Source organism: Sturnira hondurensis, unplaced genomic scaffold, assembly GCF_014824575.4.
Source record: "Sturnira hondurensis isolate 20B ecotype Veracruz unplaced genomic scaffold, ASM1482457v3 Scaffold0007401, whole genome shotgun sequence".
In the NCBI taxonomy this organism is placed as follows: domain Eukaryota; kingdom Metazoa; phylum Chordata; class Mammalia; order Chiroptera; family Phyllostomidae; genus Sturnira; species Sturnira hondurensis.
The window spans coordinates 6,187,613-6,248,560 of NW_028080032.1; the positions used below are offsets into that span (position 1 = coordinate 6,187,613).

A 60,948-nucleotide genomic window follows, 5' to 3' on the forward strand; every position below is an offset into this window, starting at 1 on the left:
TTGAGCAGCAGCTCAAACTCAGAGAAGTAAGCACAAGGAGTCGGGGGAGACCCACTGCTTTGTTTGGTGAGGCGTGGTTGCAGTGGGCGTGGCTTAGGTGACAGAGATGAGGATAAAGACCAATTAAATTACTCTGCATAATAATTTGAAAATTGCCTACTGGAGCCTGGGGAAAAAGCCATGGAGACTGTGGAAGAGGAAGAGAGACAAGCGGGGTCCTAGCAATGTGGGGGAAGGAAGGGGTCTACACAGCAGACATAAACTACTTTTTTCTCAACTCACATTTCCTACTTAGTGCTTCTGTGAACTCGTACGGCAGCTTTGTGCAGATTGGGAAAGGATGCCTCCTCTGGACTGGATGTAGACCCCTCGTGTCCCAATGCATCCGGACTGGGTANAAGCGGGGTCCTAGCAATGTGGGGGAAGGAAGGGGTCTACACAGCAGACATAAACTACTTTTTTCTCAACTCACATTTCCTACTTAGTGCTTCTGTGAACTCGTACGGCAGCTTTGTGCAGATTGGGAAAGGATGCCTCCTCTGGACTGGATGTAGACCCCTCGTGTCTGAATGCATCCGGACTGGGTACAACTCCTCGCTGGGTGTAGGCCCAGGAGAGCAGAGCTGTTCTGCACGGTGGCCCCCCTCCCACAGCATTCTTGTGTAACATGCAGTTTGTGCCGTAGGATCCAGTGGGCTGAGCCCTGTGGCCAGGTATCAACAAACAAAAGCCGGCCAATTATCTCCTTGCCGTAGGCACGAAATCCTGGAGGAAATCTGCCCCTGCCAGCACATATTTTCTGCAGGAGTTGCATGGGCAGGGACGCGCTGGCTGTTTCAAAGAACAGATTATGCCTTAACTGGTATCAGTCAGCAGGTCGGTCGTTGTTCCACACACCAAAACATCACCAGTTTTTGTTTTTTTTAAAGATTTTATTTATTTATCTTTAGAGGGGAAGGGAAGGAGAGAGGGAGAGAAACATCAAGGTGTGATTGCCTCTTGTGCGTCCCCTGCTGGGAACTGGCCTGCAACCCAGGCATGTGCCCTGACTGGGAATCAAACCACGATCCTTTGGTTTGCAGGCCCGTGCTCAATCCATTGAGCTACACCAGCCAGGAAAACATCACCAGTTTGATTCCCAGTTAGGTCATAGGCCCAGGTTTCGGGTTTGGTCCTCAGTCTGGGTGCATATGAGAGAGTCAACCGATCCATGTTTCTCTCCCTCCCTTTCTCTCTCCCTTCTTTTCTCTCTAAAATATATACAAATCTTTTAAAAGAACAGAATGCTTGAATGGAATATCAAGAATTAGTGAAACGTTTTTGAGATGGGACTATCATGAAAATTCTTTTGCTGTTGTTCAGAAGTTGTTGTGAGACTGACACCAGGAAACTGCCACCAGCGACAATGGTATCCTTTGGGCCAAGCTTGGAAAGACCATCTGCACATCTTCCCAGTCACGGCCGCAGATCCAGCAGCCACCATCTTCCCTAAAGACTGTTGCAGTCAATCATGTCAGGGCCCCACCCCCACATCCCCTTGGCCCTCACCATTCCAGGCATGCAATGCCCCCCTATAGCTTTCGAGTTATTGCCTGAGAGCTGCCTCTGGCTGCAGAAATGTTCTCAGCCCCCTTGGTGCAGTGGGTAGGGTGTGCTGGAGGGTTTGATGCCCCCAGAAGCTCTCCTTGACCAGTGTCAAAGCAGGATGGAGGGGCTTTCTCACATCTCGGAGATGACAACTCTGAGGAATGTGCTCTTCATAGTCTCCCAAGTTTCTGCAGGGGGACTGAGCCCAAGTGGCCCCCAGAAGCAACCTGGTCATTATACACACCCCTCTGCACAGAACTGCAGGTTTGTCCTGACTCGTTCCAGGTAAGCATCTGTTTCTCCTGGTCTGCTCCTGGAGAACCCCAATCTAAGCCAGTTGCTCGAAGGATTAGTTCAGTTGACTCTTTCTTTAAGTCTTCAAGTCTTGTTCTTCAGACCCCAGTGTAGACAGGAAGTAATTTTCACAGAGGCATTTAACACATGCAAATGACATTCAAATCAATCTCACTCAGTGGGCAGACTAAGAACTGTTATTTCTGCAAACCTAATTATGCTGACACCCACCAATGCCACCAAAGGAGAGGCTGTCAAAACAGAGATAACAGAAACAAATGCAACAAAGCAAGCAACCCCAGCCAGCGTTATCAGCGCCCAGACAAATAAGACTGTACTATGAGAGGTTCTGATTTCCAAAATGGGGAGAGGGAACAGGAGAGACTTTTCAGATGTTTCCTCTCTCAAGCACCCGGTTGTGCTCCCATGGCCTGAAATCTCTCCACATCTCCATAGCACCTCCGTCCTATACTAAGTGGTGAGATTCTTAAAGGAAATACGGCATCCTATCCACCTGATGGGCAAGGCTCACAAGACTTGTCCTTGGTGCCTCTTTCCCACCCCCGCCCCCTACCCAGTTCATCAGTAAGCTCCATTGCTCCCACCTCTAGAACATACCTCTAGGGTCCCATGCCTCTGCCTTTCCAGCCCACCCACCCTGGCCCAAGCTGCCATCAGCACCCCCGTCTGGATTACTGCAGTGGCCTCTCACCTGGCCACATCTGCTTCTGGGAGCCAGTGGGTAGTTTGCATCTTTCTAGAAATATACCCAGTTCATTCATCCACCTGGAATTGAATTTTTTAGTACGATGTGAGGTAGGTTTTTCACATTGATATCCAATCGATGCAGCACACTTATGGAAAAGAACACCCTTCCCCACAACAACATCAACTTCTTCACGAATCAAGTGACCAGATATGGCAGGTCTGTTCTCCCACTCGTAATTCTTTCACTTAATTTACCAGTTTTATAGTCACTTCCTACAGTGCTATTTGGTTCATCTTTATGCAGCTGGTGTTTAATGTCAATGGTACAATTTATTTAGAAAAGGCAGGATAAATGCTTGATTCATTCTCTTTACTTAGTAGTTTTAGAAAGAGAGTTGGGCCCTGGCTGGTGTGGCTCAGTGGATTGAGTGCTGGCCTGAGAATCAAAGTGTCATGGGTTCAATTCCCAGTCAGGGCACATGTCTGGGTTATAGGCCAGGTCAGGTTCCCAGTGGGAGGTGTGCAAGAGGCAACCACACACTGATGTTTCTCTCCCCTTCTTTCTTCCTTCCTCTCTCTCTGTCTAAAATAAGTAAACAAAATCTTTAAAAAGAAATAATAAAAACAGTTAAAAAAGAAATAGATTTGGTTTACTAGCACCAATCGTGATCGAGTTTTTTAACTATAATGATGAATTCATGCACTTAAATGTAATTAATACATTGCAATCAACTGCAGTTATTATCTTTATTTTGTTCAAAATGTTCCATCTTGGGGAGCCTCGTTTTGGCTCTGAGGTATTTTGATATGACCCTACTGTTTTTTAAGTTTCTTGCTCTTTGGTATGTTTGCAACATTAGATAACAAACAGGTAGAAGTCCCTTGGTCAGATGAAAATTCCAAAAGGCCAGCTGGTAACTACGAGAATTCCCTGTGGGCGACCACTTGTGTACAACCCTTTAGGTCCAGGGCAGAGGCGACCACAGCTGAGAGTAACTCCCCACCCCCAATGGGACCATCTGGGGGTGATGAAAAGGCAAAGCACGCAGATCAAGAAGAAAAGGGGGCAGGGGACGCCTGAAATACTAACAGAAAGTGTTTATGAAATTGTGCTTTGTGCCAGAAGCCAGTCTGAGCTTTGATCTTTAATAACACTGTTCTCGCCCTTGCTTCATGAAAAGGAAACTGAACCGCGGACAGGTTGAGCTCCGCCCAGAGCCACAAGATCACACAGCCGCTGAATGATGGAGTCCGCGTGGAGCTCAGGTGCTCTGCCAATCAAAACGGGAGAGAAGACAAACCATTCTTCCTCCTTGGATTGGTTAAGGACAACTTTGGCGGGGAGAGGGTTCCAGAACCGGGCGGGAGACTGGACAACGCCATCAAGTGCTCAGAAGCACTTCACTGTGAATTTTAGTCCCTGCTGGCCTTGGGGTGCCCCAGGTAAGCTGTGACTTCATTCCTCTCCCTCCCCGGGAGCCCTTCCTTCTCTGTCCCCAGCTTCAGTGTCCAGCCCTGGCCCTGCCCGCACTGGAGTATTGGTACCAGCTCCTTCTGTGTATGCCCCAGGAATTCACCTCCCTGACCAAGGTGATAATATTACAAATAAAAGTATCTCGTGAGTGATCAGTAGGTGCTAGGTGCTGGACACGTGCTTTGCGTATGTTCTCAATTATCTCCATTTTATGTAAGAGGAGGCTGAGCAGCTATTTAGTTCAAGGTCAGAAAGCTAGTGTTGGGTCAGAATTCCACCCAGATGCATCACATTCCCAAGCCCCGCACTGGTGAGCCACTGCTGCCCTCTGCTGGGCACGTGGCAGCACTGCCATGTTGTGCTGGGCACCACGTCTTTCTACCTAGGCCTCCAGCTCATGCCTGCTAAGAGATAGCATCTATGGGGTGAGGGGTAGGTGGAGGGAGTTCTGGTCCCAAAGACACTGCAGAGACCCTCAGATTGCACCAGTAAAAACAAGATATCTTATTTTTCTGTAAAGAACACTGTTTGGAAAACTGGTGAAATTTGAAATAAGTTTACTTAACAGTGAAGGGGCTTCAGGCCTACAACTTTAAAACAATTGAAAAGAAAGGTGTGTGTGTGTGTGTGTGTAAAGAGAGATAACAGTTAAACAAATGTAGCAAGTGTTACCATTTAGGGAATTTGAGTGTAGTATGTAGGGAATTCTTTATACTATCTCACATCTGTTAAGTCTGAAACTATTTCAAATAAAAAGTTAAATAATTACACCTTCTGGCAACCCCCTACCCATGGTCTGGGATTTTCCCTGGTAACTGGTGGCGTCCATTGGAGGCTGCAGATTTATTATTTGCTCCTCTTCATGACAAAAGTCATGGCAGCCATGGTGGGCAGGGAGAACAGGGGCCCTTGAGACAGCGGGAGGAAGAAGCTACATGTTGAAACAGTAGCAACTAGGGGTCTTCAATTCCCTGACGGGCCCCGTGGGCACCCCCACCCCAGGGCACACATCTATTCCCAACTACAGGCAATGATAGGGGACCCTGAAAGGATAGGCTTCCTTGTGTACAGATACTGGTCAGCATTACGAAGGGGCTGGCAGGCCTTTCTTGTGAGGAAGCGCGAAGAGAGTGAGAATCTCCCAGGGAGTTTGGGAGAAGGCAGGGGGTGCAGGGAGCAGCTGGTTGGGGGCACGTGAGAAACAGCATGTCTGTCAGGTGGAGAGGAGCGGGCTCAGTCTGTGAGGTGCGAGAAGCCAGGTGAGCCCTGGGTGGACGTGCTAGGAGGCAAAGGCTCCGCACTGCGGCTCCTGCTGTGGAGCATCATTCCACGGGTCATGCCAGAGGGCTCACTCAGGACCACCTGAGGCTCTCCCTGGGCACCCTTCAGCAGAGGGTGCCGCCCGCTTGTGCGGGTGGGAGTGTCTGAGAGGAGACAGACTCTCCCCGCAGGGAGTCCCACCCCCACCTGATGGGGGGTGCTGATCTGGTTGGTCCGGGCTGCTGCCAGGTTGTGGCAACTTTTTTAAGTTCCTCAGGTGATCCTAATGGCCAGGCAAGGTTGAGAATCAGGACATGGAATGCACTTCCTCAATGGATCTTCAATCGAGAGGAGTTGGGACCACGTGGACAACGCCAGAGGGCCCATCTCTGCTGCAAGAAGAACTTCAGGAGCCTCGGTCAGGTGGATTTACCCAGAACACAGTCTCCACCTGATGAATGAGTTTTGGCCCTAGAAACATACTGAGGTTTCTTAACTAAAATTGAGAGAAGACACTGAAAGAGGCTCCAGAGTTTTACGCACTCCATTTGAGAGCTCTCTGCATTTTTGTCGATGTGGGGACCGTCCGTAACCTTTGGTAAATATGGGGAGGTGATGGGTTTTATTTAGTATGTCGTGGTCAGGCCACTGGTCCATTCTCTAGAGCTGTCCACGTCTTGTTTCGTTTCCCGCTCCCACCTTCAACCCAAGAGACCAAAAAGGTAATGATGCCCTTCCTCCTCCAGAAAATGACACGCAGGCCCCTCCCAGGAGGCAGTGAGACGCTGTCGGGTGGGAGAGGGACCACCTGAAGACAAACTCTATCCAAGCCGGTGTCTGAGCCCAAGAGCTGGATTGTCTGAGGCTCCCTGAGGAAGAAAAGATGGTCTCATGGAAGGGAAGAAGGGAGTGGCCCCAGCTGAAAAAAAGTGGACCCCACAGTCCAGAATGATGTGGACCTAACTCTTCTTCATCTGTGATCTTCTCCCGTCTCCTGGCTCAGACTAGTATCCACACCCTGACCAGGCCCCTAGACGGGACATCCCCCCGTGGGTATTACACAGGCGTGTCAGACCTACTGGGTCCAAAATCTAACTCCTGACCTTCCCCTCTCTTCCCCCTCCCACCCGCCACCTGTCCTCCACAGCCTGCCTCGGCTCAGAAAAAACTGCACTGCCATTCGTCCCGCGTCGCCCAGGGCAGCAACCCCACAGCCATCCCCGACTCCTCGTTTTCTCTCCCACGCTGCACAGAATCCTCCAGCAAGTTCTGACCATCTGACCGTTGCTCACTGCACCACCTGCATGGAGCCCCCATCCTCCCTTGCCTGGGTTTTTGCAGCCCCCCTGCCCCCCCGGCCCCCGTCTCCCAGCTCCCACCCTTGCCCCTCTGAAATCTATTCTCAGCACAGCCACCAAGTGACTGTAAACAAACATTAGATCAAGCCACTCCTTGGCTCTAAACTCTCCAACAGCTTCTCATCTCGCTCAGAGTACAAGTCTCGGCCCTGCGTGACTACCCGAGCTCTCCCGCACCTCACTCCCCACCACTGCCCCTGCCCATTCACCTGCTTCACCCACCATCGCAGTTCCCTGAAAATACAGGTGTCTTCAGCCTTGCTGTGCACCCCCCTGGAACTCCCACCCCCATCCTTCAGGGTGCGTCCATCTGCCCAACCTCTGCCCACAGGGTTGGCAGCGAGGCCATTCCCCATCACCCTCTTTAAAATCCAACCTCTCTCCAGCAGCACTCGGTTCCCCCTCCTGGTTACGTGGTCTCCACCTGATGTGCTTTTCACAGGTTTGCTACCCTCTCCTAAAACGAGCCCCATGAGGGCAAGGGCTGTGTTGGCTTTATTTGCTGCTGCATTTCCAGCGTCCAGACGGGGACATGCAGAGAGTAAGAACTCCACAGCACTTGCTGAACGCATGAAGATGGTCAAGGGTCCGAGTGGAAGATGGCCACTGCAGAGGGCTGTGCAGGTGCCTAGGGAAGGTGGGTCCTCATACCACCATCAGGGCCTCCTTACAGGGGGCGCATGACCTCACAGGCCTGGGTGAGAACCTTCAGCAGACGGAGCCCCTGGCTCCTGGTGCAACAGAAGAGAACAAGGCAGCCAGGGAACATGTCTGATGGGTCCCTCATTGTCCATGAAACCTGTGGCTTGGAGTCAGATTTTGTTGGATTTAGGAAGGAAAGGAAACGCTGTGTTTTTTGCACTTTGAGTGTTAGGAAGCAATTCATCCCACAAGTCCTGCCATTTCAGGGTTCCTGGGGACCAGAGAGGCAGAAGCCTCTGTGCAAAAGGCCAACGACCTGGAGGTCCTGCTGGAGCGAGCACTGGTCTGGCCGGGGTGAAGCGGAGTGGGCCGGGCAGTCGCTCCCAGGACCTCAGACTCAGGGCACCTCCAGCCACCCTCCGGAGCCCAGTCTCTCCAGAGCCCTGAGGTGGGGAGCACGGGGGGTCTCCCAGAGCAGGTGCTACTGATGGTGGGACAGTATGGGGATGGGAGTTAGGCAGTGGAGGGGAGCTGGAAGGGGGAGGGTAGGGAGCCGGGCAGAGGAAGCAGCATGTGTGAAGGCCAGGAGACCACAGCACCTGGAACAGAGAAGGGCCAGCCACACGCCCAGTGTGGCTGTGAGAGGGCAGAGCCCGAGTGTAGGGGTCAGAGGGGACGGCGTGAGAACCGCACAAACAAGGCTGAACTTCGACCTAAGGCCACGGGAAGTATCTAGCTGAGAAGGCTCACCCCAGCTATAGTGCAGGGAGTGGTTTAGCAGAGTGGCCAGAACGAAGACGGAAGGGGCTGGCCTTGGTTACGGATGAGCTCGCTCCCAGGATGGGCTTGGCCAACAGAACAGGCGCGGGCAGTGGGGGCACGGAACACTAACTGGGGTGGGTGTGGGCAGGGCCAGGGTTGCCCACGCACAGCCCACAGGAAGAGGCCTCACGAGTACATGTGGGTTGGAGACATGGTCCTGAACCGGTGGCGCTGAGTGTGGTCACTGGAGCCCCGAGAGTGGGTGAGGACCCCCAGGACAGCGTTCAGTGGGGGGACAGGCTCGGGCAGAATGCCACCGTGGAAGGACCAGGCCGGAGAAAAGGTGCCTGGACAGGTGGCTGAGGAGCAGCAGCCAAGGCAGCAGGAGGAAAGCCAGGAGGGCAGGGGGCGGGGCCGGGCAGGGGGCGGGGCCGGCAGCGGCCTGGGCGGGGACGCTGGTTCCACCCACCAAGGCCCCACCTCACACCACCCACAGGAAGCACACCGATCTAGAATTCAATAGATGTTTATTCGTGTAGTAGCAACATTCAGGTATATAAATAAGGTAAATACTTTCCAGCGCACAGTCCGTCACTTTCTGACACTGCAGCAGAGAAGAATCTGCACGTCCAACACCGGTCAGACGGCGCACAGAGAAGCCCCCTGCGGCACAGACGCCCGGGGCCGGCGAAGCAAGTTACGGGAAGGGCACGGCAGTCGGAAAACACTCTGAACCTCCTTTCTGGTCTGGTGTTCCTTGGCACAACGCCAGCAAACCCAAGGCAGGAACCTAATGGAAGTGAGACATAAGCGTGCCAGCCCATCAGCAAACAATTTCATCTGGCACAGAACCACCGGATGGCTCAACCCAGCTGAACCCTCTGGGCACCCCTCCAGGGGCGGCAGAGGGCTCCGCCCTGCCCAGAGCCTTTTTCTCCTTAGATGAAAAGCTGCCTCGCCCACCAGATGCAGTGGTGAGGCAGGGAGTGCCAGGCCTGACAAACAGGAGCCCGAAGGACGAGAGGACGAGCCCAGGGCCAGTCCGTCACGGCAGCTGCTTACTGAACATCCATGGTCTCCTTGTTCCTGCCACAGTCGTGACTTCATCAGTTAAGGAAGGGGAGAGACCAGGAAACACCACGGGCCTCTGGATCTGGCCTCCATTCCCCGCTCACACCCAGGAACCGTTCGCCGTCAAGCCGGTAATTCCAAGTTATTATTCCATTGGCTTGGATTTCACGGGTTGTCTTTGTCAACACCACTCCTTCAGTGTGAGAGTCCTCCACCTCACACACACACACACACACCCACCCTCCCCAACTCCCGGTCTCCTTTTGCATGACCCTTTGCTAACCTGAAACCCAACGAAAACAGCCCACATCATCTGTCCTCCGGGTCCCCTGCTCCCACCGTTAATGCCGTGAAGAAAGCTGAAACACGAGGCCCTGACTCTTACGCCACATGGGCATGGGCAGAGCTCTCAGGCTTCCCCTCTGGGTCAGAATCTGCTACCGAGGTACTTTCTCTCCTCTTCACTCTTCCCAGCTAGTGATGGCCACGTGCACGGGCCCTGCTGCAGGCTCCTGAGCTGAGTGCACCCTTGGCCAGAGGGGGAAATGGGGTCCTGAGCGAGTCACAGACCCTCCCCCATAGAGTGGAGGCACCACGGGCAAGAGGACAAGAGGAACGAGCCTCTTTCCCATAGAAAATCCGCCCCGGGGGCAGCAGGAAGTGAGGAAGGCCTTGGGCAAACCACCGCCACCAAGCGTGGGGAGTTTCAAACGCCCCCCTGTGCAAGCGAGAGGCACCCAGACACCACAGGTGGGTGTGGAAGCTGGACTCTTCCCTCAGAGGGTCCGTGCGGTTGCCTTCCAGACCTCAGACCCCCGGGCTGCGTGCAGGGCAGGCGGTAGTGGCTGGGAACCCAGTCTCAGCATTACAGCAACTGAGTCTGTGTGTGGCACATATAAAGCACTATCGCTAGTGTTGCGATTATTAATAAACACACTGCTGGTAACTTACTGGCTGGAGAAGAAACAGAAAAGGGGCCTCAGCAGCTAGGCATTTGGTAGAGAAGAGAGGGGAGGGGACAGGGTTTTCAAACAGCCAAGTGGATTCAGTACCCACTGGCCACAGAATCCTGGATACCACGTTCTGCCCTGGTCACAGAAATCATCCACATGTTCTAAAAATCCCAACACTTTGGCATCCCAAGTTACCTCCCAAAGTGCCCATGAAGACACGGCCCACACATAAACAGGTAAACAACTTTATCGACAGACAGCTGCAGACAAGAGCAGTAGCCTGTACCCATCTGAGAGCCCAGGTAGGCCAGGTCGCTCTGGAGGAGGGGGCGGTGGAGCAGTGCTGGGAGCAACAGGAGGTGGGGCCACTTTCAAGGGATGGGGGGGTCGGCAGCGGGGACTCTGTTGCTCACTGAGAATGGCCAGAGGGGGCCCTGTAGGGCATGTGGGTGAGCAGGGTCTGGGACCCAGAGGGCAGCCTAGAAGACAACTTTAAACTAGGCTCTTTCACCAGCACTCCGTCCCAACGCCAGCACCCTCGGCGGGTCACGCCACAAGGCCCCCGCCCAACAAAGGAAACCACGTCAGGAAGTAGGAGCTGCTCACCTCTGTAAAAACTGGGAGCTGGGCAACCAACCGTGTGGAGAGACAAGGGAAAAGGAAGTTTGCTACGACTGAGACAAGGATGGAACGATGAGGCCCTGCCCGAGAATCGGCCCCTTTCTCGGCAGTGTCGTCGTGGCTGGGATCCCAGTCTCTGATGTCACAGCAGCTCAGGTGCAAAGGACCAGCCCCATGCAACAAAAACAGCCACCACTGACGGAGCACTTACTACGTGTCAGGTGCTGTGCTAAATGCTTACTGTGCTTAATCTCATAAAATCCCCACAATCCCACAAGGAAGGTGCTGCTGTCAGACCCAACTGGGCCACAGCTGCACTTAGGAACCTGCCCAGGCCTCGGGCTGTCTGAACCCAACGTCCAGCTTCTTAACCACTGCACTCAGCCCGCCCCGGTGCCCCCGTGATGGTTTGTTCCGGCAGCTCCTTCCGAGGAGCCCCTGTGCAGACAGTACGTGCGCGTCTGCACATAGTTTACCGTCTTGTTACCACGACAGTCACCTGGACATCCTCTCCCTAGCCCTTCCTTCCCCCCCTGACTTCAAAAGAACAGGAACCCTGGATACAAGTGACATCGCCCCTGCCCACTGCACCCCCTTCTCAGCACATCAGTACAAGGTGGGCACAGACGTGAGTTACTCCAGAAAACAAAGGGCAATGGTGACGCAGGAACGAGTTTCAGCAATGACAGGTCACACTGGCAGAGTAATGGAAATACACTTCCTTACAAAACTGACCTTGGGCGGGCCGCTTAGGGAGCAAGGCCACTGCGTAGCTTTCCGAGCAGTGACGCTCTTCACCTTGACTCATTTACATCTTCCCCCCACCCCCCTCACCCCGCATCACATCAGGGACACTTCTGGGCCTGATGGGAAACTCTGAAGAGCGAAGCTCAAGGATCCACTCAGCCACTAGCAACTAGCTTAGACTCCAATCCCGGGGTTGCTCAGTTGCCCTGAAAGCATACCTTTGGAACCTTCTTGCACAATATAAGTCAACTAACAGGCTAAGAAGCCCAGTGGAAAAAGATAAATACCATAAAAAGGACTTCAAAAGTCCGTACGTGTAAGGTTAAAAGTTACAGTCCGCCCCTTCTGAGACACTAGTTTCAAATATACATTACAGAATTGTACAACTCTAAGAGTGAATATGTTTTAAATATAGTTATATTAAAGCTACTAAAATGTTCAGAATAGACATAGGCCAAAAATAATAAATTGAAGCAAGGCCCAGGCTGCCCTGGGGGGTTCTACATTCAGGAGGAAACTGTGCATACTTTTATCATGCTGAGGTGGCATGCGCCCACGAAGGGGGAACACGCGGGTGTCCTGTGAGAGGTGACAGGAGAACTCACCAGGGAGGACGCCAGGCTCAGCTCAAGGTAGAGAAGCCCTGACTTCTGTGATGTCCCGTCCACAAACTCCCTTATCCCACTGCTCAGTTGCTAACAGCAACCGAAGCTCCAACCTGGTGGACAGGTCAAGGCCTCCTACACTTGAGGGGATTTCAGATGCACTTACGCCACTTCTACAAAGGCAAGTGGGGCTGGGGACAGTCCGGTCCTTGTCCTGGTGGGCAGACGGTAAGATGGAGACTCGACTCCACCATGGGACCCTGGGGACGCTCTCTCCTGTCTCTGGCCCCAGCTCCCTCACTGGCAGAGTGCCCAAGAGTCTCGCCCAAGGTGGCTCGGCAGGTGGTCATGAGAATGTATGGGATTCGAACTGGAAAGCAAAGCAAAAATCTCTAAATCAGGATGGCACAACAGTTACGAATACCAAACAAGAAAGTCGAGCATGGAAGTGAGGGACTGAATTCACGACAAGGGAGGGCACACAGTTTCAGTCACATTTATTTCTCACACATGCACAAAATGGATGTGAAACAAGTTACACCACTAAGATGGGCACAGAGAGATGTGAAAATAATCTGAATCTGATCTGAAGGTGAAATAACATCAATAAATGGGAGCAAGAAAAGCACTGTGCCACAAAGACACAAGACAGCCTGCTCTCCAGGCTACCCCACTAAGAAACGCCTCTTATTCACCAGAAAGAATGTGGAGAAACCCCCCAAAAAACAAAACCCATGCTGGCCCTCTGGCCTTCCTGCTGGCAGCTCTGGTGAGCAACCACCTGCAGCTTCCCGGGACCCCCCTATCCCTGACCACATCCTCGGGGGGATGGGCCAGGCACCCTGACGCAAGCGCAGCCCTGCTCAGGAGCGGCCCCCTGCCGGGCTCCCAGGAACCCTACGGCATGAGCACAACAAGGCAACACAAGACAAATGAGACCTCCTGTCTCTGGTTCCGGAGAACAAGTTCATTCTTCAATAAGAAAACTAGATTCATGACTAATCAGCTCCACTGTTTAATTCATCGCTGAGATACCGCCTCATCTTCAGGATCAACATTCGGAAAGGACCTGACAATACTTACTTTTTGGGTGCCCAGGACATGACTCATCACCCACAGCTGCCTCTGGCAGCATGGACCTGCCCAGCCAGAACACGGAATACTGGGATTACGGGACAACTCAAAAACAAGGACCCAGAGAGTGACGTGTCCGTCCTGCCCGGGGTCCACAGCCAGGATCAAACGCCGTGTGAAAACACATTTTGTTCTGGGGGGACTTGAACCTGAAAAAGGAAAGCTGCGTGCTAAATGGAAGTAAAAGTCCCGAAGGAAGAGGCTGCTTCAGTGCTGCACACAGGGTAAGGCCATGCAGTGTCTGCAGGCTGAAACGCCGGAGGGGTCAGCCCTGCACCGGACGCTCCAGGGATCCAGGCTGAGTGTGAGCTCTCAGGGAGGCAGAGAGCCTGATTCAAACAGAAACCACACGAACTCCCACCAGGCCAGGGGCTCTGGAAGCCATCACCCCCGCATTTGGCAATGAGGACAACCATGGCACGGAATCACCGAACACCTTCGGGCACCGAGTTCTCTCTCCTGTACCCTCCTCCCAAACTCAACCTCTCTCCCATCATTAAGAAGGGAAACAAAATAAATCACCGTTTTCTTTTTTCTTAAAAAAAAAAGTCCCCCAGTAAAATACAAACTACATTTAACTAGTCACATTATATAAAAAGTGTGCATTTAATCTTCAGAATAGTCAAACCGCTAATGGGGTTGAGTTTCCCAGAGTTTTAAGCAGGACTCTATGGTTTCAGTGAAGAAGCCGTGGTACAACTGAAACCACTTATTAAGAAGTGATATTTAAAACACATACACAATACATATTTGCCATAGGAGTAAAATATATACAACACAGCAGCTACGTGGGTGGGCGGTCAGGCAACGGGGCACAGACGAGAAGCCCTCTGCTCGCTGCCCAGCAAGAAAGCCCCCTGAGAGGATTCAGCAGCAACCAGTCTACAGCACAGACCCGAACGCAGTCGTCCCTGAAAAGACGCAGTTGGCTGGGCCGCCCTCTAGGAGGCGCCAGAGCCTGAACATGTGGGGAAGGGCTCGGTTTCGGTACATTCTACTGCATACACTTGAAATAGTACAGTGTGGTTGGTTGGTTGGTTTTTTTTACCAGACTATTATAAATAATTTTTTTAGCTTTCTCAAGAAAACTTTTCAGTCTGTGATGAAGCAAGGTGAACCCAAAACATAAAGCAGGGCTCATGTCCCACAGGATTTGATGTGGACAGAATGCTTATCTGATACATAAGCCTTTGTCCCTCCGGCCTATGGAAGGCAACACCCCCAGAGCTCCAAGGCAGGAATTATATTTCATAATGTAGCTCAGCAGCTCAGGTGGAAGCCCTCCAGCAGCACAGACACCCTAGCCGCGGACCTCTTTCCTACAGGTGGGGGCGGGGGGTGGGGGGCAGGGGAGTGGCAGTACAAAGACCAGCACATGCGTCCTGAGCCCGTCTGAACAGCCAGCCACTCTCTCAGTGAGCCCAGTTCAACCGATAAGACCGAGAAGTGCCAGGCAGCCACTGCTGAGCCAGGCAGGGCTGTCCTCCAGGTTTTTAAAACTTCTGTTTAAAAAAACCCAAATGGTTACATCCCTATGACTTCTTCCCCACTCAAAGCTGCAGCTTACTCACAACCCAAACCATAAGCACATAGACAGTATGTACAGAATCTTCTTACAACCCACAGATAAAAAACACTCTACCAAAAATTTAAAAAATAAAAAGACAGTGAGTTGAAGCCTTGCCATCGTCTAGGTCACCCCAGCTGGGCTCGCCTGGGAGCCCTGGCCCCTCGCTCAGTCCTGCTCGGACGCCCCCGACCCTGAGAGGGCCCTGCTAGTTCTCCGTGGCATCCGTCAGCATCCCCTTCTCGGTCAGGTGAGACTTGAGTGTGTTGAAGATGTGGAGCTGCTGATCCGGCCTCAAGGTCATGAACTGCTGAATGAGCTTGCTCGGGTTCGGGCCCCTGGAAGACAATGTGACCAAGTGGCACCACCAGGGCCCAGCAGCGTCTTGGGCCTGATCACCCGAGTGACTGCTCCCCACTCTGGACTCCCTACCAACAGAGTGCACAGGGGCTTCGGGAAATCCACAAATAGTACCAATGGAAAACTGCATTTACATTTGGGATGCTTTTCACTGAAGCTGAGATGTAGCTAAAATTCTAGAATTTCACCCACTTAAAAATCTGCCAACCCAGGTCAGATGGAAAGGCACCACACCTGATAAAACTGGCAATGTACACGTTGACAAAGGTGGCCATCAGATACTGGCAGTCGAAGCGGTCCATGATGCCTCCGTGGCCAGGAATCGTATTGGCAAAGTCCTGTCAGAGGCAGGAGAAGGGCTGGTGAGCCTGGGCTCAGCCAAGGTCGAACCCTGGCCTGCGGTCCCACCTCAGTGTCCAGCTACCGTCCCGAGTAGCTGAGGGAGACAAAGTGAGATATAAGCATTGATTCAAATGCTGAGGCCATAATAGGACATGCTCTTATTCAATGACAAAATTTTTGTAAAGAAAGATGTAAGATGTTAACAAATAAAACCCAACTACTAAATTTTCTAGGAAACATTGCCTGTAGTGTCTGGTGACACTACACCAGAACCTGGTAGGTGGTAGGTCCTTAAATGTGGTGCAATGTGAAATCTCTCTAACCTACCTAAATCCCATGTATGGGTGAAGAGCACACGTCAAGAACCTAGTCTTTTGAAGGAGGTGGTGGTTGGGGGGCGGGGCGTGGGGGAGGCAGAAGACGGGTGAGGATGGGCCTGGCTGAGAGAACAAGAGAGGAAGGGAGAAGAGGGTTTTCCTACTTTGATTTTAAAGGCTCGTTTGAATCCACTTGCAAAGAACCCTCCAAAGGGGCCGATGAGCGAGGCGAAGGTGGAGAGGGCGATGCTGTGGATCTGGAAAGGGTACATCCGGACCATTTTCTGAGAAGAATAAATGAAGTAAAAGTCAAGATGCCTACTACAGGGCACAGCCTTATTACAGGTTAACAAAAATAACTCTTTATTCAGCTACCTATATTCCCCCCTCCCCTTCCTAAAAAAGAACATACTTAGTAAAGAGACTGGTTTTTTTAAACCTCTGTTCTGGTTGAAGTATATGAAGAGAATCCAGCCTTACACAGATATGCAGTTGAAAAAGGAAGAGTATTTTAGTACTGTCTTTCCAGATAACTGTGGGTATTTTCTGACATGACACCATAACTTGGTAAGTGGTAGGTCCTTAAAAATTTGGTGCAATGTGAAATCTGAAACCTTATCAACGAACTTTCTGTACCTTCAATTAAAATGCACTGGTCTATCTGGCCCTTTGCATGGATGTTTTACCATGTGTGACAATGTAACCTCATACACTGAAAATACTGGTTTACTGAGTCATGTCAGCCTTGCAAATGCAGACACAGTTAGCTGTATAATGTCAAAACACTGTTAAAATTACCACAGGTCTCATCAGAAAATTCTTTAAATACCAGGAAGCTATCCAACTCACAGAAGGCACACACTTTCTAGAATTCTACCTTCACATGAAAACCATTTGATCACTATTAACAATTACTGTCAGCTGTTTACTGTCAATTACTTGAAGTGCCAGCCTCCCTTCATTCATTTCCAAGAAAAATGTCTGCCAATTACCCACTATAGTCTGTCAGTTCTTTTCAAGTAAAATTATATTTTTATAAAAAAGCCACTAGGTCAGTTGATAAACAAGTGCCCACAGCTGGCCATTTAGATAATCAAGTACTATGGTATTCAGCGGAAGTGTTTTATGCATATTTTTCATTTTGGGACAAAGAATATTATTAGAAAGGTACATATTCAAGGACCAAGCTTTAATAAAATTAGTAATTTTACTATTTCACCAAAGCCATTCTAAAGAGGAACCAGCTCATTCTCCCTGCAAGGGCGTGGTATGAAGAATCCAGTGACTTAGGCCACTTGGGTGTCACTATCTTCACTCCCACTGTGTCACCAGCAGGTGGACCCCCCACTGCTTCTGTCAACAACGTGAACAAGGCAAATGATGTCACTGTATTACTGTGAAAATAGTTGTGACCTCACAGACCCCCCCTGAAAGGATCTCAGGGTCCTCCAGGGTTCCCCAAAGCACACTTTGAGAACCACTGGTCCTAAAGATTTTAAGGGAGAAGTCTCCTCCTGTCCTCACCATGAACTGACGTGAACAACCCCCGTCATCCTGGGGCCTACAGCTTTGGGGACAGGAAGGTGACTTTATGAGAGCAAACAGTGTGGAGAGGGGGTCACTGTGCCACTGAGGTCAGTTCGCTCCATGGGACTGGCACATACCCAGCCAACGGCCGACTGGATCACCTCAGGAATGTTGTACTCGTGCAGGCGGAACAGGTCGGAGGGCTCGCAGTCCACAGTGAAGCTGTTGGTGTCGTTGTTGTACTCCACGGGGCAGACGAAGCATCTGTACCCAGACATCACATAGGACAGCTGAGGGGGAAGGAGAGAGAGACAGGCAAAGGGGACGAGTTCCGCCATCCTGCCAGGGCAGCAGACACCGGGTTTGGCCACGTCCTTACAGTGCCCACACCCTCTAACTGCAAACTGCACTGAATCAGAGGCTTAGGTTGCACCTCACGTGTGTTATGCCTGAACTGGGGGGGGGGGGGGGGGGGAGGGGCGGCCAGAGGGCAGTTTGCACACACACTTTCCCAAACACGCCAGGTCCTGAATGAATCCAGGAAATACCTGAGAAATGCGGCAAGAGAACGACAGAAGTCTCTCCCTACTTGGGGAGCTACAGTACGCTTTCTCAGGATCTCTTAACTGGGTACCAAGCAGAGGCGGGAAGTCGGGAAATGGTACAGGGAGAGGCAGGGAGCCAGGAGAGGAAGCCTGAAGAGCAGCCGGGTAAGGGAGCCGGGGCAATGGAGGACAGACGGACAACACTACCAAGGGCAGAGTGGCCCAGGGTCAGAGCAGGGAATGGTGCTCTTGAATGGGCTGGGAGACCGCCCACTTCCGGTCAGGGTACACAAGGGAGAAAATCTGGGCTGGAGCAGCACATCTCACCCCATCCCTTACTCTCCGATGCCAATCACCTTGACCTTGAAATACCAAATGCCTGGACAAGAGCGCCACCTGCTGAGTGCTGCATGCCCGGGCATGAGAGAAGTACAAGGTGTGCATGGCCTCTGCTCCTCCAGGGCCAAGACTCTGCTTGAAAACTGGCTGGTGAAGAACAGCTGGTGCTGCCTGTGCCAGTTACAGAGCGTGCCGTGCTGGTGCCCTTCTTCAGGGCGAGGTCCCATCCAGTAGGACAGAGTCCTTGGCCTTGAGAGACATGCCCTCTAGCCCTGACAGGCTTCAAAGATGCCTGTCACTTCCCCAGTTTGGGGCCACTGTCTCTCCCCCACCCAGCCAGGAGCCACCACCTACCAGAAGGCCAAACAGCACAGTGGCAAAGAAGCCCCCAATGAAGCCTTCCCAGGTCTTCTTCGGTGAGAGCTGTGGGCAGAGAACAAGTTCTTGGCAAAGGGTGTTTTGATACCTGTCTCTGGCTTTGGGAACAATGAATACTTGTTAAAAACCTCACTCTGTGCACCCCTCACCTTCTACAACACCCCACACTTGGCTTTCTTGCTCCCTGCCTGATTCCCCTGTTTCTCTCCTGCTTCAAGTGGTCATTTAAATCATTGAATAATTATATGATAAAACAGTATACTGATTAAATAGCAACACTCAAATTCAGATCAAAGCCCCCAAAATCTGCTTATGCAGTTTATAAAATATTTTCTTTATTCGTTCTTTTTTACCTATGAGTAAACCGTCAGTGTTTCCTTTGCTTGTTTTTTTTCCTCTTACAATTAATTTAGTGCCAGCCTTTCTCCAGGGTGACATGAAGCACACAAACCAGCTAGGTCTCCTCTGTCTCCCAGGCTGACCTACTCGCACTGAAAGCACCACCCCTCCTTCATGGTCATGTCGCACGCTTGGGTTATCCCCTTACCTTGATGAGGGGGGTCCGACCGAAGAAGAAGCCAAACATATAGGCCATGATGTCATTACAGATCACACAAGAAATGGGGACAATGAACCTACAAAATAAACCAAAGGACCAACTCTACCAATATGGTAACACCTTAAAAGTCCACAAAACAATACCATTCAGACATCCCAGTACCAAAATAACACAGAGTATTTGTCACCCATTAAGACATAACTTTTTAAAAAGTCAAATACTGAACAAGCCATTCCTATTACCTGGCACATAGCAGGTGTTCAAATGTTTATTGAATGGCCACGGAACAAGTGAAGGTGGCAGTCTAAAACGTCATTTGCTCTTTTGTCATTATAAAGCAACTATCTACACAATAGTACCAATCTAAACTGCAAAAAAAAATAAGAGCTTTCCTTGTTTCTTCCACCCCTATCTCCATTCCCCAAAAGAGCAGTTTTCAATCATGTCTGGTTTTTCTCCTAGTAGTTGCCTACCTAATGCTAATAAGTAGTGTATTTAGTCTATTTCATAATTTACCTACTTTTTAAAAACTGTATATTACTATGAGCTTATCTAGTTTGTGTTTTACTATGAGCTTATCTAGTAAGCCCCGCCCTGCTCCGGGACTACGCAGTGGGCAAGACCGCCACCCAGACACACAGCTCGATTTCTTCTCTGCCTCCCACTGTGGGGGTGGTCATCCCATCATAAAAGGGGGGCAGTTTCCACACTTGCACCAACCCTGCCTCTCCTCACTCTCCGTTCTCTGACAGTCGCATTTTAAAATGTCCTCTACTACAGATTTACACATAAATCTCAATTTCCTGGCTCATTGACTACAGGCAAAAATTTCGGACTTGCTGTTTGTTAAGGGAGGGATTTAGAGCTTCTGTATCCACCCAACCCCCCACAATATTTACTCTGTGGAGGCTTGTAGCACAGACTCTGTGCTCTGCAACTATAATTAAGTCTTGCAGGTTTAGTCTGAAAACCAGTAACTAGAGATTTTAGTTATTACTCCCTGTAGAGGCAAGTGGTGTATCTGGCCCTTAAAGATGAGGACTTAGCATGTATCACTGTCAAAAAAACACCAAACAGAGACCTGGCTGGTACAGCTCAGTGGATTGAGCACAGGCTGTGAACCAAACAGCTACTGGTTCGATTCCCAATCAGGGCACATGCCTGGGTTGCGGGCCAGGTCCCCAGTGGGGGGCGTTTGAGAGGCAACCACACATTGATGTTTCTCTCCCTCTCTTTCTCCTTCCCTTCCCCCTCCCTAAAAATAAATAAAACCTTAAATTAAAAAAAATTTAAAGCCCTCTCTCTAAAAATAAACTAAAACCTTAAATTTAAAAAATACAAAACAAAACAAAAATAGGAAAGAAAAGAAAAAGAAACACCGAACAGAAACTCGGAAAGAAAAGAGCCGTATGCTCCCCAGTCCATTATAATTGTTTTAACCATAATAATGCCAAAAACACTTACATGAGCTCATCTCTGTTCTAAGTACTTTACATGTATTTACTAATCTACTCCTCAGGAGGTGGGGAATACTACACCCTCATTCTGAGATCTGGAAACAGAAGGCCAGTCTGGGGTCTTACCCAGAACGCTTTAGTACCTCTCTTACATACACCAGGCTAGGCTTCACCTCTCCACTGAGACCATCAGCTTCTCCAAGCAGCCTCATGATTTTGATCTACGCTGATAGATTTCCTGTTGAAACCACAGCATTTCTGGAATAACATCTCCTAAGTAGCAGCACAGCCATGTACAGCCTAACTGTGGGGATACGGTTCTGAGAAAAGTGCTGTCAGGCGCACTGACACACAGAGTGCACGCACACACAGTGTGCACTCACACAGAGTGCACTCACACAAACCGAGACAGTACAGCCTGCTATACACCTAGGGTGCCGCTCGGTAGCAGGGGAAATAACTTTGCCTCTACCCTTCTGGCTCTGGGCTGACACATCCCTGTAATAAAAGACACATTAATAGAAGAAAAACAAATACAAGTTCAAAAACTTTTATGTATACCAGGACACCTGAGTAACTGGCCAAAATAGCTGACGCTACCAAATTGAATATCATCTTCAGCTTAAGACAAAAGAAAATTCTAAGGGTCGAGAGAGCTGATTACAGGTTACCAGGGAGAGTGAAGTAAACAAGGGTAAGGCTGTTACGCAGACTCAAGTCCACGCTCTTCTGCACTGATAATAGTTTGTAGAAATCAGGTCATCTCCCTCTTCCGGGGACAGCAAGGAGCCACCTACATGGAGATTTCCCCTACAAATGTAAATGTACTTACACAGGGCAACTGCTACTTGGTTTTCAGAGCTTCTCCCAAGCCTATTATTTCTTAAAATTAATCAGCCTCAAGTAACAGTTATGCCAACAAGAGGTATTTTGGAGTGAGAAAATTCTGTTCCCCTACAACTACTGGGCCACAAGTCTGCACAGGACGCTACTGTGCTAACCACTGTGGGCAGTTATAACACAAGGACAAGTATGTGTGTGATGCCTTACGCTACGGCTTCACCAGGTGACAGGAATTTGTCAGCTGCATTGGAACCGCCATACGCAGACGGTCTGTCACTAACCAAAACTGAAGTGGCAGGAAACAGCACGTATTCTCCTGGCACAGGCCAGACTCCACGTATTCTCCTGACACAGGCCAGATGCCACGTATTCTCCAGATACAGACCAGACTCCACGTATTCTCCTGACACAGGCCAGACCACATATTCTCCTGGCACAGGCAGACGCCACGTATTCTCCAGACACAGACCAGACTCCACGTATTCTCCTGGCACAGGCCAGACCACGTATTCTCCTGACACAGGCCAGACTCCATGTATTCTCCAGACACAGGCCAGGCGCCACGTATTCTCCTGACACAGGCCAGACTCCATGTATTGCCCTGACAGTGCCAGATGCCACTTGCCAACAGTTTATCTAGAAAGGTTTACCTATAGCCATAAAAGAGATCCATTTATCATTCTTATTTCTCTCTCCCTGTGCTTATCAGCTTTAGTCTTACAGGTTAGATAAAACTCAGCTACTATCTCTGGTCCTTTCTTTTTCCAGGTGTGGATTCCCACGCAATTGTCAATGGTTCTACGGTTGTTGATCTATTAAATTTTCTTCTTCATGACATTTAATAGTTTAAATTATGCCAGGAAATCATAAAAGATTTCCTCTAGGATTTCAAACTTCTTGCCATATAGTAAATGACCTTTGATCTTTTTAAATATCCGTGTACCTGTCAGTCTGGAACCACGGTTCTCAAAGTGTAGGCCCTGACCAGCAACACCAGCATCCTCCGGGAATGCACTGGTAATTCAAATGCTCGTGCCTCACCCCAGATTTACTAAAGCAGAAACTCAGGGCCGGGGCCCAGCAATCTGTGCTGTAACCAGCCTTACGAGGGATTCTGGTGTGGCACAAGGTGAGAACCACTGCCTCAGAAGGTAAGGGCACACGAGAAATACCCACAAAGTAAAAGGGAAAATTCCCCCACTGCCATCACTCACCAGATCATCCCTTCAAACAGGTTGTGGATAACGAGATGTGACTGGGTGACAACAATCAGTAACGTCACATGGGTCCAGCCGAACTGCAAAAGGAGAAAAAGAATCAGTGTGCCTTGAAAGGCAACAGCCAGTACCATATAGAAAGTGGCTGAGAGTCAGCTTCTGCAGATACCATCTCATTGGAAGTGAAAAGGCACAGAACAGGCCTGCGGGAGAAACCCCGTCCCCCAGCTACAGTCCCCATAAAAAGTCAGGACCGCATGGCTTACTAGTGAGTAAGTCCCTCTGTGCTCTGAAAGCCTGGGTGCTTCTGAGTCTTTACTGAGTGACTGAGGGGCTCAGAGAGAAAACACCTTCAGTTTGGGAACATGATTTAGGACCGGACAATGCCTGAGGCCTTGAGGCAGGAGAGTAAGAAACTAGGAAATTCTTCAGCAAGTGGAATGAGGGAAACTGAGACAGTTAAGTAAGATGCTAAAAAGCACAAGATCTTGTCTTCCCTGACCAAGAACCCTCAGGAGCAAATGGTTTACACCTCTCCTCCCCAGCAAGAGAGGGAATAGCTTAAATCACCTAGTCAAGGTGATGTCATAAATCTCCGAGTCAAGGAGACAGATAACTGAGACCCAGACGGCACTACCAGTGCCTGCCAAACCCAAGGATGAATGAAGTCAGAACAAATAACTAAAAAAAAAACAAAAAAACAATCCAAGCCAGACCAGTCCGAGAGAAGTAAAACAGTGAAGTTGACTAGAAAATGATCCCAAACTCCCCTATACACCCATTTTGATGTGTCGGCATATTAAAGAACACACCTGAAAAGCTGTTGAATATTCAAGACCTCCTAAGACTTCCCCTAAATCCCCACCTACAGAAAACAGGTAAAAACTCTTAAGACAAAGAACCCAGTGTGTGCCCTCCCCTGAGCATGCCTCCACTTCTTTCGTCAGGCATGTACCTTGCTTTCCTCTGAGCTTGAAAGGTCCCCAGGAGACTCGCAACCAGGAGAGCAGCAGGCGGCAGCAGCTTATCCCAGGCTAAGCCCTGAATCCCGTCTCCAAGGGCCCTCCTGTTGTCTCTGTAACTTGTTCCCTGAGTCCATGTAGCTCAGCATGACTCGTTTCCATGACTGTGACTTCCTTTCCTGAGTCCACGCAGCCCACTGTGGCTCACTTCTGCCACTTCTGTAACGGTGATCTTTCTTGCACCGAGGCAGCCCAGCCTGGGTGCACTCCTGTTGCTTTGATCTCACCTCTTCTACCCTACGCCCTTCCTTTGTTTCACCGTCCCCAGCTTTAATAAACGTACTCTCAAAATCACCTACACTCGGGTCATGAACTCTTTCCTACACGACATCAAGAAAGCACGCATCCCAGACCAGGCCCGGGTGGACCCGCCTCAGTCCTGGTCCCTTTCTGGTAACAGTGCCACAATGAGTCTTACGTGAAGCCCACTCTCTGCAGGACCTAGTGGAGAGATTGCTGAGGGTGTAAATTAAGTAACAGTGATCAGATCTAAGTGGATGTACAGCTGCCAAACTTAACAGGCTCCCTTCCTTCATGCTCTGGGTTCCAGAAACATACATAGCAGACTGCACTCGAGTTTTGATTTCTCATAGAAAAAATGAGAGATCTGTTGAGTTTCTGCAGAACTTCATTTAAGCCAAGACATCGCACTCACTCATACACACACACACAGACACACACACACTTTCCCTTACCATGTAGAACTGCAGGCGGTAATGCTTCTTGACCAGACTCAATACAAACATGCAGAATCCTGGTTCGAGGAAGGAGAAAAAAGGGCAAAATAAATCACATTCTGCATTCCCCTTTGGCCTAGTCACTTCCTGTGGCTGGGTACAGGGTCATAATTGTGATCCTTTGGCCAGTTTCCTGAAAGCAGTGCACAGTCACAAGCCCCAGGGAGAGGAGTGGGGAGGAAGACACAGAACAGTTCTTCAGATAGTAATCAGAAGGGAAAAAATGACTCCCACCAAGACAATGAGAGGAAGGCGCTATCTTTAAATCTTGCAGAGTGCACTCAATTTAGGTGGATGTTCACTAGATAAGAATATTTTGACCCAAGAGCAGGGGCCTACAAACAACAGTTAGGCCGCTGCCCAATTCTGTAACTAAAATTTCACCGAATCCCAGCTGTGCCCATTTGTTTACATATCATCTGTGGTTGCTTTTGTGTTCCAAGGGCAGATTGGGTAGTTGCAACAGAGACCCTGGGCCCCCAAAACCTAAAATATTTATTATTATCTGGACTTTGAAGAAAAAGTTTCCCAACCCCTGTTCACAGACACATATGATGGCAAAAAAAAAAAAACAAACAAACCTACAGCCCCCGCCCCTTCTCCAGGAACAACAATAAGGACCTTGACCCCTCAGTGTGTTAGGCCCCTCGACAGCATTTCTGCCCAGAGGAGAGCATGTCACCATCCCAGACACCCTGACTCCCACTGGGGGGCTACTTTCGGGATCTGAGGCATGCCCTCTGAATGTCCTCAATGTCTGCACACGCCTCAGCAATGGATTTTGTATTTTAATACCCATGTGTCATTCACAGAGCTGATCAAAAATAGGTCAGAGAAATTTAGGTCAGAGCAACCTTCTCACGTGCCCCAAACTAGCTGTCAAGGCGACAACAGAAGACACCGGCAGTGTCAGAACCAGTGGGCAGTCTGAACTGAGTGTGGAGTGACCGGCACTTTTCCGTCTGTCGAGTTCTAACACATAGGACTTAACCCTCACGGTACGTCCACGGTTTCAGCTCTAGGTTACAAAAGAGCTCCCTGAGATGCAGGACGATTAAGCTCCCAGCCCCTGTGAGGTCCCAGAGTCTTTAAAAACCCAAATCAGTAAAATTCCCACCACCCTCCAATGTCTGTCCTGCAAGGGGAATCCCTAAGAAGATGCTCCTAAAGACGGCTGCCTGTTTTGATACCTAAGTTACACAGACAGGTGGTTTTCGTTCAGGTCACAACGCAGGATTGCTGCAGACAGGGCCGCAGCACAGGCACAGGCGGCACAGACCACAGTCCCCACAGACCACAGTCCTCNGTACGTCCACGGTTTCAGCTCTAGGTTACAAAAGAGCTCCCTGAGATGCAGGACGATTAAGCTCCAAGCCCCTGTGAGGTCCCAGAGTCTTTAAAAACCCAAATCGGTAAAATTCCCACCACCCTCCAATGTCTGTCCTGCAAGGGGAATCCCTAAGAAGATGCTCCTAAAGACGGCTGCCTGTTTTGATACCTAAGTTACACAGACAGGTGATTTTCGTTCAGGTCACAACGCAGAATTGCTGCAGACAGGGCCGCGCCCTCCGACAGAGGCTGCAGCACAGGCACAGGCGGCACAGACCACAGTCCCCACAGACCACGGTCCCCACAGCCACAGATTCCCGCAGTCTCACTGCCCTTACTTTGCTGCAGCTCAAGGAAGGTGGAGCCCTCAGCTCTGCTGCTCTGCATGGTCAGAGTTAACACCATCAAAACTTCACATGAACCAAGGGACCCCCCCAACTCCTACTCAGCAGCTGACAAAACACAACAGACACAGGAACTGGTGGGCCGTTCAGCGCATACCTATCAGGTAGAGAGTAAAGGAAATGAAGCGGTGGTATTTGCTGAGAATGCGCAGAGGCTCCTCTCTCTGGACCAAAGTGAAGAAATAATCCGTCACTGTCTCGCCGTAGAAGAAGTAGTTTACACACAGTAAGAAGTACCTGTAAGTGAAGACAAGTCACTGCCATGGGCGCACATGTGGCCTGTCCTTTACCTTGAGGCCGTCGGAACACCCCGAGGAAAGGACCAGACGCAGCAGTCCCCCCACCAAGACCCCCAGCGTCCCTGTTCTCCAGTGTCACTATAGGTGAGTTTATCTAGAAACTCGTGGCAGCTTTCATTCGCCCTCCACTTACCGCAAACCCAGGATTTGGTTTTCACCGCTTTTGTAGAGTTTCTACATACAACCCGAGAACACTCGAACTGTAAGGTAATGCTCCGCAACATGTCTCATTCTGCCTCCCAGTCTTATCGCCCACTCTTCCCAACAGCAGCCCTTCCTGCCTGTCAGGACGGTTCCCTCCAGCTTTGCCACCCATCTGCTTTGCCCCTGCCTCTTCCCTGCCTGCGGCATCCTCTTCACATCTTTTTTCACTCCCTGTTCCAACAGCATTTTCTTCATAAAACCTTACCTGATGGAACATGACACCTGCCTCCCATCTACTTCTGTAGCACATCAGCCAGCCTGTGTTATTCTGAGGAAGATTCTAGACTCTTGATAACTACTGAAGACTCCTCCAAGGCCAGCATGTAGTCTGGCCTATGAAGGACTTGGGGGTTGAAGGTGCTATACAAGTTCAAGTTCATGGCCATCTCCCCCCCCCCCATCACCATTGTAAACATCTACTATGAAACACTTATCATCCAAACCTATTAAGGGTCCCTCTGGGGCTGGAGAGCTTACCAGCTGAGGGTCCGGAACCAGGGCAGGTCATAGGAGTGGTAGACATTGTAGCCAATAGTGATAATCTCGTGGAAACACTTTATCTGAACACACATCACCTGCAGGGCACACAACAATTAGAACACTCCATGGCTCCCCGGTTCTTACGATCTTCAGAAACAGAAACCAACGAGTCATGGGCCTTCAAGAACCACCACTGCATTTCAGAAAAAAACGGCAGTCCGACTGCGATTCAGCTCTCTTCTCTCACACCACCCACGTGCCAAGCCAGGTTCTCACAATGAACACAGGCTCCTGGAGGGAGGGGCACGGCTGGATGGAGGGGAACAAAGGGGAACAAAGGGGGAAACTGGGAAAACTGTAACAGCATAAACAATGCATTTTTAAATAAAAACAAACGCATGCTCCCAAAGTGTCAGTTAACTTTTTATTCTAGAACCTTCCAGGACTCAATCAATTTCTTCCCCTCTTGACTATGAATACAAATACTTGAAAAGCCCCAACTGCTGTGCTCGGCAGTCAGTTGTCAGCCATCTGACCCTGCCCATGACAGTGGGAAGGTGGAGAGGGAAGCACTGTGGATGGGGATTTCTTAATGGAAGGCCTAGGCCTATGAGTAAGGCCCCAGGGAAACAATAAAACCAAGAGTCAACATCACAGCAGGGGTCACAGTATAATCAAACAGTTGAAATAATGAAATCAAATTTTAAAATGAAGAGACATCTTGCCCTGGCTGGTGTGGCTCAGTGGACTGAGCACTGGCCTGCGAACCAAACGGTCAGTGGTTCGATTCCCATTCAGGAAACATGCGCGGGTTGTGGGCCAGGTCCCCAGTGTGGGCCATGTGAGAGGCAACCGATCAACGTTCTCTCTCACACACTGATGTTTCTCTCCCTCTCTTTCTCCCTCCGTACCCCTCTAACAGTAAATAACTCAGATCTTTAAAAATAAATAAAATAAAACAAAATAAAATGAAGGCGCATCTTTAAACACATACAACTGGCCCGGGCCGATGTCCCTCCCCCCGGCTGCTACAAAGTGAGAAGTCACAGATACCCTAAGAAAGAAATGCTCTGTGGAGCCTAGACCCCAAGCGATTCCCAGCACTAACCCGGCACTGGCACCTCAGGTGACCAATCCTGCATGCAACACCGAAGGCCGAACTCAAATGACACGCAATGGCACTTACAATTATCATCAAAACCATTGGTCCCAGGTAAATGATGACGAAGAAAAACGCGATCATGGCCAAAGTCAGGATGCCTCTCACCCACCAGTTCTTCCATCTAAGTTAGAGAGGAGGGAAGGAGAAAATGCGTGAGGGGCCCAGTGAGAACTGAAGCACAAACCCAAAGGGGACAGCTCTTCCCCCGGTGGGGGGGGCTGAGGCAGTCCTTTCCAGGAGCACCTCCTTCACTGGGACAGAGGAACTGGCCACTGGCTGGTGGGAGCAGGGCCACTACAGCCAATGCCTCATCCACACCTAACAGGCAAAACTCCCCAGGGAAATGTAGCGCCCTCTACTCCTGTACCTATTTCAATGGCTTAGACGGCTGTCACTGTTGGGGGTGGGGGGACAAACCCTGCAAACACATTCACTTCAGCAGCACCCTGCACTGCTCTACTCCTGCGTTGTTATGGTGACAGCAGTGTTAAACAACGACAGTAACAGCTATCCCAAATACACTCCTAGCACCTTTATAAGGTCTTTACCTATGTTAACTCATCCCGCCCTCAACACTCTCCATTTTTACAGATGAGGAGCTGGGCGCGCTGGTCACACAGCTGCGCAGTGGCTGAGCTGAGATTTCTGTCCTGGGAGCCCAGACACAGAACGCATGTCCCTAACACTGCACAACACAGCCTTTCAGAGGGAAACTGAGGCACACAAAGAAACATTTTTAGACAATGTTTTGGAGTCTTACAGTTTGTGTTTTTAATCTACCACACATAGTTGGCATTGGAGAGACCAGAGTCTCGAGGGACCAGAATTTCAATCCTGGATTCACCCAAGTTAAGATGTTTCCCGGTCCTTCCAGGAGAACTTTTAAATGTTCATAATGGATGTGCATGGGAGAGGGGAAAACTGAACTCTGGAAACGTGGGCTCCTCCGTGAAAAGCAGCCCATCCATCGGCCACAAAGCTCAGGGACCATTTCCCCCATATGCTATGTCAGCAACCTTGCCCACCACCGCCCCTCTGTTCATCCTTTCCTCCTCCCTGGACTGTCCCTTCCAGCCCCGAGCACTCTTCAATTAAAGACCCTGCCAGGCTGTGCTCAAAGTTACTATTAAGATGATGCTCAGTGAAGCCCTGGGCAGAAGTAGGGGCCTGTGGTCAATGCCAGTGGACAGGCCTGTCCCACACACTTTGACAGAAGTGGACTCCCACCACAAGACCACAGGCTCTCTGAGGGGCCCGAGGCTTCCACGGCACTGGGACGTGCCAACCCAGCCCCCAACAAGCACACGCATCACTGAGCTGGGTTACCTTGAAGACAAGTTGGAAAGGGCCCTGTTGAGGACCTCTGGGGTATCGTCTACGGGGGCTACTGGGGGAGTAACTTCCGCTCGGCTCTCACTGTCCGATGCTGTCTCTCCATCGACCTTTGCTTCTGGCTCCGACTCCTACACAGCAGAAAAACAGAAGAGGAAAAGGTCACAAATGTTGAGCAGGAAACTGAGAAGTACCCGCCTGCTACAGAAGATGTGTAGGGGAAGACTCACACTGGGCCTGAAGAAGTGGTACAGTCTTCAAGTGACCTAGCAGATGGGGCTCACGGCGACCCTGACACTGTTCTGACATGTGCCAAGACGCTCGCTCTCTACAGCAACAGAGACACACGTGTGCACCTCGGGAGGAGAGCCATAGCCTCCAGCTACTCAATCCCCATTGCCTGACAGGGCAGGGAGAGAGGGGCTCCTCTGTACCCAAAGAACGCAAAAGAGGGCTGTGACCAGATTTCATCTGGGCCTCATTCCTGATCCTATTACTTAGAGCTTTTATTTCTTAAAGGAATTTAAGATAACTGCTGTGAGAAGACATGGAAGAGAAATCACATCATTTAGAACTAGACAGTAACAACGCTGCTAGTATTTGTATAGCCCTTCACAGTGTTCAGAGCATCTTCCCCATAGCTGCGAAGCTCGGAGCAGTTCTGGGAAGAAGGGAAGAAGCACAAGAAGATCCCCAGGCACAAAGGAAGACGCAGGCTCTGAGAAGCTCCGTGGCTGGCCCCAAACAGCCTGTTAACCCAGGGCTGTAACTTGCATCTGTTCATCCCACCAGATGTCCTTTTACTTAGGCATCCTGGGAACCACTGTATTTTTTCAGTAAGAACCTCAAAAGGAAGTAAACTAGAAATGGCAAAAGGAGATTTTACCACAGCTTCAAAGATTTCATTCCATACACGAGCAAACGCATTAAAGTTGAACTAACCATTTAAATTTCCCTAATTAATAAATAGATTAAAATAGAGCACTGCTTCAAATGGCAAGTGGCGGCTTGAGTATCTTCTTTTGTGAAGTGTCTTGTCAAGTCACCAACCGGTTTGCCACTGAGTTTTCTGCCTCCTTTTTCACTTTTCTTTTCTTTTCTCATTGCTTTTAGAGAGAGGGGAAGGGAGAAATGGAAACACTGAAAGTGAGAGAGAAACATCGATCGGTTCTCTCATATGCGCTCAGACCGGGGACTGTATGCATCCGGACCAGGGATTGAACCCACAACAAAGGTATGTGCCCTGACTGGGAATCGAACCCGCAACTTTTCAGTTACAGGATGACACTCTAACTGAGCCGTACCAGCTAGGGTGCATTTCCTTTTTATTGATTTGCAGGAATTTTTTTACAGCCCAGACTTAAGTACTTTGTGTCATTAATCCGTATGTTCTCCCAGCCTCCTCTAACCCCATGCCCACCCCAGTGGTTCCCTCGAACACTCAGACCTTCTCCGTCTCAGCACTGGCCACAGTGGGGACTTGGAAGGAGATCTTCATAATAGTCTATTGCTCCCTAAAGATAGGAACCAAGACACCTTGTTCTCATGACATCCCCACGCCTGGCACACAGCAAAATACTTACTAATAGATGGAAGGAGGAAGCAAGGAGTTAATTCCAGGTATAGTAAAGAGATGCCCAGGCCTTGCCCTCATGGAAACAGCTATTTCCAAATTACATCACAGCTGTGATAACACCACTGAACAGAACGTCTTTAGCACGTGATCGCTTACACAAGGGACAACTCGCTTTGGTAAAGGATCTAAACAGGGAGTCTCGTTAACTGGATCTCAGGGAAAGAGCCACGGCTTCCAGTGATGCGGTCGCGGCTCCTCACTCTGCCACAGCCGAGCCTGGTGGCTCTGGACGCATCCCACAAGTGCCTCTGGACGTCAGGGTCCTTCCCTTATAAAGTGGGCCCACAGAGGGCCCTCTTTACCTGTGAGGTTCCCTGAAGGGATACAACCGAACCCCCACCCAGGGCTGTGTCCCATTCTACCACCCCGAGAAGTTCTGAAACACAGCAGCACCTCCAAAATTATCCGTTCCCACTTGGACTGAATGAAGGCATTCAACAGCTTTCCATTCTTTATCTGAACATTACCACCCACACCCCATCTGCATCCGTAACGTGAGGTTAAGGACTCTGACCCCAACCCAGGGCCTTCAGCACGAGAGCAGCGGGCCCGCAGAGCCTCCCGACGGAGGCTCTCCACACGCATCCCGAAGCCACAGGGCTGAGCTTGAGCACAGCAGGCGAGCAGGCATGTGCCTGTGTACATCACACACACGCACACATGCTGAAGCCCCAGCACAAGGCTATTTTTAACTCATCCATCCTGTTGTCAAGGAGACTCACAAAGGCTGCCGGTCCCTCAGGCGAGGAAGGGCAGGAAGGAGCCAGGCAGAGCCAGGGGAGGGGCAGGAGCTCGGGCTCTGTACTAATCCCCTCCCACCTCCCCGGCCTTCCAGGCCCTTTTATAACTGTTAGTCCAGCACCGTTCCCCGCACCACCTCCAAATGTGACTCCTCCCCGTCCTTGCTAGGAAGGGTGAGGTGAACAGGGTATCAGAAAATCAGAAAAAAGTGGATGGAGAACTCGTAAAAGGACTCCATGGCTGCTGCTATGACCAAGAGGTCAGGGAGCCTGTGATGAACAACCTGGAATTTAAGTAAACACCCTAAAGAAACAAGCCCGAAGGGGAGATTCACTTCCTAGGTTTTACCTGCCTGTATGCAAGTGATGCCAGGGTCCCAGGCCTCACCTGAGGCCTCTGAAAAAGAGCGCTTCATGCAGGCTCCTGCTGAGTGGGAGGCCAACACCTACACAGACGACCCTTCCCCCACCAGCAGAAAGGCCAGTTCCTGTGTGAGAGAAGGAAAAGGGCACAGCCCCGGAAGACATGGATGGGGAGGGGGCGAGTCAGCCAGCCCTCTAGGTTCCTGACCCTCCCCTCAGCTGCTACCCCGACCCAACCAAGCATCACAAGACAGTTGGCCAAGGGAACAGAAATAAAAGAACCTGGAGGGGCCTAGAGCATCCTAGCTCCTCCCCACCCCACGGACCAAGGCCTCGCCACAGTGCCCGAGTAAAAGAGGCCAAGTGCTGGTGCAGCTCCCACAGAGGCCGGGAAGGAAGCCAGGACCTGGAGCCAAGCTCTCCCCCAGAAGAAAAGTCTGTCAGAAGCCTCGTCTTAAGAGGCGTTCCCTTCCTAACAGGCTTCTACTCTGAAGACCAAATCATCGAAGCCGAACCAGGAGTCAGGGGTGCCCAGCAGGCTCACTGGTTTGTTCCTCCAAGGGAAGGCAAGACAGGCCGATGGGATGGAAGACTTCCTGCAGAAGGAGGCAGCAGCCAGTCAGGGAGAGCAGGGCCCAGGGCCCAGCTCTCTTGCGCGTTGCGTTCGGCACAGGTCTCCATTCTCTAGTCTTCCCAGTGCGGAAAGGACCCCTCGTCCCGGATGGTTGTTGGGACGATCAAATGCAACATCACTGGATGCGTATAAAAACTATAAAGGGACTGAATGGCAATACCCTTCACCCCTCAGTCCCCTTACCACAGTACACAGAACAGGAGCACAAGAGCCTTAAATACCCACCCCAGGAAACCCGGGTACTCTTCCCAAGAAGGGTGGAGGGGGGAAAGCATGGTGGCCAGCAGACCCTGCTGAGACCCAGGTGCTAACCAATAACGTGAGCTTGGCATCTGCCTGCCTCGCTTCCTCTTCCACACCTTCAATTCATCCAATAGGCAGCCCTAATTCAAAACTGATCCTCTTTCCAAAGCTACCATGGAGATGGAGGTCTGAAACACAAATGCAGCAATGCACACTAGTACTCTCTGAAGTGGGCTGCGTGCAAAGCAATCCACTGAAATGTGGAAAGAAACAGAAGAACTTATTTCTATTTATCTTGTTCATATATTTTTCCAGTGTGTGCTTTATAATGGACCTATCAGTACAGGTACAGAACTTAGTTCGTGCAAGCTGGGACGTGTGGTGAAAGCACCACATACATGTCAGCAGCCGTGGGTGTCTCTTTTCCCATTGCACCAAGCAGTGTCTGGCACGTAACAGGCACCCAAAGACTTGCTGAAATAAGATAATTAATTCGACCTGACCCACCATGGACCAGTGTCCACCTGCACTGAGAGTACGAAAGAACCCACTCTGATTTCCAACTCACGTGCCAGGACCCACACCATGGCCTTCACAGTGGTCCTCGAAGCAGGACCAGACCAGCGCCCCCTCCTGCCCCCTCCCTCCTGAGTGCGGGGTCTGACATCCCAGCTCAGTAGTTCTGGGACCAGCAAGGGGCAGCAGGGAGAGGCTGTCTTGCTGCTTCAAGCTGTCTCAGCCCAGCCTCCACAGACATCCCCTCCTTCCCTCCTTCCACCCTCCTTCCCTCTCTCCCTCCCTCCTTTTTAATCCAAGAGCCCAGATAAGAGGCTGAGTGGCAGAGACTAAGTCTCTCAGGTTCTATCTTAATCACCACTCATCCTCCCCCACTCCCTATCCATTTCCCAAGGGAGTTGTGGTGCTGGTGTAAACAGGAAACAAAAGTGGTGCTTTTAAAAGGAAGAGAAAGTCCTGTCTCCTGTGGCTCAATGATTGAGTGCCTGCCTACAAACTAAAAGATCACAGGTTCCATTCCCCTCCAGGGTGCATGCCTGGTTGCAGGGCCAGGTCCTGCAACTGATGGATGTATTTCTCACACATTGGTGTTTCCCTTCCCTGTCTTTCTACCTCCCTTCCCCTCTCTATAATAAATAAATAAAATCTTTAAAAAAGAGAAAAAAGCTCAGGCCTCCTTCCTGCTGGTCCACGTAGATCCTGGAGGAAAAGGCAGAAGGTGATGGACACATGGAGACTGCTGGGTACCAAGAGCTCGGGTAGGGCCTGTTGTCATTTTTGGAGAAACTCCTGCTCTGAAAGACACCCCACCAGCCTTCCAGGGCCCCCCTCCCAGCCCCAGCTGCCCAGAGGCGAACACCAGCACTGACCTGGGCTCCCAACGGCACAGAAGCCTCCCTTCAACAGAAGCAAGAAAAGGCAGCAAGTGAGGACCAGGGGAGCAGCAGGCAGGAGGGGAAGCTCCTTGGGATCAGGGCCTAGCTTTTTCCGGCCTGGGGAGAGGCCAGTCTGGAATAAAACAGCACTTGCGGAACACTGAATACACTTACACTGTATTCCCAAGGTGAAAATCCCTCCCTCATGCCATTCCTTCGCAATTCTCAGGCTTTCCTGAAGGCCTGCCTTGGGCACACAAAAGCTTACTGGGCTGCCTCCCTCTGAGGCTCCCTTCAGGCCACCTCTTGGTATCAGGGGCCCACCCTCCGACCTCAGTATTTCTCAAAACTCCACACTGACACCCACAAGCGGTGATGGTCAGAGGTTGACCAAAAACAGGGCAGCCGTGGCCAGGCTGGACAGGAGCCCTGGGCATTGTGTCAACTGGGCTCCAAGCAGATGGGACTCACCCCGACCCACACCCCATTTCTTCATCTGGTGCCAACTGAGTTTTGTACCTTGCTAAAGAAAACACATTAACATTCTGTTCATGTTTGCCTAAAAGGACCTAACTAGGAAAAGAAAATAAGTGGTACCATCCACTAGGCTTTTTCTTCTCTTTTTCATTTTCAAGGCAATTTCATTAAAAGGCAGTACAGTGAGTCCTCACTTACATTGTAAGGTCTTGGAACTGCAGAAAAAGGACACATCAAGAAACCAATTTCACCACAGGCTAATTAATATAAACAAGAGTTCAGTTCCTACAGCACCTCATCAGGGTCATAACAAAAACCACAGAACAATGTTATTCGAGGACCTGCTGCACTCAGTGCCCTGGCTGGCTATGCCCCTAACAGCTCTGTTCTTTCATACTGGCACCGCATGCAAACTCGTCAGTGCCTTTTACTGAGTGACTCCATAACTCACACAAACTGTTTTGCACTGCTTTGGATGCAAATTACAGCCCTTGTCCTGGAGGAAATCACCAGACTGAGTCTAACCTTTCTGCTAAATATCCGCTTGCATCTTCTTAATCAAGCCCTGTGGCAGCTGACAGGAAACTGATTCCTCCACTTACGGGCACATCCCCAGGAGAGAAATTACGGGTTTTCCCTTAACAAGAGTGTCAGGGACCTATGTATCATTCTCACTGAAAAAGCCAAGTAGGAGCGTGTGTGCAGTGTTAGGAATAGCAAAGAAAGTATGTCTAGCTTTTTCTAATGCTGACTCCATTTGACAAGCTCAACTGTCTGAACAAAGGATCCAATAGGAGGAGCCCTATTGTGAAGTTTCAGAATCATCCCCAGAACGGCCACATCCTGTACTCCAAAGCCTCATACAATGAGATTTACAGAAAATGCATTCAGCTACTCCAGATGGACCGCTGCACTTCAAATCCCTCTACAGGTAACTGCCCTCCACACCAGAGCCCCAGAGAAAGGACGCAAACGGACGAAAGAGCTAGTGGGAAATCCAGCTTTCTACAACCTAACTCTGGCTATGAACCATTTCACTTCCAGACAGTAGGAGGTCACTTTCCATAATCTAAGTTAGGTTCCAAATTCATCAAATGTAAGAACTGCCCTATTCCTATTTGTTTACCTTGAATCTTCGCCTTGAATGTGGTAACGGCTCAGAGTGTTTTTCAAAGCTGATTGAATTTTAATTCATAGCATCAACCTTTATCTACAAGGCCTAGAATAATGGGTGCCACCACTATTAGGGTGGGGAAGCCACCCCTAGAGCTACAGCGATACAAACGCCACTAATAACTAAACAGGCTATGCTTCCGGCCCATCTCCAAGGTTAAAATAATTGAGGGGAGGGGAGCCCCCAAGGGGCACCCATAAAACCCAGGGCAGTGATGAGCTGTATTTCCGGACAGCAATGAATGTATTGCCAGGAATAAGGAGTGAGGAGGTGAAGGGAATCCTTTTAGAGCCCTAAATGGTTCGATCCTGCACATTTTCCCTCTTTTCCCCTGAATAATGGGAAATGCTCCCAGCAGGGTCACACACCTGTCCTTTGAGCCAACTGGAGTGCATATTGGAAGGCATTTTCCAAAGCTAACATTTTAAGATGCTACTCTCATACTAAGAAACACCTCCATTATTCTTCCTAACATCACTATCACCTGAAATTATTACACATTTGCCTGCTTCCCCTACTGAAACATAAACTCCATGTGGAAGGTACTTCTGTTTTTCACTGCTGTATTCCCACGGCCTGCAATGCTGCCTGGCATACAGAAGGTCCTCAATAAATGTTTCTTCACAGAGAGAGGGAAGACAATAGCTTAAGGAATAACAAAGGAATTCTCCTCCTCTGAGTCTGTAAGTTCAAATGGCAGTCACAGCCCTGATTGGTACGGCTCAGTGGGTTGGGTGTAGTCAATCTTAAATGCTTGCCAGTTGGATTCCCAGCCAGGGCACGTACGTGCCTGGGTTGGGGAACAGGTCACCGGTTGGTAGAGTGTGAGAGGCAACCAATCAATGTTCCTCTCTTACATCAGATGCTTCTCTCCCTCTCTTCCTCTTTCTCTAAAAGTAAATAAATACCTTTTTAAAAAATGACAGGCATAAATATCCCACCGTAATAGCCAGCCACTTTGCATAGAATCTTACCATCCTACCATGTTTACATACATTTGCAGGTTCCATAGGTGGAAGGAAAACGAGAGTCTTAGGAAAGCCGTAAGCGTGGACCCTGCAAACATGCATAATAAAGGTAAGGAGAATAAGAAGAACATTTCAAAAATGTTAAGAGCTGCTAACTGCTTTCCCTCCAGGACTCTTGCCCAAAGGATACACAGGCATTTCTCAGACACATCACGGGTGTGGTTCCAGATGACCACAATAAAGTGCATGTCTTAATGAAGCAAGGTGCACCCGTACCTGCCTCCTGCAGCCTGGGCTCCCAGAAGCTGAGCTCCCTGCCAAGGTGGTTTCTGCTCCAAGCAAAGACAACCAGATACATTAACCAAAAAAGAAGTAACTCACCATCTTAGTAACAAATGCAACAGTAACGGCCACTCGATCTTTACACTGTGAACGGGCTGGCTGTTGTCTCCACCCAACTCTGTCTCAGGTGAGGGCTGAGGTCAAGGAACAGAATAAACCTCAACACCTCAGTAATCTGATGTTAAAAAAAAAAAAGCCTGCTAATCCACAGTGACAGTTCTGAAAAAACAAATTCAGCCGCTTCATCAATTTTTCTTTCAAATGTTTGGGGCAGCAAATCTTTTTTTTAAATATTTATTTATTTATCTTTAGAGGGGAAGGGAAGGAGAGAGGAAGAGAAATATCAATGTATGGTTGCTTCTCGTGCATCCCCTGCTGGGAACTGGCCCCTGCCAGGAACTGGCCTGCAACCCAGGTACGTGCCCTGACTGGGAATCGAACTGCGATCGCCTGGTTCGCAGGCCCGCACTCAATCCACTGAGCTACACCAGCCAGGATTGGGGCAGCACATCTTCTACCCAAAGATTACTGTTCACCTCTGCAACAAGGACAATTTAGCAGGCCACTGCCCTGCATTTCCTTTGTTAAAACACAAAATTTAAGCGAGTAAACTTGAAAGGGCTTATTGGCTTTATTCAATGACTCATGAAGTAGGCAGTATCTAACACAGCAGATAGAAAGGAGCTCTGTGGAGCTGTACAAAATGACCCTTCTACAGTTAGAAGGGAGGGGAGCATGGAAGTTAGGCTGGGCAAAAAAAAGGAGGCAGGCAGATTATTTCAAGGGCATTTTCCTTGAGGGATGGCGAGGCAAATTACCTAACTAGTGCCAATGAAGCAACTCCTGGCTGACTAGTTTAAGATTCTGTTTCTAAGAGAGCAAAAACTGTTAAGTCGAGTCTCAGTTCGGTGACGTGGGACTTGGCCTAAGTGATGCATTTGGGACCTGCTGTCTTTCTTTTACCATCTTGAATCTCCACTGCTCTTCCACCTGCGCAGGCCTGCGGAGCTAATGAATGAAGCCGCCTGCCCCAATAACACAGGACCCGTGCTTTGGTGCTCGGGTTTGAATCCTCGAGTTTATCCTCCCTTACTATCAGGCCACTAGCTATCAGCACTCCTGCCTTCCCAAGCTGTCTCTCACTCGGAGAACTAGCAAGGGAGAGCTCAGAAGGCCATGGCTCTCAGAATTAGGCCTTCACTAAAAATGGACAGAGCCAGAACAGTTCATAAGTTCACAGATGAAAAAGTAGAGTCCTCAGGCCTAGTGCCCAGCCAAGGACATCTTGGGGTAGGTAGACTGGCATGACGGCCTCAACTGCTGCAAAGCATTTGCTCCGAGAGGTCCTGGCTAAAAGCAATGGCCACATAACCAGGAAGGCTGGAGAATGGCAGGACAGCTCGGCACGTCTGTCCTGTGGGCAGGTGTTCTGGAGCCTGAGGGAGACATGCAATGGGAAGAAGTCTATCCACAGGTTTCTAGGGGCACGGAAGTCAGCAAAGCACTGTACTGCACAGTGGTGGGGGGGGGGTGCGGGGCAGGAGGGAGCTGGGAACATGCAGTCCAAGCCATTTGTCACACCTGCATCCTGCATGCCAACTTACCCCTGCGGGGTTTCATGGGGGGGAGGGGGGGGGGCAAAGGATGAATGCCATTAAAAGCCTTCAAAACACACAACCTCCAGAGTAACGAACAAATGTACACAGCTCATGGTCACAAAAACACAAAAACATTCTCAGTACTTAACTGTAATATTAGAATTCACTATATTCATTAAAGCTACATTAATAATGAGTATCAATCCAGTACACACAAGATAAAGTGAAAACTACACACACACAAAAAACAAAAAAGGCTGCAGCTGACTTTCCAAAGAAGCAAGACGCTCTATCGCAGGGAGAGGAGCACTTCAGGCTCAAGGAGAGGGGGAACGAGTACTAGCTGTGTGAGCTTGGAAGAAAACACGTCACGTCTGGGCCCTGGGCTTTCATCTGTAAAACAGACACAGATCCCATCTCAAGGGTATTGGAGAGATAAAATAAGTCTGTGTTTTTCAAGATGTGGGTTGAGACCTGCTGGTTCTTGAAATCAATTCGGTAAATCACAACTGGTAAGAAATAGAATAAAATACGATGCCAGAAGTCAGGCTAGTGGCGGCTACTCCTGAGAAAGGAACTAATTAGAAGACATCACTGGGGAGCCTTCCAGGACTGGTAATGTTTTGTCTGATGGGGTGGGGACAGGCTGCAGAGATGCGCTTATGTTATGAACAGTCACCCCACTATACGGTTATGATATGGACACATTTCCGTATGTATGTTACACTTCAACAGAAGTTTACATAAGAAGGAGAATAAGAATCAAACAGAGCCAAAAACTTTTGAATGTATCACAGACAGTAAAATTGCTGCTTCATGAAACTTCTGCTTCAAAGTGATTTATATACACAACCGTGTATTGAGACACAATGTAAAATGTATTTATTCCCATGGACCAAGGCCCAAAAGAGCCTGAAAGGCCCGAAACAGTGCAGAGAAATATGTTGTAAACTAAGCCACCAAACAAATGTTGGCTATTGTGGGGGTGGGGGCAGGAACGAGGAGGGGACATGGCATTGTTAATCTTTCACAGATGAAAAACTAAAACGTAAAACAGTACCTGTGTGGTACAAGAGCATTCAAAATGACATGCCTCTCCATTACACTATTTTTATCTGAGAATTACCCATACCTAGGTTTCCTCGTTTAGAAGGGTTTTTCTCTCTCTTCACAACCCCCAGGAAAAGAAAATAAACCAAGGAATAAACCAAAATGTCTGCCTGAAGAAACTAGTAATGAGACTAATTCCCACACTAGTGAAGAAACTAAAGGCAAACGGAAGTGCTGTCTGAGGCAAAAGCCACAGCACATTAGCAATTAAATGGCTACAATCTGTCCAAAAAAAAAAAAGTTCCTCATTATCAAACAATACGTGGGATTGGAGATGAAAGATTAAGAGGAAAGAGCTGCAGTTCAATGGTCTCATAGTTTGGTTTCAGTACAGAAAGAAGGAAGTTAAACAGAAATATGCTTAAATCAAGTCACCATTGATGTATATTTTAAAAGAACACTCATTGCATTTTAAGGTTTAGTAAGTTCAATTTTGAATTTAGTAACTATAGTTAATACATTTTAGTGTTTTAATTTTGAGTAAAACTTTTCATTTTAGTTATTTTATCTACTAACCTACATAGGAATAGTCATTATTATGTTTAGTATTTAAATTTTTATGAACTTAAGTTTTTTCTTAACCCTCACCCCAGGATATGGTTATTGACTGTAGAGGGGAAGGAAGGGGAAGAGACAGGAGGGAGGGAGAAGGTGGAGAGAGGGTGGGGAGAGAGAGAGACAGTGCCTCGCACACACACTCCCACCAGGGCCTGGACAGGACGACGCTCCACCCAGCGGAGCCACCCGGCCAGGGCATATGAATTAAGTTTTTATATGACATTCTGTAGTGTGTCCAAATTTTTTGCCTCTCAACGACTCAGTTTTAATTACGGTCTTTTTAATTTCATATCATCTTTTTAACATAAACACTTTCTAACAAAATACTGGGATTGATACTAAGCACACCATGTTAATGGAGCATGGTATTTCAATACTAAAAATAAATACTGACATGCCGATAATTTTCTTTTGGCTCAAGTCCAGGTGCTAAGCTCAACAAATTCCTCCTGCAACCAGAGGCCTGTTTCTCAGCGCCCAGCCGGTTGCTAATCTTCACAGCTGCCTTAGTACCACTCAACCTTCTGACAACCTGACGTGCCAGGAACAGCCAAGAGGACAGTGACCAGGAGTTTATGACCACCTCAGCAGGACAGCTGTGCCCTCTAGCTCTGCCACCTTTGTTTCCCCGGGGACAGTCAGGTTTGCCGCCCTGCCAGGAACCCCCATGACAGATCAACGTGCCTTTACTGAACTGCGTGGAAGCTACTGAAATCCTGGACAAGGAGCCCAACTCCAGAGAATGCACATGCTGAGGAGAGAGCAAGAGACAGCACTTGTCAAGGATTTGGACAGCCGACTGCCACAGAAGCCTGGAGAAAGGAAGGAGATGAAGAAATGGCAGGCAGGAAGACAGAGGGTCCCCCACAGGTGCTGGGGCTACACTGAACCTCAGGGTACAGAAGGGCTCCGTGCAACACAGACCTCACACTGCCGCAGCCTGCAGGGCCTGCCCTTTGATGCTCCTGCCTCCAGCCTGCAGGCCTGAAGGAACTCCCTGGCCACTGTCAACACCTCCTCTCCCCCAAACGGATGCTGAATGAGATAAGGGCTGCCCCATCCGCCACCATGGCTCGCTGGCTGACCCCGCGAGGCTCACAGGGCCTCCTGGGTTAGGGGGCTCTTTGTNGTCCCCCACAGGTGCTGGGGCTACACTGAACCTCAGGGTACAGAAGGGCTCCGTGCAACACAGACCTCACACTGCCGCAGCCTGCAGGGCCTGCCCTTTGATGCTCCTGCCTCCAGCCTGCAGGCCTGAAGGAACTCCCTGGCCACTGTCAACACCTCCTCTCCCCCAAACGGATGCTGAATGAGATAAGGGCTGCCCCATCCGCCACCATGGCCCTGCTGGCTGACCCCGCGAGGCTAACAGGGCCTCCTGGGTTAGGGGGCTCTTTGGCCAAACCAACGAAGAACTATCACTGGGAGACCAGGAAGCCAGGGAAATGAAATAGCTCAGGCAAAAAGCATGGGCATCAGATTCGGCTCACCTAGGTTCCAATTCTAACTTGAATTTCAGGCCCTGTTGCTCATACCTGTAAATAGGAGACAATACTTCTGACCTATCCAGCAAGCCCTCATCTAGAAATGTATACAGGTAGCCAGCTGGTCACTGCCTGGTCGGGTGTCATAATTACATCACAGCCCTGCCCCAAGGCTATCCTCTGGGCTATCACAGCAGCATATCTGTGAAAAATGGCCAATTATTTTTTTAAAGATTTTACTTCTTTTTAGAGAGAGGGGAAGGAAGGCAGAAAGGGAGAGAAACATCGAAGTGTGCTTGCTTCTTGCACAACTCCTACTGGGGGCCTGACCTGCAACCCAGGCATGTGCCCCAACTGGGAGTTGAACCAGTGACCCTTTGGTTCACAGGCCACACTCAATCTACCAAGCCACACCAGCCGGGGTGGATAAAAATTTGTTTAAATCCTTTAAGAATACCAAAGTTTAGATCTCCCAACTTCATTAACCATTAATAATCAATAAGAAAGATGTGAACATGCCAACAGAAATGTTAGCAAAAGAGAAAGAGAATTTGCCAGATGCAAATAACCTATATTTTAATTTCACAACATTCAATGATATAAAAAATACAATGGCCATGAGAAACCACTTTTCTCACATCAAATTGAATGAATAGATGAAAAGAATATTCACTGTGGACCAAGGTTAGAGAAAAGCAGTACATTCATATAGTACACACAGAAGATAAACACCACCTTATCCGAAAGGTCATTTGGAAATCTGTATGAAGAGCCTTTAAATGATTCACATCTCTTTGATCTAGTCACTCTGTGTCTAGAAAATACCCTAATACCTTGAGAAACAAATAATTTATAGGAGGATGTTCATTACAGCATTATCTACACAAAGAAACAGCCTATATGTCCAACAATAAAAGATTCTGCCCTGATCGATTTAACACAGACGGGAGGAACACCAAGCAGCTATTTTATTTTTTTTAAATATTTATTTATTTTTAGAGAGAGGAGAAGGGAAGGAGAAAGAATGGGAGAGAAACATCAATGTGTGGTTGCCTCTGATGTGTCCCCCACCGGGGACCAGGCCCGCAACCCAGACACATGCCTCGACCAGGAATCGACCCCACGACCCCCTGCGACACTTTGGTTCCTAGCCCGTGCTTAATCCACTGAGCCACACCAGCCAGGGCCCAAGCAGCCCAAGCAGCCATGCAGCCATTTTATTTTTTTTAAGATTTTATTTATTTATTTTTAGAGGGGAGGGGAAGGAGAGAAAGAGAGAAATATCAATGTATGGTTGCCTCTCATGCATCCCCTGCTGGGAACTGGCCTGCAACCCAGGTATCTGCCCTGACTGGGAATCGAACTGCGATACTCTGGTTCGCAGGCCCACGCTCAATCCACTGAGCTACACTAGCCAGGGCCCAAGCAGCCATTTTAAAACCTTAGGTATAAGAATCGTGGGACATGATGAAAATGTTAATATATTTATATTAACATTATAAACAGCAATTATATAATGTTAATTATATTAACATTATAACAGCAATTATATTCTGGTAGTGAGTTAGCTGAGGGATACTTTCATGTCTCCTCTACATTCTTCACAAAACAGGTATTGCTTCCATAATTTAAAAAAAATACAAAGTGAGCCCTGGCTGGTGTAGTTCAGTGGACTGAGAGTGGGCTGGGAACCAAAGTGTCTCTGGTTCAGTTTCCAGTCAGAGCATAGGCCTGGGTTGAGGGCCAGGTCCTCAGTCGGGAGCATGCAAGAGGCAGCCGCACGTTGATTATTTCTCTCCCTCTCTTTCTCCTTCCCTGTTCCTCTCTCTAAAAATAAAATCTTAAAAAATAAAAAAGTACAAAATGAATATATCTAAGCCCTGTCCTCCTCTGTGCCGACACTGCTGTTTATAGGTTCAACGTGATTTTCAGATCCATTTGGTTACGATTTAAGTGAAGTTGTTTCAATCCACCTGGATGTAACAATGACAAAGACAAAAAGAATAGTTGGTTTTAGAAGGTGCTTTGACGTAAGAATGCAGGGATGCCATCATTCAACAGCTGCTGTCACCGATAAACAGCTGCGCCTCTGGGGGCTTATCTCTAAGACTATATGGAGAAGCAACTATGGCGGGGGATATTTTAAAAATACTGAGAGTTTGTGAGCATCGTTTGAGAGTTTGGGTTTGGGCAAGGTGATTCTTCCTAACCTAAGGACTCTCTGAAGAGCCCTGGGGTATGTATACCCTGCTTTCTCAGAGAGGCACTGCAGGAAGCAGTGGTGATAAACCCCGCAGCTGGCCGGCCGCTAGCATCTATTTTCGTTCCCTAGCAACGTGTTCCAAACCAAAAGTGCTCTGGACTGGACCCCGACTCTCCTACATATTTTAACTCATATAAAAAGATACACCTTATATTAAATTTGGGCTTTAATTCCCTCACCTCTCCTTACCTGGAACAATAATAGCGTGATTAATCTTTCATTCGTTTGAAGTATCTTTATTTTACTTAGTAAAAGTTATTGTCCTATATACTACTGCCTTGTAAAATTACAATCCCCACAGCAAACCTGTGCTAAATAAATTGCTGGCAAAGACAACTCAGTCTCTGAGCATAACTTCTACTGTCTCCCAAAATATATAAAAAATAAAACAAAACAGGCACCTTTACTGGCTTCCCCATAAATCAGGGGCATCAAACTCATTTTTACTGGGGGTCACATCAGCCTCAGAGTTGCCTCTGAAGGACTCATTGTCATTTCAGGACTGTATAAATGTAACTACTCCTTAACAGTTAAGCGAGAGCTCAGCGCTGCTGCAGGGTAGAAACGAGGTGCCGGAGGCACAAAATAAGGTGGAGGGCCACTTTCAGCCTGAGGGCCTTGTGTTTGCCACCTGTGCCCTAAATTTTCTGGCATGGCCCTTAAGGCCTTCCCACACACCCGGAGATCCCTGACTCATTCTCTCTCTAGCCTTCCAGGCACATTTCTGCTCCTCCAGTTCAAATGTCCACCCCTAACAAGCCCCTTCATCCACCCCTGCCCAGGCAGTGTTAAGTAACAAGTGAGGCGGAGATGGAGTCACATAGATGAATACAAAGGGCAACATGACATTCTTCAAAGCAACCAGAACCACCACCATGGTGGTGGTCATCATCCACCACCACGTCATTTATACTGGCATACCTTGTGCGACCGCATTCCACTTAATTGCGCTTCACAAATGTGGCATTTTTCACAAACCGAAGGCAAGACTTTCCACCAGCAAAAAGATCAGACTCGCTTTACTGCAATACGCGCTTTATTGCGGTGGTCCGGAACAATCTACAGTAACTCCCAAGTATGTCTACACTGAACTCAACGAAGTTAAGGGATCAGTGGTCAATGGAGGCTGGAAATTCTGTGCCCCATTTCTTGAAAGGGCCCTGATAAATCTCACGCCGTCCTAGTTTCCCAGCCCCTTTTTGACCAACCTTGACACTAAAAGTGTTTGTTTCCTCAACTTCAAATGGGGGCTCATTTTAGCGTTTTGGATATTTTATGACCAATGGAACATGTTAAGAGTCGTGTGATAAAACACTGCATCCAATAATTGAGATAATCCTTCCTAAAATCTAGGAACTACGATAATCCACCACAGCCACGGGAACTCCGGTGGAGCCCTCTGCAACAAGGAGATGGGACCCGTCTAGAGAAAAAACCCTAGGAGAACGACATCACTGGAAGAAACAGCTCTTTGTCAAAAGCTCTCAAAATAGCTATTCCCCAGTGGCACCTTTTCAATGGCTCACTATGTGCAAATTGAAAAATCTCTGTACAGAGAACTCCGTGGAACAGAGAGGAGACAGAAATGCCAGCTGTTCAAGAGAACACTGGGTGTTTGGCGGACACCCTTGTGAAAAAACAAAGCTTATGTGGACCCTGCTCCCCCCAAATTATAGGAGGGCCCAAACACAGCACAGACTGGATTTAAGCAGGAGATTCTATGAAAAGTGGCCAAAGATCAGCAATGGAGGGGGGCCCCAGACATCCACGAGCACTCTCACACTCAAGAGGGCACACTCTAAACCTACCATGAAGGGGAATACAGAAGATTTATGATTTACGCCATCAGAGTTAAGCCCATGGAAAAAACTGGCCGAAGGCAATCAGAACTTTGGCTGGCCAGCCCGTCTCCCTGCAACATAATGGGACTATTTCTCACTTATCTTTCAGTGATTTTTTTCCACCAAGGACCTCTTAATTTGAAGACTGCATTTATTGGTAACGGATTTGTTTCTCCAAAGAGAACTGCCACATTGCACTAAGAGCCTAACCTCCTTGCACCCTTCAGGCAGGAGGACACCTGGGTTTCAGTGCCAACTCTACCAATAGCCGTGCCATCTCCAGCAAGTCACTGCTCCAACAGCGGGTGACAGGCGTTTCTGTTGCAATGGTGGGAAGAAGATGCACGTGCAATGATGACTTCCATCCAAAGCCATCCTGCTAAATAAAGCAGCCACTTCTGGCCATCTCCACGCGATTTTGTGAGAACTTGAGATCATAATTTTAGACAACAATTACTGCTTTGTCCTACAGAGATCAAAAGATGTAAACCTGATGATAAGAGACCTGGTTCTGAGGGCCTGGTTTCTCCTATAAAAGTGGTGCTACACGTACTTGTGAGCTATGGGATGGGGTGCAGGGAATTCCCTACACACCATTTCCGCTTGTCACAAGAGCCTCACACCTAAAGATTCTCAAGCTGTGTCTTGCGGGTTCTCCAACTACGGAGCAGGCAGCTGCGGGTGCTCAACGGCAAGCCCCTTCCTTCCCCCACTCAGACATGCAAAACCATCCCCTTCTACTTTTGGCCTCACTGTCAGTGAGTCAGCTACCTGCCAGCGCCGGAGGAGACCTCAACGCCCATAACTGGCCTTCTCTACTCCCCACCCTCGTCTTCCTCCAGCTTTTCTTCTGCATTGCTTTGTAGATCTCCTGCCAATTTTTAACAGGCACCTTCAGGCCTATGGAAGTGCTTAGGGGTAGCTGGTTGTCCCAACATCCACGCTCCTTTTCCTCCATTGTAACAGGAGCCCCAGTGCTTTGCCAAGCACATGGCCACTAAGAAGGAACATTTCCTAGCTTCCCTTGCAGCCAGGAGAGGACATGTGACAGCGTCTGGCCAATGGGATGTAAGAAGAAATAGTGGCTGCATCTTCTAGAAATTGTCCTTAGAGGAAAGGAGCAGGCCTCTTTTTTTTCTTCTCTTTCTCCCTGCTCCCTGAATGTGATGGTTGGAATTCCAGCAGCCATCCTGTACTAGAGAGAGAAGTCACACACTCAGGATGCTAGAAGAGTAAGATAGAAGAGACCTAAGTCCTTGACACTGCGAAGCTGTTGGACTGCCGACCTCCAGACTGCCTTTACATGAGGGAGATATACCTTTGTTCAAATCACTGTCATTTTTGGTTTTCAGTCACTTCCAGTTAAACAGGGAAGTGGCTACATTTTGATACTTGAGGTTTTGCTGTAATGTTTCAATAGGTTATAAAATACACAGTACTAGTTATTTTGTAAGGTAATAGAGGCTAAAAAATATAAGTAAAACTTAGCAAAATCCGTAAAATGGCAAATGTACGTATACAGGTTTACTGTTCAAGAAAATAAAAGTTAGGTCCCATCACCTTCCATGAAATGATTTTGGGGCCATTGTGGGAAATAATGTGGGGAGGACAAAACCATATGTACGCATTCTACTTGACATCTCTCTTTACTTGACACTGGCCTTGTCTTTCTTTTTCAGAAACCTAGGCTTCCAGGCTTTGGTATGGTAGGACACCACCCTCCCTGACTTTCACTGTTCTCCTTGCCTGTCTCCTCTCCACCACCGGCCAACTCAAATCAAACACAGTAACCTTCCAGGGTCAGTCTCAACTCTCGTTCTTCTGAATGTCAACAGCAGAAGCCCAGAATTCACATGTGTCATCAGCCAAGAGGAACCATTTTTATCTACCCCCCTGCACACACAAAACACCCGAAGTGTAGCAACCCCTGCTTCTAATGTTGTAAGATCAGCCCAGTCTCTCAAAACTTCCTGTTGAAGAGGGCAGACAGAGCCTGTGCCTTTTGATCTCAATATCCTACTGAAACGAATGTCCTACATTCGTTCAATCCTACAGTACGGATTAAAACCATGGCCCTAGACAGAAACAGTAGGAGACAGGGGGTATCCGTGCACATGAGATTTCAACAAATTTCTGGATGACAAAGGACTGAAGGGGTGAGATGAATGAAATAAAACAGAAAATGCCGCCAAGAGGATATACTTGAGGAAGGCTCCAGGGGAACTGGGAGCCCTCCCCTCTCTGGTGCCCTGGAGAAGCTCCGTGCTGGGATCTGACATACGGGATGGTGGGTGAGGTTTAGGAGGTTCTGCCCTCCACCAACTCAACCTAAAATGAAGTCTGTCAGACAAGAGGCCCCATTTAAGCATACAGAGGCCTGTCAAATTCCCAGTGTCAAAATTTATGACACAGACCTTAACCAAGACAGGAATCAGGAGGACCTGTAAGAGGAGCTCCCATACCATGTGTCATCAAGAAAGCCCAATAGGAAAAGTTCTATGGTTGTTATAACCACCCCTCCCTTTAACTTCCTCTCCCCCACCTTAATGAACTTCCTTCTTGGTCTGTGTGGACCACCTGGCACAGGGCTCAGCACAGCTGCAGGTACCAGACCACAGTCCTTTAATAATTCACCTGAACAAATCCTTCTGCTGATGAATACCTAGCAGACTTTTTGTTCACAGTCGACAGCAGTCAGGAGAGAGGTGAGCCAAGACCCCGCTGTGTGTCTCCCCCATTCTTCCTTGTCTACACTGGAAAGTGTATTTGAGGTATCCTGCCCCAGCCCCTCATGCTGTCTGTCCCTCTTCCACAACCGTACTTGGCGGGGAGACGAATGACAGTTACGCAACCTTTTAGTGCATGGTCACCAGACCCAAGGAGGAGACTCTGGACAACAAGCTATGAAAGCTCACCAGTTCAGGAGGCTCTCTACCCCCACCAAAAGAAAGGTGACTCAGTGAGTCCGACCATCTACCACTGGCTGTTAGATGAAACTTGACACCAGTGTTCCTAATGTGGACCCCGTCGTCAGGGTGACCACATAATGTACCCTCCAAACTGGGACACTAAAGAGCAAAAGAGCGTCACCCTACTCTACACCCACCTAGTCCACACCCATTGTCACTGATTTCTTTGACCCTGCTCTTCCCTGGTGAGTAATGCATTCTTTAAAGCAATAGTTCTTGAATGTTCTGATCTCAGGACCTCTTATTACTGGACCTCAATATGACTTAGGACCTCCATAGTTATTTATGTAAGTTCTATCTATTGATATTTGCCATTAGTAGAAACTAAAACTCAGGAAATTTCTAACATACAAAACTACGCAAGTGTGGAAGTTTCTCAAAAAATTCAACATAGAGTTACCACACAACCCAACAATTCCACTCCCAGATGCAAACCCAAAATAACTGAAAGCAGGAACTCCAACAGATACTTGTACACCCATGTTCACAGGAGAATTGCTTACAAGTCAGGTTGTTTGCACTTTGGAGCTACTACAAAGAACACAGCTTTCAACATTCTAGTAGCTGTCTGAACACATGTACAGATTTATCCTGGGTAATGACCTAGGAATGGAACTTTTAGATCACAAGGTTTGTGTCCATTTAGCTTTAGTAAATATTGCCCAACAGTTTTCTAAAATGTTTGTATCAACTTATACAAACAGTATACGAAAGTTCCCTTTGCTCCACATACTTGCCAATCCTTAATATTTTCAGTCTTTTTAATTTTAGCCATTCAGGCAGGGACGTAGTGGTATCTTATCATGGGTTTTAACTCGCATTTCCCTGACTAAGGGTTGTTGGGAACATTTTCATATAAATATATGAAAATGGGAGAGGTTGTACAAGGCACCTGCAGCAATATGCATGGGAGAGATCCTCATTTGAACAATGGCTGTTCCTCTGAATGATGGGACTGGAAATGGATTTCACACTCATGGGTACACGTTTCTGTGATTTCTACAATAAATACTGACCATTTTCAAGTACCCACTAGTCTATTAAGTTGTCTGTTTATATATTTATTTTGTAGGAATTCTTTATAGATGCTGGACGTGAGTCCTGTTGTCAGACATATTTTTTATAAATATCATCTCATTGTCTGTGGCCTTCCTTTTCACTCTCTTAATAGTTCTCTTAATAGTTCAAGAAGCAAAGTTCTTAACTTTAATGTAGCTCAATTTATCAATTATTTCCTTTACAGTCAGTGCTTTCCTAAAATAGGGACTTTTAAGTATCACTATACCATTATTACACCTAAAAAATAACAAATCCTTTATATTAAGTACTTAAATTTACCCGATATTTAAATTTTTTCTCTTTATAGCAGTTTGACTGAATAGATCCAGATGAGGTTGGGAATCATTTATAAGCCTTATGTCTTATATGTTTTTTATTTTTATTTTTTTACATCTTATATGTTTTTAAAGATTTTATTTATTTATTTTTAGAGAGGGGAAGGGAGGAAGAAAGAGAAGGAGAGAAACATCAATGTGCAGTTGCCTCTCACACGTCCTTTACCAGGGACCAGGCCTGCAACCTAGGCATGTCCCCCAGACTGGGAATCGAACAAGCAAAGCTCTGGTTTGCTGGCCCGCACCCAATCCACTGAGCCATACCAGCCAGCTGGGCTGCCTTAAGTCTTTTAATCTGAAGATTTCATTCTCCATGTCGATCATTCCCCTCTCTTCCTTCTTTTTCTTTTTCAAGTTGGGCAGAAGGGAGGCTCCTTGCCATTTATTTTCTAAAGCAACCACATCATTTGTCCAGGTGGTGCTTTTCAATGTATTCTTATGTTCCTTCCATTTTCTGTGAACTAGTACTTACAACTAGAGTCTTGACTGGGCTCATATGTGATTTTTGGACAAGATTCATCCATCAGTAGTATTGCTCCTCAAGAGATACACTATATCTACTTGTCTCTGTGATGGAAGCATCACTAACAGTTACTACCTCGTTCTATTAATTCAATGGAAATTGAAAATATTTATATTCTATCACTCCTTTTCCATTTCTCCTATAAAGAGAAACTTCTACCAAAGCTTTAGTTTACTTGGTTTAGCCGATGTCCTCTACATGGAAGCTGGCTTAAATGCTTATCTCTGTGAGTCTGCTTTCATATAGCTTTTTTTAAAAAAGACTTGATTTATTTATTTTTAGAAAGAGAGGAAGGGAGGGAGAAAGAGAGGGAATAAAACATCAACATGTGGTTGCCCCTCCTGCGCCGCCCTCCCCCACCCCCACCCCGCCTGCCCAGGACCTGGCCCAAAACCCAGGCGAGTGCACTGACTGGGAATCCAACCAGTTACCCTTTGGTTTGCAGGCCTGCGCTCAATCCACTGAACTAACTGCACCACCAGTCAGGGCTCATATAGCTTTTGACTTTTATAAGTTCTTTTTTTTTTTTTTGCTGACTTATCAACATATTGAAAAAGGTATTTTAGTTTTATTTTAGCAAACACTGTTTAGTTAGTTTTAGTGGGAGAGTTAATTAGGGTAGTCATTCCACTATACTACTGGAAACATCAGTCCTACGCTCTTCTGTAAGTTATCTAAATAAAGTGTGATCTTAAAATTTTTAAAGAGAGAAACTTCTCCTAATAAACTACTTAGTTATTCTAAGGCAGCAATGTTCAAACTTCTTTATCTCATCATGCATAAACAAATTACTAAAATTCTGTGGAACACCAAAAAAAGATATACCTTTTTGCTGATCTGACCAAAAAATAGTTATAATTTTGATTCATGCACACTGGACAGCTATTGCTATGTTGGCTGTTGTCATTTTTTTTTATTTGACAATCTAAGAGAAAAGAGGTTATAGTGCCTCTGACTAAATAGTCAGGTACTGCATGTTTTAACAATTCTTGCGGCTGAAAATTGCTGTTCTAAGTAAAGTTTCCATAGGAAAGGCATGATAATGCCTCGGAACAACCCCATTCTAAGTCCAATTGTTCAAATGAGAAAACTGAGGCAATTTAACAGTGGAGCCAGGTCATAAACCAAGCAGTCCAACTCCAAGTCTGTGCTGGTAACCACTAGGCCACAATGCCTAAAATCAAGAAACAAGTCAATACTCAGTATTCCTTTGTGAGGAAGGAGAAACCACACACATGCAAAAACAGAGCCTCTGGTGACTAGGGTGGCTACAAATTTACTAAGGAAAGGAAATGCATAATTTGTATCAAAAACGGAAACAATGTACGTCCCTTTTGGAGTCCGCAATTCTAAACACAGAACTTATCTAAGGATACCATGCATGTGCTGGAAGTTTTTCAGTCATTTTTTGTGTTGGTTTTTTTTTTATAAGGATATTTTCTGTAGCCTGCTTACAATGAGAAAAAAAAAAAAAACTTAAATACCTGACTGGTTCAATAAGGTACAACCAAGCAGTGAAATGACATACAACCACTAAAAATGATGCTGGGTTAGAATTTTGAAAGACCTTAACAATGTTTAGGGCATATTCTTAAGTTAAAAAAAAATTAAGTCATGAAACAGTAGTACCTAGAGTACAGGAATGTGCAGTATATATAAAAAGAAAGCATACCTGGCTGGCATAGCTCAGTGGATTGAGCGCGGGCCTGCGAACCAGACGATCGCGGTTCGATTCCCAGTCAGGGCACATGCCTGGGTTGCAGGCTGGTTCCTTGCAGGCTAACTACCAGCAGGGGACGCACAAAAGGCAACCATACATTGATGTTTCTCTCCCTCTCTCCTTCCCCTCTAAAGATAAATAAATAAATAAAATCTTTAAAAAAAAAAAAAAAAAGAAAGCATACACACCAAATCATTAACAGGAGTGATCTGTGAGTGGCAGGATTAAGGTGATTTATTTTTGGTGCTTCTACAATGAATATCTTTTATAATTTAAAAAAATCTGAAAGTGTTTACAAAGAACTTAAAGAACATTAACAATCTGGGGAAATGTTTCTGACAGTATGAAAAGGCAAACAGGTTGTGCAAGGCACCCTGCAGCAATATGCATGGGAGAGGTACAAGGCACCTGCAGCAATATGCATGGGAGAGATCCTCATTTGAACAATGGCTGTTTCTCTGAATGATGGGACTGGAAATGGATTTCACACTCATGCGTACACGTTTCTGTGATTTCTACAATAAATACTAGCCTGATACAGTATTGAGACAGGGAAAATCTAAAATGAATTTTGGGAAAATAAGATTTAAATAGGTAGAGGTAAAGGAGAGGGGTGACGAGGAAAGAGCACATTTGGGGCGTTGGAAATGGCAATAGCCAAGATCCATGTCACAGGGGCACCAAAGCAAGAGGAGAGGGCTGGTTAATAGAGGGGGCTATAAAGGACCAAGTTTAAGAGATCTGAAAAAGGGGCCATAATTCTTTTTTTTTTTCCTCTGTAATTCATAGGGTGGTTTCAGAGCTGCTAGAAAATACAAAGCACAGCTGGACTAGAAGGGGCTAAAACAAACTGTAAAGGGAGGGATTTCAGTTAGAAAGGTTTACAACACTGGAGGCATCAATTCCTGAATTATGGAAAATATTGCAAGAGCAACAGATAAGGCATTCAGGTAACGCCTCGTTAAAACCTATGACCTGGACTGGGACAGGGAGCAGAGACACAGGGACTAATGGATTTCAAGACGCAGCAACTCAGACATCGGATTCTACTTGCAGAGGAGACAGGAAGAGGAAGGTCCACATCTAGAATGAGAGAAGTCAGACTTGAAACAAAGTAAGTTTACACTGACTGAGGGCATGCACCTAAGAATGTCCTGCAAACCACCAAAACCACAGGACTAGCCAGACACAGATGTGGGGCCCTGGCTGGACAGCTCAACTGGTTGGAGCACCATCAGGATGCACGAGGATTGTGGGTTCAATCACCAGTCAGGGCACATATAAAAATCAACCTCTGAATGCACAGTCAGACAGGTGGAGCAACAGATCTCTCTTGCTCTCGCTCTCTGTAGTCTATATATTTTTTTTTTAATTTAAAAGACATGGATGTGGAAACGAGGCTCTGAGAGTCACCCACTGAGGGATCCAGGGTCAATGACAGACACCCTCGCATCAGAAACCCAGAAACAGAGAGTGTTACCAGTAAATCCCACATCTCAGGGGCTCTTTCAAAACCAGCAGTCTTCACAGAGAAATCCGGCAAAAAAAGGTCAACAAATCAAAAGAATATCTGATTTTGGAAGGACAGGTCAGGTTCTTCTGCAAGGACAGCAGCCGCTCATAAGCACCACATCCTGGAACAAGTGGCTGGCTGGCTGCCTCTGGGGAGAACTAGGTAGGAAGGAAGGAGTTGCTCACCGTGCACACTTTGTGTCTATCAAATTCTTAACTACGTATTGCCCAGTCAAAACAACATAATAAAGTTTAACTTCCCCTAAAAGGTCACTCAACTTAATGGGCCCTATGCCATCCCCAGTGTTGCAGCAAATAGCATGAGAACAAAGATCGGGCTGGCAGGGTGAGCTGCCTAACCGAGACCAGTCTGCAGTGGCTGGCATTGTACCACCACCCCAACCTGGCAACCGTCAGGTGGCAAGCCTTGGAAGGCAAGAACTCTGTCCAATACCAGGAACAAATCAGTATTCCTCCAACAAGACCCTGGCAAAATTAATGATGAAGCATCAGGGTCTCTCTGTCTCCTTTCCAAACCAGAGGCAGCATGATACAGGAAAGGCTGTGCTTTCTCACCCCCAGCAGCCTCCCGCGCCAGTCAGAAAGGCCAGGGCTGTCACAGCCCGTGAACAGGTTAAGAAGCTACATGGAGGAGAGCCACTCTGCACGCCCACTGGGACACTAGCAAGTTCAATACACTCCACCTATATGAATCCTGGAAGAGATGGAAGAGTGAGCAAATCAGAAATATTGATGCCCACACTTTTTTAAAATGGTTTAAAGGATGGTTGTTTGCACTACGGAATGAGTGACAAGTTTCATTTTGAAGATTTCCCAGATACATTCAAGTTGAAGGATTTCTTCAAATCAATGGAGAAAGAATGATTATTTGAGGTCAAAACTGGCATAAAATTCTGGAATTTTCCTCATAATACCCAAGTGGCTGCTCTCAGGAATGGGCTTCAAAATATGTAACCACCAGGCATCCAGTAACCCAGAAAACTGGACCTAATCAACTGTTTCTACAAAAAGAAAAAAAAGTATCTCAGAATCTCCACATTTAGTATATAAGAATGTATTTAGAAAGACCTATTTTGCTGTTCTTTAATTTTTGTAGCCACATAAGAAAAACAAGTACTATTTGGGCTTTTTTTTCTATGAATCCACACAGAAGCTTTAAAAGTCTGCAAACTAATTCTGTACCCTGAAAGCAGCATTATGCAACATAATGAGAAAAAAAACAAGAATTAGAAAAGCTTCATACTATTAACCATTCTGCATACAAGCAACTGTATGACACTGAATAAGTGAATTCTCCGTGCTATGGGCTACTTCTACAATAATGACCTCTAGGATCCCTTCTAATTTTAACGTCTGACGAGAGTAATTTAACATTTTTAAAAGACAAATTTTTCTAAGAAAAAAATCACAGATTTGTGCAAACACAAAACATTTTAAACAAAATTAGCTTTCTAAAAGGACTAATTTTAACTACTAATAAATTGGGGAATAACTGAGTTTCTAAAATAAAATCAACACTGATTGAGCAATATAAATTAAGAAACTTAAGGCCCTGGCTGGTGTAGCTCAGTGGATTGAGCGTGTGCCTGCGAACCACACGATTGCAGTTCGATTCCCAGTCAGGGCGCATGCCTGGGTTGCAGGCCAGTTACCAGCGGGGGACTCATGAGAGGCAACCATGAACTTAGGTTTCTCTCCTTCTCTCCTTCCCTTCCTCTCTAAAGATAAATAAATAAAATCAAGAAAAGAAAAGAGAAGAAAAGAAAAGAAAAGAGAAGAAAAAAGAAACTTAAGCCCCAGCCAAGCAGTTCAGTTGGTTAGGGAACCGATTTAACATACCAAGGTTTCCGGTTCAATCCCTGGTCAGGGCACATAAGAATCAACCGATGAATGCACAAAGAAGTACAACAACAAGCAGATGTTTCTCCCTGCCTCCCTCCCAATGAAACTTAAAATGGTGAGTTATATGATAAATTAATCTTTCACCATTTCTCCCTATGTTTAAGTCTGGAACCATAGTTAAGATTCACTGATTTTTCAATACCAAAGTATTTGCCAATGAAAAAAATATGTTTGAAACAAATCATTTCCCCTACATCTGAAGTAGTTACAGCTCTTAAAATAAGATTTTATTATTTTAGTAGTTCACTCTTAAAAGTGTATCAGAAAACCATTTCTAATTATTCACCACTATCCTAACAATATATCACAGCTAACGCTATGAAGGGAAGATGATGATTGAATACAGCGATGTTTCTTCTACAGTTTAAGCTTGACTGTCATTCTGAGCACTAAAAAAACTCAGCAAGAAAATGAACTGAAAAGATAGGTCACAGAAGGCCAAGCTCTGTCCATAACACTTTTCCTTAAAAGGTGATGAAGAGGAAAAGACTACTCCAAACATTTATAACTTGAAGATTTAATCATCTTCCAAGAGTAAAAGGCAAATATAAAGTTTGTTTTCTATAAAACTATGTTTCAACCAGAAACAACTAATGTTATTACAATGTAACTATTCATGCCCTACCTATGTAACATGCATACTCATTTAATCCACACAAATATCCTCTGGTGCACATGCAGTTTTATTACCTCATTTCAGGGATGGAAAAACTGAGGCTTTTATACAAGTGTAGTGATTTGCTCCAAGTTATACAGCTCTTAGGATGCAGAACCCCGGCTCTAGAGGGACCTAACTGACTCTTAAGCTCCTGCTTTAACCCACTATCTTTAGTTAAAGTTTAAACTCCCCATTCTAAGTGATGTCACTGCTCCTTCCTGATACTGGTTTCATCAATCTAGAAGGGGAGCCTTGAAAAGAGTAAAGCTCTAATTTAAATAACTCTCCAGCATCCAAGCATAGCAGAAAACTCCAAACCTTCACTCTAACCTCTAAATCAAAAGTCTCCTGAAATGCCAACCCCATCATAAATTTTAAGATGTCAATCTTCTGGCCCGTGCTTCATCTCCATTCCTAAATGACATTGTAAAACATGGCTGGGAAGGAAGAGGATCATTCCCTAACTTAAAATTCCAAGATTCTTAGTTTGGCAACAATACTGTGCTTTGGGACTTTAAAATTATAAGCATCATTCCCAGAAGAAAACATTTCCTTTATTAGCAACCAACTGGCTATGAAAATTCCATTCTATGATTCTAAATATAACAAAATACCTCTGACTTTCATAATAAACACATTCTCCAGATTATTTTGAAACTAATGATTGTCTGCTTATTTACAAGACAATTGTGCCACATCAGTTAAGCAACTGTAACATTTTAAAGAATTTGTTCCAGTTCTTGTTATAAATTGACCTGACATTGTTTTCTGAATTCTTCCATGAAATAAGCAAGTTTGCATTTTGCGATTTATTTCCCTAAAAAGATACTTTTTTAGTTATTCGTAATTTTCTTTTGTTCTAACAAGAATATTGGCAAAGCCAAAATGATGAAAGTAGGTTTTTCAACCTATAAAACAAATTGATATTTTTTAAAAACTCTACAATATACATTCACCAAAGGTAAATAAAACATTTCACAGTTCTTAAAATGTATCTTCATTTTAACATCCCATGCATAATTCATAGATAAGGTGATGAGGTGAGGGGCTTGTTCAGGGCTAATAGACTACATCAGGCTTTTAACCGAATACAGTAGCTGCCGTGTTTCAGGAAGCAACAAGCACTTAGGGGACCTCCCAACCCCCGGGCATTCTGTCACTGTGTAAGTGGTTTAAGTGCAGTGGTAAAAAATTAAGGCACCTTTAGCTGGACAGCTCCTCATGTCCTCCCTTCCCAAAACATGGGATGAGAAAGTATTTAAGAATCAACAGGCACTTTTTCATTTTTCTTCTCTTTTCTTTTTTTCTCCCTTAAGAGATCTTTGTAGGATTTGGGGAAGGATCTATTTTTGTTTTTTTTTACTTTATTGAATTTACTGGGGTGACCCTGGCCAGAACTTTTTCTTTGAAAGATGAGTCCAAGAAGTTTTGGATGGAGAGGATAGAATAAAAACTTTGTTTTACTTTGTAATCTAGTGGGAGTTTTCTGTGTGTATGGTTTTGTTTTTACCAGTAAGTATGTCTAGTTATTACAAGCAGCTAGCTTTTTAAAAACACAGCACACTAGCTCTTATACCTTCTTTTTTCTCCCTCTTCTCATACGGAGTCCCATTAACAAGCCTGACCTGCCACCCTTGCAACAGGGCTTCGTAGCCTTCAAACATCTGAATACTCACCAACAAACAGGGTGGGGACATAGCTCTTCCAGGCCCAACCAGTGTATTTAATAGGAAGATTAGAGGCTGCTAAGTAACTTGTCTTCACAAGCAACTCCTAAGGGCTTGCACAGAAGCCCTAAATATATTACAAGCCCTAAATTATAAATATATTATAAGCCCTAACTTTTCTCCAAAATATATTACAAAAATCAATATGAAGAGTTCTCCTTGGACGATCCACTGTCAAAAGCAACAATAGAGTTGTTTAAAACCCCAAACATTCTTTCACCTAAAACATCCCCCCTGCTGTGTTACACCCCTTCACCAAATCGGACTTCCTTCCTTCCTGTTGTTTCTCTAGTATCGCTTTCCTCCAGCTATCGAATCATGTAAACTACATAGGTGGGTGCTCTTGGCCTACGTATGGGCAACAAGGATTGATGGGAACAGCTGTTCCTCAGCTCCGGCCAAATGTTAATCAGGTGGGAGCATAATGGCAGATCTTCCAATTATACAATATAAGCAAGAAATTCAGACTGTTAGGTGAAATCTTGTTTTTAAAACAACACGTGGACCAAAGAAAACATCTGCAGGTCACCCATTAGCAACCACTGAGTTAACCAATCTCTTTCATTCTGATACAGGTTCCCTCAGTCCATTCTACACAACACTCCAGATCAAATTACCAACTACAGTCCTCCTAAACACTGCTAACTCGAGGCTCAAAATACCACCATGAAGTCCCAACCCTCATGCTGCCATTCAACATCCACAGTATCACAACCACTCTCCCTTCACCTTCCTCAACCCCCCTACACAAGCCTTTCACTTCAACGAAGAGTCTACTCCCGTTATCACTGACCCCCCTAACCAGCATCCCCTCCAAGATGGCCTCTTTTTTAATCCTCCTTCTCTACCCCATCAATGCCCACACTTAAAGCAGGCAACAAACCCACCTACTTGGAGTATACTTTCCAATACCTGCTGACTACGTGAGTCAAGAGACCTTTCTGTTTAGAGCCAACGGATTTCACTTTCAAGAAGGGATTTAAATCTACGAGACAAACCCCAAGGCCCTGTCTAGAACCACCCCGTCAAATATTTAGAGGGGTGCGGAGGGCCCTAAGTCGGGCGCAAGAGTCGAGTCCCCTGCCTGAGAAGGCTCTGCGGGGTCTCGACGCATTTACACCTAGGAAGGCCTCGGGAGGTAGGGGACTGGAGGGTGACCCCTAACCAGCCCTGCGAGACAGGCAGCGGTGAGCATCCCCGCGCGGTCCTTCCTGCGCCGCCGAGATACCACCCCCAATCGGACCTCAGAGCCGCGTCCCCAGGAACCCCGACTTGCTGACCCCTGACAGGCGCACCGCGGGGGTCCCGCAGACAAGGACCCTCGCGCTGTCCAGGCCGGGTGCCGCGGTCGGCTGCCACAAAGGGTCAAAGAGCTAGACGACCCCTTCGCGCGTGCCCCACGCAGACCTCTGGGAGGCGCCGCTGCCCTGTCTGCGCCCACCCGCAGATCGCCTCTACCTTGTCCTCGGGCGGTGCGTCCGGCTCGCGGACCGCCCTAAGCCTCAGTTCGTTCATGCTGGAGACTCCTGGGCAACGTTGCCGCGGACGAGCAGCGGAGCCGCCGGAGCAGGCAGCTCAGCGTGGGCACGCGCGGACTCCGCTCGGCCGGCCCCGCCCAGCCAGAGCAGAGCACAGCTCCGCAGCGGCTCGCAGGCCCCACAGCAGCCCAGACGCCCGCCCCGGACCTTGGCCCCGCCCAGGGCCACCACCGCCCTTTCACCCGGGCGGAGCTCGATGAGCTTCCGACAGTCCGGGCCCGCTCGCTCCCTCACTTAGCAGGGCCTGGGAGCGAGCGCGCACGCGCACCGCCCCCACTCCCCGCCCCCCCGCCCCCGCCATGGCAAGAAGGCGCCAGGGAGGCGGGGCGGAGTAAATAGACTGGCAACGAACTGCAAAGTAAGGGGGCGGGGAAGGCGTGCGATTCTGAGACAAATTAGCCAATGAAAACTGAAAACTCCGACTATAGCGCGGATGGCCTGCACTGACACCCTGGGACCTTTGTACCAGACACAGCCTAAGTACTTGTTGAGTGGAATTAAATTTTCTCATAAAGGAAATGATATC

At 47.8% G+C, this 60,948-nt stretch overlaps 1 protein-coding gene across 1 annotated transcript; it reads right to left on the reverse strand.

Annotated features, from left to right (window-relative positions):
• Positions 1-8,595: 8,595 nt before the first annotated feature.
• On the reverse strand, positions 8,596-60,565 carry CDS2 (CDP-diacylglycerol synthase 2). The gene is made up of 13 exons (XM_037051694.1): positions 60,343-60,565; positions 29,631-29,767; positions 28,329-28,425; positions 27,140-27,237; positions 26,257-26,396; positions 24,385-24,443; positions 22,665-22,747; positions 19,139-19,226; positions 18,568-18,636; positions 17,467-17,619; positions 15,967-16,086; positions 15,378-15,481; positions 8,596-15,121 (listed from the first exon to the last, which is right to left on the reverse strand). The coding sequence occupies exons 1-13, from the start codon at positions 60,397-60,399 to the stop codon at positions 14,992-14,994; spliced, it is 1,335 nt and encodes a 444-aa protein (XP_036907589.1). The 5' UTR covers positions 60,400-60,565; the 3' UTR covers positions 8,596-14,991.
• Positions 60,566-60,948: the final 383 nt, after the last annotated feature.

Coding starts and splice junctions, on each gene's coding strand:
- CDS2 (XM_037051694.1), bottom strand. CDS start 60,399: ATGAACGAACTGAGGCTTAGGGCGGTCCGCGAGCCGGACGCACCGCCC. Junction 28,426..29,630: donor CTTTCCAACTTGTCTTCAAG/GTAACCCAGCTC, acceptor TCTCTAACTTAG/ATGGAAGAACTGGTGGGTGA. Junction 19,227..22,664: donor CTGTTTGAAGGGATGATCTG/GTGAGTGATGGC, acceptor TTTATTTTGTAG/GTTCATTGTCCCCATTTCTT.